This window comes from Pan troglodytes, chromosome X (assembly GCF_028858775.2).
Source record: "Pan troglodytes isolate AG18354 chromosome X, NHGRI_mPanTro3-v2.0_pri, whole genome shotgun sequence".
Lineage (NCBI taxonomy): Eukaryota > Metazoa > Chordata > Mammalia > Primates > Hominidae > Pan > Pan troglodytes.
Window position 1 is genome coordinate 10,054,278 of NC_072421.2, and position 59,850 is coordinate 10,114,127.

General features: G+C 45.7%; 1 protein-coding gene across 1 annotated transcript; it reads left to right on the forward strand.

Moving 5' to 3' along the window:
- The first annotated feature begins 691 nt into the window (after nt 1–691).
- On the forward strand, nt 692–44,509 carry LOC134809366 (uncharacterized). The gene is made up of 4 exons (XM_063804892.1): nt 692–770; nt 2,731–3,347; nt 39,725–39,794; nt 40,735–44,509. Exons 1-4 carry the CDS (start codon nt 692–694, stop codon nt 40,935–40,937), a joined length of 969 nt encoding a protein of 322 aa, XP_063660962.1. The 3' UTR covers nt 40,938–44,509.
- Nucleotides 44,510–59,850: the final 15,341 nt, after the last annotated feature.

Sequence of the window (59,850 nt, forward strand, 5' to 3'; positions counted from 1 at the left end):
TTCTATTTTAAGTTAATTTTTGTGAAAGATAAAAAGCCTAGTTTTTTTTTTTTTTTTTTTTTGGCATATGGGTGTCCAGTTGTTCCAGCACCACTTGTTAAAAAGGATGAATTGCCTTTGCTCCTTTGTGAAAGATTAGTTAAGTATATTTGTGTGAATTCCTACTGCCTTTTAATTAAAATTTTGGGTACTGTTTATGGGGAATGCTGGTAGTATTTGTTGCAAGCAGATTCTTGTTTTCCCCTCCCTCCAGTCAATAACTGAAAATAAGTGTTTGCAACACACACACGCACACACACGCGCACACACGCGCACACACGCACATGGCTAGTGCAGTGGGTTTCTGTGTAAATCACTGTGGACCCCTCGCCCTGTTATCCTTTAGCTTTCTCAGAATACACTAGCTCCTTCCCGCTCTACTTTATCTCCTTGTTTTCTCCCACCTTATAGGACTGCACATTTGAAAAATCGTTGAAACAGATTAAATAACACAGTCTAATTATCACCCACCTACAGTCCATCTAGTATTTCAAAAAGAGGAATTTTGGTGATTTCACGATAAATGTAGGCGGTCTCTCTTCCTGTCTTAGGTCTTACAGTGTCCTTTGGGGTCCTGTGAGTCTATGATAAAAGATACTCTTTACGGGTAATAAGGCTGGTGGGATTATGGGGATATTGTCAAACAGTCAAGATGAATTCTCAGCTCTTTTGCATTGTCAATTACAGGAGCTCAGCTGTAAATCCTGGCCACACTGGGCTCCAGTTTGAGAGTGAGGATTTCCACCACTTTCCCATACTTTAAAAGACTGGCATCTGCCAAGTAATCAAAACACACAAAGAGGCCTTTTAACCAAGTTTAGCTTGGAATTTCCAACTGCTAACCACAAGCAGGTCTGGCAAGCTAGGAGGCCGGTTGGCTGCGCAGCTACTCCAGAGTGTGCGGTAGCCGAGGGCTGCGTCCGCGTAAAGCCCAGAGCTGTAATGATGTCAACTTGTTATTTACTTTCCAAATCTGAATGACTGAGCAAGGCGAAAGGAGAATCAATCAACCACAATGTGACCCTACAGGCGGAAAAAACGCAGCGCTCCCACCAGCAGGCGGTGGGGGAAGGGAAGCACGTGTAGCCAGGGCAGGGTTGCATCATGAGCTCGCTCGGGTTTTCTATTGCACCCTTCGTTTTTCTATTGCATGTAATACCTCAGCATCAGTCTGCACAAGCCCAGGGAGCCCAGGAGCAACGAAGGGCAGGCTCAAGGGAAGGCCCCACCATGTCCTTCTGGGGGGCCTTGAATGGCAACTGATACATAATAAGACACAATCTATTCTGCTGATTCACAATTATGGAGACTGTGTAAGTGTGTATTTTTTTATTGATGTCCTCTAATGATGGTGTAGCAACAGTCGTTTTGCATCATTGACGTTTTACAGCAATATTTTGCAGGGTAATTTTGAGGTCCGCCGTTTTGGTGGAGGACCGGCCTCTTAAAAACTCACCTCCGGCCGGGCACGGTGGCTCACGCCTGTAATCCCAGCACTTTGGGAGGCCGAGGCCGGCGGATTGCCTGAGGTCAGGAGTTCAGACCAGTCTGGCCAATATGGTGAAACCCCGTCTCTACTAAAAATACAAAAAAATTTAGCTGGGCGTGGTGGCATGCACCTGTAATCCCAGCTACTCGGGAGGCTGAGGCAGGGGAATTGCTTGAACCAGGGTGGTGGAGGTTGCAATGAGCCGACAGCGCGCCACTGCACTCCAGCTTGGGCGACAGAGCGAGACTCCTTCTCAGAAAAACAAAAACAAAAACAAAAAAACAAAAACCTCACCTTGGGTCCCCCTCCCCCTACAACCAGAACAACAAATGGTCTAGAGTTCGAGGAAGAGCAAGTGAGGTTATAGTTTAGATTGCTGAGTGCACCGGGCTCTTAGCACGAAGCTCATTATATAGTAAAGGAAGGGGCAAGAATATTTGAAAAATATTCAACAAGGCTGACCCCAGAGGTGCTGGGGAGGGGGAGTGGAGATCTGTTTAACTGAATTAAGGCTGCGAGTGGTGGGGAGTAGCCTACGTGGAGGGGAGGAAGGAGCGCTGGGGACTTAGGTACACCGGGGCCAGGCCCATTGCAACATAAAGCACTTTGCAAGGGCCAGAGGGCTGAAGCCTGGGGGGTTGGGGTGGGAGTGATGAGGCCCGAGTGCCCAGGTCCCCCCAACCTCCTCAGCCCCCACACCCGAGTACCTGGCGCCTATGCCTGTGTGTCTGAGTTTGTCCCTAAGCATTTCTGGCTCTTCTTGGGAGGTGTTTTGCAAAGGTCGAGGCTCCGCCGGAACCCCCACTTTTTGAGCTGGGGTAAAGACTACTGGGGTGTCTTCTAAGACGCCGATTTTGAGGGAGATTCACCATCGGGCAGGTGGCAGGGGGTTCTGTTGGGGCAGCCGGGTGGCTTCCTTTTTGGGGTGGGGGAGGGTAACACTTTAGCAGTGACCGAGGTTACCCTGCCCCCTAGAAACTGAGGGGGTGGCCGAGGTTCCCGTCCCCTCGAGGCAGTCGTGGAAAGGCTGGGTTTGGGATGTGATGGGGGTAGCCCTGGGGTCCTCTCAGTCCCACGGAGGCCACGGGGAAGGGACCGGGACCGGAGCAACTAGGGAGAGGCCCGGGTTCCCCTCACCCACCCTAGGCGTGGGGGAGCGGGGCGGGCTTGATAGGGACGCTGGTCCCCCGACCGTGGGGCAGGGGCTGGGTTGGGACGCGGGTCCCCACTAGGAGCCGCGGGGGAGGGGCAGGGCCGGAGTCCCTACCCTCGTGGGGGAGGGGCTGGTTCGGGACGCGGCTCCCCCGGGGCGCAGGGGCGGGGCCGGGTGGTACGCCGGGTCCCCTCCCACGGCCGTGAGGGAGGGGCCGGCGGCGGGGGCGGACCCCTGGCGGTCCTCCTGGCTGGGGTCCGCGCGCTCGCGGCAGCTCCCCGTGGAGGTCACTGCCTGTGCCAGTCCCTCCCGCTGTCCCGCCCTCTCCCGCTGCCGCCGCCGCCGCCGCCGCCGCCGCCGCCGCGCCCGCCTCAGCGCCCCCACTCCGCGCTTGGGAGCGAGGAGCCGCCAGCGCCCCCGCCCCGCCGCCGCCGCCGCAGCGCCCTCAGGCCGCCATTCGCCACCGAAACTTTCCAGCGCCCGCGCTCTCTCCGGGACTCGGCGGCGGCGGGGCGGGGGCGGCCCGGGGGCGGCGCGCGGCTGCTCTGGGGCGCCGGGCCCTCTTCGGCCGCCGCACGGCCGGGGCTCGGAGGCTGCCGGCCGGAGGGAGGTTCGGAGCGCGGCCGGGCGCGCGGCGCCGCCACAAGTTGCGCTGCTCGCGACGAGGTGAGTGCGCAGGGCTCGGCGGGCCGGGCGCGGGGTCCGCAAACTTCTGCGGGGAGGCGGGTCCCGCGCTGACCCTCCAGGGTCCGGCCGGCGGCTCGGGGCGCCCGAACGCTCCACCCGCCCCTGGAACTCCTGTAGGTGCACGTCGCCAACTGTCCCCGCGGCGCTCGGACTGGGGTGCGGCGCGCTCCCAGGAGCCTGAACAATACCCCGAGGTGGCCGCTCCCCGAAGTGCCGGCGCGCCTTGCGGGGAGAGACGGAGGTCGGCGGGGGGCTCCTTTGTTTTGGGGAGGGGGAAGTGGCCGGTAAGTTTAGGGAAGCGCTCGGCTTTTCCTCCGGTGCCCCTTTGTCTGCCGATCCTGGGGCTTGCTGGGCAAACCTGCGCCACCGCGGGCTCGTGGGACCGGGGTGGAGGGCGGTGGCGGGATTTCCCCGCTGTTGGGGAGAAGAGCCCCATTCATACCCGGGACGCGGGCCGGCCCTCCCGGACCCGGGTGGAAGCGCAGCCTCGCGGAGTGGGGCAAGCGGCGGGCGAGGTGGCGCGGGCCCCGTGTCTGCTCAGTTTCTGACGCGCAGAAACTGTCAAGGAAGTCGGGAGCCCCAGTCCTCCGCCCATCTCCCCGGCCTGAGCGCACGGCTGGGCTGGGGGCACCCCTGGCCCGTCGAGGGTCTGCAGAGCGCCGCCCGGGGAGAGCGCAGACCTGTTGCTGCTCCTGGGCTCTGACGGGGCGGGTGGGGTGGGTCTCGCAGATCCTGGGCCCCGGCCTTGCTATCCAGGGGGACCTTCCCTAACGATGGGACCGGTGCTCGGAGTGGAGTATGGGGAGTGCGCCTTCGGGAGTCGGCGCTGGCCGGATATGTGACAACTGTGGGTCGCTGGAGGCCCGCCTGCGCTGGGATAGGGCCTGGACTTCACGTGCGTCGCCTGTGTTCCGTCAGACCGGGGCCGGGGCTCGCTCCCTGCAAGGCCTCGTGTTCCCCCAGCCAGCTGCGTTGGACGTTCCACAAAGGTAGGGACTGACGTTTATTCTCGAGTCAGTGATGTTCTGGAGCAAAACCTAAAAAGAAACAAAAACCTACCCTCTATTGTATTTGCATCTGTTTCTGCTTTGCATTGTCATGTGTGGTTTGACCTGCCTTTTGGATGTTTTCCTCTCCTGAAACATCGCCCAGTCCCTGGTTTAACCTGGAAGGCGAGGGGGAAGGAAGGCAACCTCCCTGCTAAGGTTCCAGGCAGTGGCTTTGGTGTTGGAAGTGGCACTTGACGATTTTATGAAAAGTTTACAAGTCCTTCCTAGAAAAGATGTAATTAGGAAAAATAAAATACAGAAGAACGTTGAGTATGACGCGTTTATTTTAAAGGGTAGTCCTGTCTCAAATGTGCTGCAGATTTTTGTGGAAAGCCACCAAGCTGGGTAACTAATGCAAACAACAAAAGTTGTTCATCACTGGATCACCGGCCCTTAAGGCGATTCCAGCCCTTAGTAGAACACACACCTGTAGGGCAAATATGGAGATTTGTGGTGTAGTGCTGCCACCCTCGCTCCCCCACTCTCAGGCGTTTTGCCCCTTTACTGGGCTCAGAGAACTTCTCTCTGTCAGTGGTTTTAAAGAGGAAACAGTTTGCAAAAATAACTTTATTGTAGACATACTTAGAAGTGAATGTTTCAATTTCTGGAGTTTTCCCATCAATTATATCAGTACCACTGGTTCTGTACAACATCATCTTAGTTAGAAGATTTTTTTTCACCTTTTAAGGTGACGAACAGAGGCGGGAAAACGGTCCCTGCAGAGGGAGGCCATCTCCAGCAGGTCCCGAGGGTCAGGAATTCAGATTATCCGATCTACTCCTGCTGGATAGGAGCACACCTCCGCTAGAACCTGGGTCCGGCCCCCTCCCAGTTTTCTGCAGGGCGTCCAGATTCCGGTGCTCTGCCCCGCAGCAGTGCCCTGTGGGCCTCCTGGCTTAGCTGATCAGCACAGCTTCTCTGCCCAGCGAGGCAGGACCATCCTCCCACTACTTTCCTGATGCCTTGGATTTGCTTTTTTTCCTCCCTTAGGAAAAGCAAAAAAACCTAATATGCTACATCCGAGAAGTTGTTAATCTTTCACTACCACATGCATTGAAAAATCAGTTCCACCCAGGAAGCAACACTAAAGGCATATTGTAAACACTTTTTTTTTTGTAGTTGGAAAGATAAACTTTTTTCCCCCATAACTATTTTTAGTTAGCCGGAGACTGGACTCGAGTTTTTACCTCCGGTCTTGCCCCCTCCACTCCCGCCCTCACTTTCTGTGGGGCTCGACCACATGGACCATGCTGGCCAGACTGGCAAACATGAAACCCACCAGAACCAAAAGAAAAGCTGGATATGGGAAGGGGCCGAGGAAGTCCACATGTTTCTAAAGGGCAAAGAGCCTAGGCTGAGGAGAGGCGTTTCAGATCTCCAGGGGAGAAAGACAGCCGTTAAGGAGTCCGCCGGGCTGCTGCCTGCCTGGCCAGCGGGAGCCTGACTTCAGATGCCTGCGCCTCCCAAGCTGGCCCCCTCCCACACAGCCATCGCCATCCAGTATTTAGGGAGAATCCACCGCATGCCTGAAGGTTGCAGAAGTGAATTGGAAACCGTTACAAATGGAACTGGAACAAATTTAAAGTTAAGATGGAAGAGAGAATATGTTGAGTTTTCAGAGGAAGTCGGGTACTGCTTCCTTTTCTTGTCTAGGTTTGTTCTTGTCCGATGGGATCAGAGAGATTTGAGATGGGGCATGATAGGCGGCGGGTTCAGGAGAAAGGGAAGCTTTAGAAATGAAGGTAGAAAAGATGCTTGCTTATTGGAACAGTATTTTCAACGTTGAGCTCTGGAATGTTGCAGCCAACTAATGGTTCTCATTTGGGACAGTTTTGTCCCCCACTTTTGAAGGGGGCATTTGCCAATGTCTGGAGACATTTCCCTTCCTGCAACTGTTAAATTAGCAAACAGGTTGAGCCAGCTGGGTGTGGACCTGCATTTTCCTCGTGGAGACCCTCTTCCAAGTGTCAGTAGGAAAAGGGCTCCCAGAGTGTGGTCCTGCTGCGGGACCTTGGCCCCCACGTCCAAGTGAGCCCCAGAGGTGCCCCAAGCCCTGCCTGGTCATGGGGAATCTGGGCTCCCGCTGAACTTGGGCACTGGGGACAGCTATGAGGGAAACCTGGTTTGCAGCTAGCTTGCCGTGCACTGACTGGAGCTTTGAGCAAATCAGTGAACTTCTCTAACATTAATTTTCTCATTGAGAGAGGAGGTGGGTAGGGGTGTGTGTGTATATATATATATATATATATATATATATATATGTAATTATATATATAGGGGTCGGGGAGAGGGAGAGAGAGATTTCCCAGGCTTCTTGTATTAAAGGAGATAGAGTTATTATATTTCTCATTTAGTTTTTATTTGTTTGTTTATTTTGAGACAGTGCAATTATTATAGCTAGCTGCAGCCTCAACCTTCTGGGCTTAAGCAATTCTCCTGCCTCAGCCTCCTAAGTAGCTGGGAGTACCAAATGCGCACTACCATACCTGGCAATTTTTTTATTTTTATTTTTAGTAGACACAGGCTCTCACTGTGTTGCCCAGGCTGCTCTCAAACTCCTGGGCTCCAGTGATCCTTCCTCCTTGACCTCCCCAAGTGTTGAGATTACAGGTGTGAGCCACTTTACTCAGTCGACCGAGATAGAATTATTATAATGCTTGGAGCCTAACATGCCTTTTTTGTTTGTTTGTTTGTTTGTTTTTTCTGAGACGAAGTCTCTCTCACAGCCCAGGCTGGAGTGCAGTGGTGCGATCTCGGCTCACTCTGCCTCCCGGGTTCAAGCGATTCTCCTGCCTCGGCCTCCTGAGTAGCTGGGATTACAGGCATGCTCCACCACACCCGGCTGATTTTTGTATTTTTAGTAGAGGTGGGGTTTCACCATGTTGGCCAGGCTGGGCTCGAACTTCTGACCTCAGGCGATCCTCCCGCCTCGGCCTCCCAAAGTGCTGGGCTTATGGGCATGAGCCATCGCGCCCGGCTAGCCTAACATGCTTATAGTTTCCTGTTTTCTGAAGTTGGGAATTGGGTCTGGAAAGGTATCACCATCAGTCACGATGGTGTCTAGTAGTTTGCTTTGTTTTTTTCCTTATCTTTTCCCTCTTACATTTTAGGGCTGTATCTATATAATTTTATTATTTAAATTACCATATGGTAAGTTTGTCTCTTTGGGTGCATTATGAGTCTTGACACATGCATAGATTGGTGTGACCACCACCATCATCATCAGGAGAGAGAACAATCTCCTCAGCCCAGAGATGTTCATGGCTCTGTCTCCCACAGTTCCTCCACAGTCACCCCCCCAGCCCCGAATCTGGGGCACCCACCCATCTGCTCTGCTCTGGAGGTCTTGGGGATCCCATCTGAATGTAACACATGGTGGAATGCCTTAGGTGAATCCATCCGCTCTTCCAGTACCACCTTTGCCTCCTCTCTCTGATGACACATGAACTTCATGCCTTTGTGTGCTTTGGCTAACCGCTTTTCTTAGAACAGCACATTTTGCACTGTAGATGTTATCACAAGCAAGGGAAAAACAGCTTTGCTCCTTAATGTAAGAAACCACAGTGGAAAAAAATCAGGTGTGTTGTTGAGGCTGCTAAAGCTTTGCTCCTTTTTAAAATTTTTAAAAAATTTTTCTGGATACGTAGGTGTATATATTTATGGGGTGCATTAGATATTTTGATATAGTCGTGCAGTGTATAATCACATCATGGAGAATGGGGGTATCCATTCCCTCAAGCACTTATTCTTTGTGTTACAAACAATCCAATTATACTCTTTTAGTTATTTGCTCTTTTTTCTTTTATTTTGAGACAGAGTCTCACTATGTCGCCCAGGGTAGAGTGCGGTGGCGCGATCTCCGCCCGCAAGTTCAAGCGATTCTCCTCCTCAGCCTCCGGAGAAGCTGGGACTAGAGGCATGTGCCACCACGCCTGGCTAATTTTTTTGTATTTTTAGTAGAGATGGGTTTCACCATGTTGGTCAAGCTGGTCTCGAACTCCTGACCTCAGGTGATCCACCTGCTTAGCCTCCCAAAGTGCTGGGATTACAGGCGTAAGCCAGCACGCTCGGCCTATTTATTTCCTCTTTGTTCTATGCCAGTTAGTTCTTGATGCCTCATTGTTTCAGATGGGACATTTTTTAATGTCGTGTTTTTGTTTTTGTTTTTTTGAGACAGAGTTTCATTCGTGTTTCCCAGGTTGGAGTGCAGTGGCATGATCTCTCCTCACTGCAACCTCCGCTTCCCGGGATCAAGCAATTCTCCTGCTTCAGCCTCCCGAGTAGCTGGGATTACAGGCATGCACCACCATGCCCGGCTAATTTTGTATTTTTAGTAGAGATGGCATTTCACCATGTTGGTCAGGCTGGTCTCGAACTCCTGACTTCAGATGATCCACTCGCCTCGGCCTCCCAAACTACTGGAATTACAGGTGTGAGCAACCACGCCCGACCTCTGATGTCCTTTTAGAGGATGTTACCCTCACCTTTATTGCACAGTCCTACCAAAAGGTACTTCATATGTGAAATGTATCAGAAGGTTATAGTCATGGCTTTAGTTTAAAAACAGGATACATGTTCATTAAGGACCTTTGCCGTTTTCCCAATGGGTTAATCACGTAAATATAAAATAGGCTAAAAATATCAAGTTGTTGTTGCCTTTGTTGTAGAAATAAAAAAATGAATTCCTACATCTGTGCTTCTATGGAGCTGCTAACCTGTGTTTTACTCTGGGCCATATGTCGCTTTCTGTGATCTCATGACGTGGCATGTTTTCTAATATAATCCTTGTCCTGGCATTTTGGTGACTTTTGTCCTGCCTGAGGTGGTCTACCTGGTTGTGTGAAGTCACAGAACCTGTGCATGTCCTACCGTGTAGAGTTAAAGGGCTGGATGAGTGGCCTCAAGCCTTTTCCTCCCTCCCAGGTGTGAAGATTTGGTTTGGAAGATGGACCCTGCTTCAAGGTCTGGGAGGCCATGTTTTTTTCAGACTGGTTAAGGATGACGGTTTTATGTTAACTAAACATTGGGATAAAGTGACAGTTGTTTATGTCCGGTGCCTAGAGTATCAGTTTTCCCATGATTAAAATAAGCAATATTTTGGTAAACATTGATAAGTTAGTTGCGCATTTTAGTTCAGAAACCCACAGCGAGTCAGAAGGCGCTTTGTGCTGCTGGGCGCCTCTGAGTGATTCCGGGGAGTGCGGCAGTTCTCCAGCCCCAGGAGACCCTGTGAAAGAAGCACAAACAATGCTCACGGCAAAACTCACAGTGTTTATTCTTGACCTGGGTGTCTGCCTTGAATTCTTGTCATTTTTCCTATCGTGGTGGATGTAGCCGGAATGCTTTAAAGAAAACATGAGAGTTTTCTCTGCTTGTTTCCCTTGAGCCTGGAACCGATTATGACCCCAGATAGCCTGCACAGGGCTCTTTCCTTTCTGGAACACCTGCCCAGGCTAGAATATGGGAGTAGGGAGGAGGTGAGGCTCTCTCCTGCCCGGTAACCTTCCCGGCCAGCTCTCTAAGACGCTGAAACCTTCCTTCGGGTCTGTTGAAACTGCATCCCCAGCACCATCATGTCGGAGCAAGAAGAGAAGGGCATGTGTCCCCTTTAGGCTTGACTCTTTCCAATTAGGGACCTGCCTGTTGTTAGGATTTAGAGTCCATGTGAATGTGCAGTATTGTTCAGTGCTGCGAGCATTTTTGCTTGTCTGAATTTCCTGATAGAAGGGAATTTGGACAAAAAGAAGCTTATTGTACATGGTGCCATTTTATTCCTTAAATCAATAATAACAAATACTTTATTTATATATTTTTAGAGATGGGGTCTTGCTCTGTTGCCCTGATCATAGCTCACTGCAGCCTTGGCTTTCTGGGCTCAAGTGATCCTTCTGCCTCAGCCTTCCAAGTAGCTGGGCCGACAGGCACAAGTCAGCATGTCCAGCTTTTTTTTTTTCTTTCTTTTTTTTTTTTTTTAATTTTCAATTTTTTTCTAGAGATTGGGTCTTGCTGTGTTGCCCAGGCTGGTCTTGAGCACCTGGACTCAAGCAATCTTCCTGCATCGGCCTCCCAAAGTGCTGCGATTACAGTTGTGAGCTACTGTTCCTGGCCAACATATACTTTAATACGGCAAGACCATATAAAATAATTTTAAGAGGCCAGGTGTGGTGGCTCATGCCCCCCAGCACTTTGGGAGGCTGAGGGGGGCAGATCACGAGGTCAGGAGATCGAGACCATTCTAGCTAACACGGTGAAACCCCGTCTCTACTAAAAATACAAAAAATTAGCCAGGCATGGTGGTGGGCGCCTATAGTCCCAGCTCCTTGGGAGGCTGAGACAGGAGAATGGCGTGAACCATGGAGGTGGAGCTTGCAGTGAGCCAAGATTGCGCCACTGCACTCCAGCCTGGGTGACAGAGCAAGACTCCGTCTCAAAAAAAAAAAAAAAATCATTTTAAGAACTGGAGGAAAATTCAGCAGGACTGAGTCGTGATTTCAGTTTCTGGTGCACTGTGGGTAATTGGGTAATTCTGTGTCAGCCTGGACGCTTGTGCTCCTTTAGTTGTCACTGTTACCTTGTCATCTATGTGAAGATGAGAAATGAAGTTGAGTGGAGAACTGTCGCCAAAGTCTGCCATGTAAAAATCGGTAGTGCCAATATGCAAAGGTAATTCCCAGGTGCTATAAAAGTCCAGGTGGCTTCACAGTTTCAGATTGTATTTCCCGAAAGCGTAGAGAATTGATATCCCTGAATAGGAAATTGACGTCCCTGCCATTTGGTTCATTTGGGGAACAGAATAAACTTGTGTCCTTGCCTTCAGTTCTTTTTTCAACAGAATCTTATCAAGCATTTGAATCCTACACAACTGTAATGCCAGCTCCATGTTGATAAAAACTCAAGAATTCAAAATTATAAACTTGAAAACAGCAATTGCGAACTTCTGACAGTAGCAGGAGAGTCTGGAGGACCTGTTCAGAGGAAGTCGGGTACTGTTATCTTTTCTTGTCTAGGTTTGTTCTTGTCCGATGGGATCAGAGAGATTGAGATGGGGCATGATAGGCGGCGGGTTCAGGAGAAAGGGAAGCTTTAGAAATGAAGGTAGAAAAGATGCTTGCTTATTGGAACAGTGTTTTCAACGTTGAGCTCTGGAATGTTGCAGCCAACTAATGGTTCTCATTTGGGACAGTTCTGTCCCCCACCTTTGAAGGGGGTTTGGTTTAATTCCCAATTTGATTATGAAGAAAATACCAGATTCAGCTTGCATTTTCAAGACACAGTGGTTCTATGTCAACTTCAGCCATTTCCAGGGATCTGTCTTAGGATACTTCAAAAAGCCTAACCTTTGAGATGCACTCAGCTCATAAGTTCGTGAAAATAAGAATGAATAATCTTCCCTGTCCAGTACATGACAGAAATTATTGTAGACCAGATGAGAGCAAGGAGAGATACTTGTTGATATTACATGTCACGGGATGCTCTGTTAAATTTTATGAGACTCAGTGTAATTCCTTTAAGCCAGTAGTCTCTAAATTTGGGGGAAGGACAGGGGACAGAAATGACTTGTTTCAGATTTTAATTCCCAAAAGGGTCTTAGTGAGTTTCATGCCCTCTGGCAGGTGCACAGCAAGATTTATTGGGATGCAGGAAGAAATTATGAAAATGTCCATTAAGAAAATCTCTAATACTTGTAAAAAATATATTTCTTGTCCATGAAATGCATGTTACTTGAGTATTTTATATATTTAATAAATAAATTACATGAGTTAGGAGCACCTTCTGAAAACTTTTTTGCTGAAAAGGATATATGATGAAAAAAACATTTATGATGTAGGTCCCCAAAGGCTGGAAGAGGGGGTGATACTAACGTCCCTGCCTGCAGGTAGGACACAGTTGTACTCCCCTTTCCTCTGACTTCAGCTACTAAGGTATGTGTGCGTTTGCACGCACATGTGTGTGCGTTAAGTAACTTTGAGATCCACCAGCTTAAGGATTGGACATCGTTCCAGAGGTACAGGTATTAGTGATTTGACTTAGGGAAGAAAGAATATGCAATAACAGGGAACCATGCACATACTGGATCTATTGTATTTTGCGTGTTGTTTTTAAAGCTGAAAAAATGCGCTTGTTTCGAACTAGATGACAGTACCTGTTTGCAGGTCCACAAGGAAACCTTGGAACAATGCTATGCTTTTTAAGCATTTTATGACTGCATTGTTTTCATAATCACTGAATTCTGTTTATAAATCAGCCGATTTCATTGACGGATGCCCTCAGGGCTCTGGAGAATTAGGCGTTTTGCTGCAGAAATGCTTCAGAATTTCAAAGACATCAACGTGAGATTGTACTGGAATTGAGTTGTGATAAAAGTCCTAGGGTGCTTTAAATCTTTAAATCTGGTTATTTGTTTGTTTGTTTTTTGAGGCAGAGTCTCACTCTGTCGCCTAGGCTAGAGTGTAGTGGCGTGATCTCAACTCACTGCAACCTCCGCCTCCTGGGTTCAAGCGGTTCTCCTGCCTCAGCCTCCCAAGTTGCTGGGATTACAGGCGCCTGCCACTGCACCTGGCTAATTTTTGTATTTTTAGTAGAGACGGGGTTTTGCCATGTTGGCCAGGCTGGTCTCAAACTCCTGACCTCAGGTGATCCGCCCACCTTGGTCTCCCAAAGTGGTGGGATTACCGGCGTGAGCCACTGTGACCTGCTGTTTTTGTTTTTGAGACATATTTCATCTATCATGGTTATTAAGTGTTTTGGTTTTTTGCATTTCTCATTGGTGTTTTTTGTTTGTTTGTTTTTTTGAGATGGAGTCTGGCTCTGTCGCCCAGGCTGGAGTGCTCAGCTCACTGCAACGTCTGTCTCCCAAGTTTAAGCAATTCTCCTGCCTCAGCATCCCGAGTAGCTGGGATTACAGGTGCCCACCACCACCACGCCTGGCTAATTGTTTTATTTTTAGTAGAGATGGGGTTTCACCATGTTGGCCAGGCTGATTTCGAACTCCTGACCTCAAGTGATCTGCCTGCCTCGGCCTCCCAAAGTGCTGGAATTACAGGCGTGAGCCACCACGCCTGGCCTCATTAGGTTTTTTTTTTTTTTCTGAGTTGCTGCTACACTACTGGTGTTACAGAGTGAATAAACATAAAAATTATATTCACAACTCAGACCACATTGTGGGCTGTGGAGGTGAGAAATAGGAATCATCTCTAAATTTAAGGTCTTCTGGCTGAGCTCATTTGCTTAGAATGGCTGAAGGTTTGGTTTTCATGAGATGAAATGCCAACCTCAAGTGGTTCTGGGTTTCCAGACCAGTTTTTAGTTTGTTTAACTTGAGAGAATTGATATGTCAGCTTTAGTTTTTGTGTGTAATTTTTGGTGTTTGCATCTGTTTTCTTCTTTGTGAATATTGAATTCGCAACATAACTTTGTTATATGAAATGATGCTCATACACTTGCGCAGTGCATTAGAAAGCCTGCCAGGAGCAGTACTTGTAGATTTCCGTGTATCAGCAGGATGCCTAATGCCGACCATGATTAATGCTCATCAGAATCTATGTAGACCTCCATTTGTCCTTTGATAAGCTGAAATATTTGTGTCTACTTTTTAAAAAACCTGTTGCTTCTCTTTATGGTAATACTCAGAAGGCACTCACTGTGAAGAGAGGAGAAACAGGAAGTAGAATTTTTTACTATCTAGATTGATGCACCTATCTCCCTTCTCCAGAGACCAATGCATTTAGGCCCCAGTAAGAAATTTAGTTGTAATGAACCATAAAGCAGATGCAGAGTATATTTGGGAATATACCTTATCTGACTCCACAGCCCAACCCCTTTAAGAGGAAAGAGATGGCACAATATATTTTGCTTTTAGCCAGACGCTTTAAGCCTTAGACTGGTCTTGACTTCATATTGGAACCACTGAATTGCTTCAGCTGTGAACTGGAATCCTCTCCTGTCTTTGTTGTTGAGTGATGACACTCTTAATTAATCATTTGCTTATTTGCCATCCAAATCACCCTATATAATCTTTCAGAAGTGTATCTCAGAGAATGACCCTAAGTCGGCTGACCTCTGAAGCCTGCACCAGAATTGACTTTATTTCTTAAGCGCACACTTCCTGTGCTTTCAAGGGGCAGCTGTCTAGGTTTAGTTTCTGGGAGTTTGAGGCACAGAGGTATGTAGGGGAATGGGAAGGCCAAATGGTAAAAGCCCCTGGGAAGTGGAATCTGTGAGTACACTAACCTTGAAAGAGATTATGAAAACAAACTTTAGAGCATTGTTGAAGCACCATCTACATAATTTATATCAATGAAGACAGTAACTTCTTATTAGGAAGACAGGATTATTGAAATTAACCATTTTCATCTTTCTACAAAAATAAAAATCAAATCAATTTTAGTTCAGATAATTGTATGTGAAGCTTTATAAGTGAAAATTTGAAGTTAGCAAAATTATATAACCTTAGTTAATTATATTAGTGTACTCAAACTAAATATAGAATAAGATTAGCTCATGGAAACATTTCATTTTTATCTCAGTCAGTACTGCTCATATCCACCCAGTAGTTAGTTTCTAGTTACGTTTTGTAATTTTTTGAATATCCTGGACATGGTTTTAGAAAAGTTAGTTGAAACAAGATATTGTATGCTTTCATTATTTCCCAGTTCATCTTTAAGCATAATAAAAACACAGAGTAAGTTGTCCTTTTTGAATTTTCTTTCCTTTCTAATATGTGTCTGGCACAACAGAGGACCAAGCCCAGGGATCATTAATCCCATTTTTCTGCATGGCGTTTGCTGTGAGAGAAGTTTGGGCTGGATTCGTAGTTTGCTATCTAAGAGTAAATGTTCAACCTTCTCTAATTTCCTGTTTTGTTTGCTTTTCCATTCAGTGTTCTATATTTGGACAACAAATATATTTTTCTGTATGGGTTTCTGGTGGCCCAGATGTTCATTGGAGTGGAAATTCTTTCTGTCCACACCACTGAGTTGGGCAGTTACTGGTGTTTGGCTTTCTCTATCTCTTGGAGTTGACTTAGATACATTGTGTATTCAGGTTGGGCACTCATCCCCTTTGCAAGCTCTATTACTTTGTTCCATTTGGCTTTGCCATAAATGTTTGCCCTTGGCTTGCCAAGACGTCAGCTTTAAGAGATATGTCATTTAACTTAGAACTCTTGAGTCTGACTTAAAATTAAGTCAGTTTTCTTAAACATTGTTATTGAGGTATAAATGACATGCCACAAAAGTCACCTCTTTGAGGTGTACCATTCAGTGATTTTTGGTAAATTTACTGGGTTGTGTAGACATCACCATGATGCAGTTTTAGAACATTTTCAATTCCCAATAAGATCGCTCCTACTCGGTTCTCACCCATTTCTGCTCCCACCTCCAGCCACGGGCCACCACGAATATCCTTCGTGTCTCTATAGATTCCCCTTTTGTGGATATTTTAGAGTTGTGCTTCCAAGAATGAGTATCTCTGTGCTTGGTCGAACTTCCCGGATGGTGAGACCTGATTTAGTGACTTTGCCTTCCGCCCCTTCATCCCCAGGAGAGGAAGGTGGGGAAAGGGGAAAGACGGCAAGTATAGTAGTATAACAGGCATCGTGCCTCAGTTTCCTCATCTGTAAAATCAGGATAACCATGGACTAGTTGCAGGCTCTAAATGTGAAACTCTGTAGGAAGTAATTAGCTGGGAATCTGGCATAGAGGAGGAGCTCATTGTTTGCGTGTTAACAGTGGGAAATAGTTAAGGAGGTGGGAAAAGAGCTACCTGTAGAAAGGTGGCCTAAGTCCCTGGAGAGCTGAGCACAGGACCCCAGGGCACACACCCCCTTATGCTTCCCCTGTCTTTCATCTTGAAAGCACCTGCCTGTGAACCTCAGGCTTGGAGGGAAGCTGGATGTTTTCCCAGGATCTACCTCTGCTCTACGGTCCTCAATCCAAGGTAGTTTTGAAACCGCCTTTGCAAAAATTTTATCAATGAGAAAATTATAACAGTATGTTAAGCTAACCCATCCCCCGTCTTGCCTTTCCTTTAATATTCTTGGGCTATTGGGCCAGGTGAACTTTGGAGGACTTTTAGGCTATGGTTTAAATGATAATAGGCCTTGTCCCAAACTCAAAACTTGCCCCAAACTGTAACACTAATGGGAGGCCATCAGGATGGGGGAGGAGAGGAGCCTGATTGCTGCTAAGGCAAAGACATGAACCATTGCCAGATTGTCAAATACGCAGATTCCCAGTTACTCCCGCAGATAACATCACTGTTGTAGAACCTAAGATTGGCCTTTTGAGACATCTTTTCAGGTTTTTAAAATTTTCTTTTCTCTGAACTACCTTTGGGGAGATTCTAGATCTTTTAAAAATTCCTTACCAACTCTTTGGAGATACCTCCTGCGTTCATGGTTAATCCATCCCCTTAGTTAAGGCTTATTGATTGCACATAGGAAGTTCCCTTTAGTAAAAGGTTCAAAAGCTAGAAATGTCCTGGCTGAAATCCGGTAAAAAGAGATTTTAAAATGATTTTTCTTTTGAGAGCTCTGTAGTTAGAAATCGACTTAATTAAAGCTGATATGTGTACAGATACTGTTTTAAAGCCCCTGTTCTCCCTCTGAAAGCTTCTGTCAATGGACTTCTGTCTTGATTCTTCATTCCTGTATTTCTGTGTATTCTTCTCTGTTATGTAGTGTTTATATAAAACAGCTCTAAATAATTGGCGTGGGCCAGGCGCAGTGGCTCATGCCTATATCCCAGCGCTTTGGGAGGCCAGGGCGAGGTCAGGAGTTCGAGACCAGCCTGACCAACATGGTGAAACCCCATCTCTACTAAAAATAAAATAGCCGGGTGTGGTAGCACACGCCTGTAATCCCAGCTACTCAGGAGGCTGAGGCAAGAGAATCGCTTGAACCTGGGAGGCGGAGGTTGCAGTGAGCTGAGATCACGCCACTGCACTCCAGTCTGGGCAACTGAGTGAGATTCTGTCTCAAAAATAAAATAAAATAAAATTGGCTTAAAGAAAAATAAGCACTTAAACATTGTCAGAAAAATGGAAACTTTAATGGCTTTTACATCACATGACTCTGATCTTTCAAAAATAAAGACAGTTTAAAGATTATTTGTAAAGTAAAATAAAAATGTCTTCAAAGTTCACACACTTTGTCTAAATTAGGCAGGTCAGATACTCTTTGCTGGATGTTTTAAGGTCATAAACTGCTTCTGTGACTTTTAATAATTGTTTGACTTGTCTGTCTTACAGCCATTAGATTCTAGGTAAGGTCTGGGGACACATGGAGTTAGCCGGGTCCCCTGGCTAGGCTGGGAAGAATCATGGGTTCTGTAGTTTTATACATGGTTAAAATTGCTTATTTACCAGGTTTTTCACCAAAAATAAAAGTTGCTGAAAGTTAAGATTGTAACACGTATAATTGAGACTACTGGAGAAACAGTTTTACATGCAAGGCGTAGAAGGAAAGTAGAATGTGTGTGTGTGTGTGTGTGTGTGTGTGTGTGTTTGAGATGGAGTTTTGCTCTTGTTGCCCAGGCTGGAGTGCAATGGCATGATCTCGGCTCACCGCAACCTCCGCCTCCCGGGTTCAAGCGATTCTTCTGCTTCAGCCTCCCCCCGGCGTAGCTGAGATTAAGGGCATGCGCCACCACCTCCGGCTAATTTTGTATTTTTAGTAGAGACAGGGTTTCTCCATGTTGGTCAAGCTGGTCTCGAACTCCTGACCTCAGGTGATCCACCCGCCTCGGCCTCCCAAAGTGCTGGGATTATAGGCGTGAGCCACTGCACCTGGCGGGAAAGTAGAATGTGTTTTGTGGGAGGCTATAAGAAGGCATGGGAATATGGTTTTTGTAAAAGGGAATATAATTTTGTCTGGTTCGGAGGATTTTAAGGATCATCTTAAAAGAGTAATGGGACAAAACTGAAAGTTTAAGCAAGTTGAAAAAGGTTTCTAAAGGGTTAATCTTGTAAAGGAAGTTCTGTGGGTATGAGCAAGTTGGCTAAGACTTGAAGGGGATTATTTAGTTTTTCTGTAGGTTGAATATTTTTTGTTTGACTTTTGAATGAATGACAGAAAAACGAGGAGAGAGGAGCCTCATACTGTCTTTATTTTGTCCTGTTTGGAAAGTTGAGTTTCCCCTCTATCAGTGAGTGAAGATTTTTGCCTTTTAAAAATTCTTGAGTTATTATGGCTAAATAAATGACTTCTAGTGACTTGGGATTTTATTTTGTAATATCAAGGGTTTAAACATTTGATATTTGACAAAACTTTCCAAAGTCAAAATCTAAATTAAGCCACTCCCCCGCCCTTATTTTAATCTGGTTAACCTTCCAGATATTAAATACTATAAAGTCCAAAAGAGACATATTTGGCTTATTTGATATATTAAAACTATAACAGTAAGCATTGTCAGGTATGCAATAGTGTTTGGCTTTCTTTGGACTGTATTTGTATGAATGTGTTGTTAGTATGTGTTTCAGAATTGTATAAGATTTCCTGTAATTCTGATATGTTTTAGTATATGTTATCAGTAATAATTATGATTGTTATGTTAAGTTATTGTATGCCACAGAGATGATCAGACCTTAACTGTGGCTGTTCTGAAACTTTGTCATCCACAATTGTTTTACTTTGGTTATTTTCAAGGTGGTTTTATAATCAGCTATAGGACTGTGACAGTTTTCTGATAACTTTGGAGATTGTGACATTAAAATAGAGGAAAAAGCTTCCAAGGCTCCCATTAAGAGCTAATGTATTCATGGATATCGAGCAGAACAGGAGTTAATTACATGGACCGAAGTAATGGAAGACCGAAATAATCTTTTTCTGGCTTTTCGTTTGAAACATTGCTAATTCTTTTGTTTTTCAGAGTCCAGAAAACCTTTTTTTTCTTTTGAGCTATTTATAGCTTTTAACAATTGGATAAAGTATGCTCTTGTGAACAAAATCTGAAGCACATTTCTCTCTCTACCTGATTTCTCTAGAATTTGAAAACTGTTTGCAAGTATACTTAATTTATGATGTTATAGTTGTTTGTTAAATACAAATCTGTTTTCTTTTGTAGCAGGACACAATTGGAGACACTGGTTATTTTACCAAAGCTTTGATTGGAATGGCATACTTTCAGATTGCTTTAAGCAATCAAAGTTGACTTACAGAGCCAATAAAAGCCCCTTGGGTAAGCTGGCCTCATACCTTGTCTACACAGTCCCTGGACAGGTTCCTAAGTAAAGAATGTCACTTTCTGACAGGTCCAGGAGCTCCAAGTTATCTTGAGCCCTTGAGGTGAGGAATTCACCCAATTAATACAAGTATTTGCAGGCACAGATAAATCCGTGGCTGGGCTAAATGCTTTGAAGTCTAATGTGAGATTTCTTAGGGAATAAAGTTGCAGCAAAGCCAATTTTAAAAAGGAGCATATATGGCCAATAATTGTTCTAGCTGACCTTATGCAAACACTCGGGCCAGGTATAGTAAGAATAAAACTTATTTTGCACATAAATTAGTCCTAATGTGATTTGTCTTTAGTAAAAATAGGGACTGGAGAGAGAAATTATGTTTCAGAAAAAAACTATAGAACACCTGTTGTTAGAATCTAGTCTTGTTCACTATTTTTGAATTTTTATTATTTTCTGTCATTTGGACTGAATCGTGAATTCTTTCTGGACTACAAGTCCCCAAACTAATGCTTTCAAATTTTTCTTTCATTTCTAACTTGGCCTCAATAAAATTGCTACTACGTCTTTCCTGAGGTCCTATAAGCTGAAGCTTATTATGAGAGAAAAACATGTCAGATTGCCACCACCTTCCTCGTCTATAACTAAAGATGTTTTGAGTCTAATGTCTGGATAAATTGTGCCCAGTGTTAATCTTTGTTTTTTTTCCGTGTCTATGGAAATGCCTCTTACAGAAGCTTAGCCCATCTGCAGTGCCACCTCCTGATATGGGAAACAGCTGTTTAACTGATCTAGTCTTAGGACTTGGACACTGACTAAAAAGATATGGGACAGTATATTTAAATTCACTCTTTCCTGTTTATCCCAGTCTCTCTTTCTAACAACATATAGTCTACTGTTGACTTAAGTGTTGTACTAGAACTGTGAGTAAGAACATTAACATCTTTGTCATACACCCGTGAGTACATGCAGGTAGCTGCACGGTGGTGAGTTCACTCCTATTCCCCTGGGACCAACCCCTGCAACTATGCCCCCTGTCAGCATGAAGAAGCCATAGTGATGGTCACCCTTTTTCTATCTCTATAGCCAGCACCTTAAGAATAAGGTGTATGAAAGCCAAAGGGGGTATTGAAACCACCTTTGCAAAAGTTATATCAGTGAGAGAATGATGACAGTGAAAGAGATCTGAGCTAATCCACCCCCCATCTTGCCTTTCTCTTAATTATTCATTTCCCTTAATTATTGCATTTCCCTTAGTTATTCCATCTCTCATGTGGTGTGGCTGGCCTTGTGTCTGTTAAACTCTTTGTCTACTAAAATGCCCATGGTCTTTATGCAGCCAGCAGGAAGAACCCCTCAGGCGGTTACAGTTTTGCTCCCAGGGGACAGTTTTGGTTGTTATAAATGAGGAAGGTGTGCTCTTGGCATCTAGCGGGTAGAGGCCAGGGCTGGCCTCCTGAAGTGCAGAGGAAGGTCCCCTCCTCTTTCAAGAGAGTTATCCAGCCCCAAAAGGTCAGCATTGCAGAAATTAAGAAACCCTGACTTAGAAGCTTTGCACCTCGTGGTAGCTGTAAATGAGGTATTTACATCCTCCATGAAGACATAAGGAAGTTGAAGGAATAAAAATCTCATGGGGCTTTGAAAGCAATGCAAGCATCTTTTAGTTTTCATACATTCCATGAAGTAGGGATTTTTTTCTAAAGCAAAAAGACCAACAAGACTTTGGAGCTCAGTTTAGAAGAAAAAAGTGACTTTCAAACCCTTTAGAAGTATTCATTTACAAATGAACAATGAAATGACTGTGTAGATGGAGAAACCCTGAGCGCCCCTTGGCTTTGATCTGGTGGTCACGTTCATCCGTGTCTGTTCCCTGAAGAACCAGTGCCCACATTTGCCTGCCTTCTTTACCTAACTCCCCCCAGCAAGAGCTGACCCTCCTCCCATCTTCTCGCCTGGTTGGTCTTTTTCCTCCCTCCCCCTGAAGCCTGCCTGCCTCTGCTTTCCACCCTCTGACAAGCCCTGACCTGTGCTCTGAACAAACTCCTATGCGGGTCTCTTTGAAGTCTTTTTGCCCGCCCCTAAGTGCATCCCTCCCACCCCCACCCAGGTGATACTGAATCTATGTGAATTTGTGGAGTTCTCCCTTCCTTCCCCTCTGGCAGAATCACCAGGATTCAGTCTAGAGTACAACATTATAGATGTTTTCTAGCACTTTTCAGCTGTCCATATGCTAATATGTAGTCTTGGGTCTTTATCCTAATGGAGTCCTATTATATTTGTTTCACACCATCTGCTTTCCTTATTTTTGTATCTTTACTGAGGTATATTGAAGTACAGTAAGCTAGACTTGTATGAAGTGTGCAGTTTTAATCTGTTTTTTCTTTTTTATTTCTTTGTTTGTTTACATACATTTTTTAGAGACAAGGTCTCACTATGTTGCCCAGGCTGGTCTCAATCTCCTGGGCTCAAGCAATCCTCCTGCCTCAGCCTCCTGAGTAGTTGGGACTATAGGCACATGCCACCACACCCGGTTAATTTTTTATTTTTTGTAGAGATGAGGGCTCCCTATGTTGCCCAGGCTGGTCTCAAACTCCTGGGCTCAAGTGATCCTCCTGCCTTGGCCTTCCAAAGTGCTAGGATTACTACGGGTGTGACCCACCGTGCCTGGCTCGTTTTTTCATACACACACACACACACACACACACCCATATTTGTGAAACCAGCACCACAGTCAAAGAATATTTCCATCACTCTCCAAAGTTTACTTGTGCTTTTTTGTAATGTCTCTCCCCCTCCCTCTACCCCTTTCCCAGGCAGCCATTGGTGGGCAGTCTGTGACTATTGCATTTTCTAGCAATTTATATTACTGAAATCATATGGTATGTACTCATTATTTTGCCTGGCGTCTCTCCCTCAGCATCATGATTTTGGGGCTTCATGTTGTTGCACATGTCACTAACTCATTCCTCTATTGCTGCATAGGATTCCTTCCTGTATGGATGCACTATGGTTTGTGTATCCATTCACCAGTTGTTGAATGTTTGGGTTGTTTGTTTTTTATTGTGACAATTATGAATAATGCTGCTGTAAATGTTTACATGGCTGTACAGTGGTTCTCAAACTTCATCATGCATCGGAACCACCTGCAGAGCTTGTTAAAACACAGAGCATCCAGGCACGGTGGCTCAGCACTTTGGAAGGCTGAGGCAGGAGGATAGCTTGAACCGAGAAGTTCGAGACCAGCCTGGGCAATGTAGAGAGACCCTGGCACTAAAAAAAAAAAAAAAAAAAAAAAAAAAAAAGCCAGGTATTGTGTGCACTTGTAGTCCCAGCTTCTCGAGAGGCTGCAGTGGGACAATCACTTGAGTCCAGGAGTTTGAGGCTGCAGTGAGCTGTGATTGTGCCACTGCACTCCAGCCTGGGTGATAGAGCACAAGACCCTGTTGCATAAATACTCCCCCCAAAACCCCAGAAAAACCAACACACAGAGTGGCAGGCCCCATCCCCAGAGTTTGTGATTCATTGAATTAGGGGCTGGGTTAAGACTCTGCCTTTCTAATGGGCTCTCAGCTGATGCTGGTGCCAATGGTTCAAGGACCACATAGACTTCAAGGGCTGCTGCCTTAAAGGAAGTCTTTGTAAATTATGATAGTTAATCGTTTGTTAGTTGTTCCAGGTATTTCTCTTCTAGACCATTCCTTGCCATGTAATGTTGCTTATGGTTTGAAGCATCAAGCTCCCATTTTTGTGTAGTCGAACATGTCAGTCTTTTCTTTGGGCTTCTGGGCATGGCTTCCTTCCAGCAAGGGGCAGATACCAAGAATAACTTGGAGTAGGTGAGGCAGGTTTTGATGTTAGCAAAACTCAAACCATGACACTCCCCCAAATGGGAGTCTGCCCTCATTGGGCCTAATTGTGCCCTCTGCTGCAGATGCTGGGATGGCCTTCTGATGGGATGGCCGGGCTGTGTGTTGTCAGCACCCGCCCACATGAGACGAGTTTGTAGCTGTGCCTGGTGCCAAGAGCTCTGAGGTGCTACTATGCCCCCTGGAACCTTTGGGCAAAGCATAGCTAGTCATCAAGCTTGCCTTTCACAGGCAAACAAAATCCATCCTTTCTTCATCCCCCTGCCCTGCCAAAATCAACCAGTCTCAAATCAATTCACGAAAGGGGGCCAATTTGCCTTTCGGGTGTCTGATCTAACAAGCCTTGGAGCAGCTAGGAAGCTACCAGAAGATGTGTATGATCAATGTATTTGTTATTTATTTTATTTTATTTGTTTAAGTTTGGGGAAAGGTAATACTTTTGGTCAACCATCTGAAGGGACTCCCTCCTCTAGGCCAGGGCACTCCATAGTTAACCTGAAAAACTGGTTCAGGCCATGACAGGAAGGGGGTTTGAACATGCTTCATTATGCCCTCCTCCCTTTTGGAATTCATGAACAGCCGACAGCATTTAACACAGACCTTAAGTCTGATAAGAAACAGTTACAGTCTCTTTTCTCTGAAGCCTGCTACCTGGAGGCATCATCTGCGTGATAAAACCTAGGTCTCTACAACCCCTTATGGTACCTGGACATTTTTTTCTATTGATAATAGCTTTTTTTTTTTTTTATTATTGAGACAAGTGCTGTTGCCCAGGTTGGAGTGTGATGGCATGATCACAGCTCACTGTAGCCTTGACCTCCTGGGCTCAAGCGATCCTCCCACCTCCGCCTCTCTAGCAGCTAGGACTACAGGTGTGTGCCAGCACACCTGGTTAATTTTTGTATTTTTTGTAAAGACAGTGTTTTGCCATGTTGCCTAGGCTGGTCTCGAGCTCCTGGACTCAAGCAATCTGCCTGCCTTGGCCTCTCAGAGTACAGTGATTATAGGCATGAGCTACCAGGCCTTGCCGATAATAACTCTTTCAACCAGTTGCCAATCAGAAGAATTTTATCCCAGAACACACCCCGCCACGCCCCCGCCGCCTCAAGTCTTCCCACCTTTCTGGACCAAACCAATCTATATCTTAAATGTATTTTGATATCTCATGTCTCCCTAAAATGTATAAAACCAAGCTATGCCCCAACCGCCTTGGGTACATGTTCTCAGGATCTCCTGAGGGCCATGTCACGGGCCATGGTCACTCGTATTCAGCTCAGAATAAATCTCTTCAAATGTTTTGCAGTTTGACTTTTTTCATTGACAGAGAGCAGCTTTAAATTACTGTGGACTCTTTGTTGCAAAAGCATCTTCTTGAATTTGATAATAAAGCCCTACTCTTCCAGTTTGTCCCTGAGTGCATTCTGCAGGTACCTCCGGTCACCGCTTCTTATCTTTGCTGTTGACCTCAGTTCATTCCTTTCAGATTCTTCACTCAGGAGAAGTCGTGGAACAGATTCCTGGAGGATTCCAGGCTCTGTAAGGAGGCTTATCTCCTTAGGATGGTTAAATTTTGGATTTGCAGTGACTTGTAATCATTGGCTAATATCCTAGTTTCTTCTTCTCTTTTTTAATGACAACTTTACTGAGCATACACACAACTCATTCCTCTAAAGTGTGTAATTCAGGAATTTCCTAGTATTTTTACAAAGTTGCACAACCATCACCACTGTCTAATTTTTGAACATTTTCATCACTCCCAAAGGAGACCCTGTACCTGTTAAGACATCACTGCCCCTTCCCCTTCTCCCCAGCCCCCCTGGCAACCCTGAATCTGGTTTCTGCCTCTATGGATTTATCTATTCTGGACATTTCATAGATACAGAATCATGTGATGTGTGACCTTTTGCGCCTGGATTCTTACTTCATATTTCTGAGTTTCATCCATGTTGTAGTATGTGTTGTTCTAGTTTCTTGTAAATGTTCTGTCAAAACCCCAGGTGATTAAGGAAGGTGGAACAATGTTCTGAGATAAGTCAGCCAGAGACACAGGCTGCTCCTCCCTTCAATTACATTTAAAATGGAAAATCGTTCACAAATGGAACATTGTTCATAAAATTGTTTATAGTTCAGCTTCTATTCTAGCATGAACTGTAATTTTCTCCGTTCGCATTTGCTGTAGTTCCTCCAAATTTCTCCCACTTTCCTGTACCTAAAGGTCAACGTAGAAAACAATTTTCGTCAGCTACAGCTGGGCCTGCAGGTCTCTCTTGTGTTGCATCTTTTGGGTGGAGTCAGAAGGTCCTTTGTTGGTATAAGAGTTAGGAAGCTTGCATTTCCCAAAGGGGTTGTGTGATGTTCCTTCCAGAGCTGAGGTTGTGGGATTCCAAGCAGCAAGACTTAGGCTGTTTTCTACGGCGTCCCCAAAGTCACAACCCTGACTGATGCAGGAACAGAATCATAAGGTTGTTTACTTTTCTGAATTTATCAAACCTTTTGTCTGTGTTTGACCAAAATTACTTTTCCCGGGTTGGGTTGGAGAATATGGAGGGTGATTTTCTGAAACCATTCATGGGACATGATTTTCTGGGGCATCTGTACCTGCAATGAAGGGCTTACTGATAAGACTGAAGGCCATTGTACTTTACTGGTTGGTGTTATAATTGATCATATTCATTTCTTGTCCTGCTGTGACAAGTGACTGCACATTTACTGGCTTAAACAAAAACTATTATCTTACGGTTCTGAAGGCCAGAAGTCTGAAATGGGTCTCACTGTGCTAAAATCAAGGTTTAGCAGAGCCACAACTTTCCTGGAAGCTCTAGGGGAGAATTGGCTTCCTTGCCTTTTCCAGCTCCTGGAGACTGGCCGCATTCCTGAGCTTGTGGCCCCTTCCTCCATCTGCAGAGGAGCAGCGTAGCACCTCTCTGACTGTCCTTCCATAGGCATATCTCTCTGAGACCATAGCTGGGAAAGGCTGTCCACTTTTCCGGGCTCCTGTGATTACATTGGGCCCATCCGGAAGATCCAGAATAATCCCCACATCTCAAGAGACTTAATTTAATCACATTTGTAAAGTCCCTTTTACCATATAAGGAAACATATTCTCAGGTCCCAGGGATTCAGGCATGAGCATCTTTGGGGGCCATTATTCTGCCTACTACATTGTCAGTCTTCAAGGACAGGCTTACTTCCTTTGTTTCTGTCTCTTAATTTGCTCCTCTGAAGCCTGCAAGATTCATAGGCTTATGTAACATTTGTGTTTTGTCTCTCGAATAATTGAGAAATCTGGTACTGTTGAGCCATTTGGTTTGTATTGCTCACTCACTGAGTCTTGATTGATTGGTTGGTTGATTGAGTGATTAATAGAGACAGTCTCATTTTGTTGCCCAGGCTGGTCTCAAACTCCTGGTCTCAAGCGATCCTCCCTCCTTGGCCTCCCAAAGTGCTGGGATTGCAGGTTTGAGCCACCGTGCTTGCCCTCAGTATTGATTCCCTCTGAATGAGCCAGGATTTGCTTTCCATTTTGGAGAGCCCCTAGATTGCTGAACAGCTCAGAGACACACTTGTGTGTTGAGGTCCTCTTTCCTGCCACTCTCGGTTTTGGACTTTATCAGGGACTCTGCCAGAGCTACTTTTCTGGACTTGGAGTCTCAGAGTCTGTGTCAGCTGTGGGTAAGGAATGAGACCACCATGAAGCAAGCAGGGGTAGCGGGTGGGGCCTGGCTTCCAGGACTTTGCAGATGCTGTGTGTGGATTTCTGGGGCCTGAATCAAGAGCCCCTGGGTTTGTGGCTTCACAAAATGGTGGAGGAAGACTGGTGGAGTTAGGGACAGAAGACTCAACAATAATTAGCTTGTTAATCAGCATTTTGGCTCAAAAATAGTTTGGGAGTATACTGGTCAGCTTTCTGCCATGCTAATGTTGCATAACAAACAGCCCCCAAATTCAGAGGCTTAAATCATTTCTTTCTTGCTCACTAGTCATGGTTAGCTGTGTCTCTCCTGGGCTTATATGGGAATAGGAAGGCCTGGTCAGGTTCTGGGCTAGGCTTAGGGTTGAAATGATGTGTCTCCTCATCAGGGGACCCTGGGGCATGTTGTTTGTGCCTCTCCCATCAGGTATAGGAAGCCAAGATAAATCATGCAGGCACATTTAAAGTCTCTGTTTGTCACTACCCCTAACATCCCATTGACCAAAACAAGTCCCATGGTGAGGTCCAGCCTCCACGGGTTGGGGAGGGCTATTCTAGTCTGAAAGCCCTGAAAAGTCACATGGCAAAGGGAGCAGCCATAGACTTCCATTATGGGAGGATGGAAGAGTTAGCATTGCAGTGCCTCTGCCATGTTTGTGGGTGGAAGGGAAGGTGATCCCTGTGGAAGAGACTGTGGATACATCCAGTCATACCCTAGAAAATCAGCTCTATAGGTGGATTTTTGAAGCACTGTGTGCTTGTTATCTTTTTATTATTACTTTATTTTTGAGACAGGATCTCACTGTCACCCAAACTCGAGTGCAATGGTGAGATCATGGCTCACTGGTGCTTCTTTCTTCTGGGCTCAAGTCTCCTCCCGCCTCAGCCTCCCAAGTAGCTGGGAATACAGGTACACACCAGCCTCCCAAGTAGCTGGGAATACAGGTGCACACTCACCACATTCAGCTACTTTTTAAACATTTTTTTTGTAGAGACAGAGTCTCATCATGTTGTCCAGACTAGTCTTGAACTCCTGGGCTCAAGCAGTCCTCCCACCTCGGCCTCCCAAAGTGCAGGGATTACAGGTGTGAGCCACTGCACCTAGCCAGGGTGCTTGTTAAACCTGCAGCTTCCTTGATTCCATCTTAGAGCCCTGTTCTCACATGAGGAGAGGGGATTGTGCCCCTTGGGGAACATTTGACAATGTCTGGAAACACTTTTGCCTTTCACAGCTGGGTGGGGGTTGCTCCTGGCATCTTGTGGGCAGACGCCAGGGGTTCCACTAAGCACTGTAATGTGCACAGGACAGCCCCCCTCAAAGAATTATCTGGCCCAACAAATGTCAGTTGTGCTGAGGCCAAGAAACCCTGCACAAACAGGCAATTTTAGGTGATTTTCATGCACTTTGTAGTTTGAGAACCATGTCTTGCAAGACTGTTCCAACTGGGAAGGGGAATTGGTGATTCTTTCCATATAAGTAGACACGGACACATCTAGGAAGGAAGGTTTAATATCTCGCAGATAGTTGTGTGGAGAGGCGAATTCAAACCCAAGGGTCTTAGTTAGATCTATTACTTCTGTAATTAAAAAATATGTTCTGCTCATATTGTATTAATTCTTTGTTGTATTAAGTATTTACTCTTGCTGTTTATTAGTAGCTTAATAAATGGACCGTTTATTTGGTGTGGGAAAAAATCTATGTTTTATTAGATTTCTATTATGAGCTTATTTTTTTTTCTAAGTGGCCTTTTGCCAGCTGTTTCTTCTGTCCTGTTATTCCTGCTCACCAGCAAGATTATAAATTCTTAAAAAATTTGTTTTTAATTTTTTTTTTGAGAGGGGATCTCACTCTGTCACCCAGGCTGGAGTGCAGTGGCTCAATCATAGCTCATTGCAGCCTTGAACTTCTGGGCTAAAGCAATCCTCCTGCCTCAGCCTCTTGAGTAGCTTGGGACTATAGGTGCATGCCACCATGCTCTGCTAGTTTTTAAATTGTTTTTGTAGAGATGGGGTCTCACTGTTGTTGCGCAGGCTGATCTTGAACTCTAGGGCTCAAGCAATCCTCCTGCCTAGGCCTTCCAAAGTACTGGGATTACAGGTGTGTGCCACTGCACCACCGCATCACCGCACTTGGCCAGTATATATATATATATATATTTTTTTTTTTTTCTTTGAGACAGAGTCTCACTGTGTCATGCAGGCTGGAGTGTAGTGGCATGATCTCGGCTCACTGCAGCCTCGACCTCCCAGGCTCCAGTGATTTTCCTGCCTCAGCCACCCGAGTAGCTGAGACTACAGGTGCATACCACCACACCCAGCTAGTGGCCAGTAAGTTCTTAATAGCAGTGATCACCCTTTATATTTTGTTTCTACTCTGCACAGTACTCAGCATACGATAATGATCAGTCAGTTGCTAATGGTATCAATTGCAATGTGAGTTGCGCTCTGTGGTTAAAGACTCATTTATCAAGTATCCGTGGACCAGCCTTTTATACCTTGCTATAAATCCTGTTTCTAGGCTTTTGGTGCTGAATGGTTGGCATATTGATGCTCGGTTTCTGTGTGGCAATTAGGAGAAAAGGTCCTTGTCACTGGCAAGCTGACAGCCTCCTTTCTTCTCCTACCCTCAAGTTGTTTTGGTGATTGAAATGTTTCAGATATTAAAAAAAAAATCAAGAATTGCTTGCTGATAGGACAACAGAAGTACAGTTCAGGGAGTTAAAGCTTCTCCATTCCCCACCTCAATTGTACACAGCAAGCACGGACAGATTTCCTTTTAGAAAGCATGCGAGCAGCATTTCTATGGAGGATGCTGTGTCACCTGAAATTTGCTATGCTCAGATCAGCCAAGTATTGTCTCTGGGGGCTACCAGCAAGTTATAGAAATAACTTTGTTATGAAATACTTCTTTAAGGGGGTGTTAGTATTGATTCACCGAAGTGGTTCTCCTTGTGTACATGGAGTAGTTGTGAGACGAAGGCTTCTTTTCTTCCTGGCTCCCCATGTGGGAAGGACGCTTAGTGGTTTGTGGGATGCAGGGAGAGGAACAGAGTCCATCCTTCAGTTGCTCTTTTTACTAATTTATTAACTTGCCTCTCATCCCCTTGGCTGTTAAGACACTAAGCTGGTGTGTCTGACAAGCAGATGACCTAAAAATTCACGCGTAGTAAAAGGGAAGATGAAAATAGAAGTATATGAACTAAATTAGGAGGAGGACTTGGCTTCATTAAAAAAATGAGAAAGCCATGTTGTGCTTTTTTTAACTGCCACTTTTCCAAGTGCAGGACTAACAGTTTCAGATGTCATTATGCTACCAGTCTTGGTAATTTCTAATCATGTTTTGTCTAAAGAATATTTACATTAAAATGAGCCAGCCTCTTTAAAGTCACATTTTAGTAGTGAGAAAACCAATGTCCGTTTTTGGAAAGGGAGCCCTTACCTCAGCTGGTGTGAGCGTTTTGTGGAGGTCTGCGGTGTTTGTGACTTGTGCCAGAGGCCTTGAGCTAGAGGCAACATAAGAAGGAATCAAACTTCCCTTTCTGTTCGGTATGCCTCTCTACCAAGACGTTTTGTTGATTGATTCATGGCACGGTGATACAGGGTGCATGGTATCAGATGCAGGGAGTGGAATATTGTTGAGATTGGGGCTAGAGGGTGTGTGTGTGTGTGTGTGTGTGTGTGTGTGTGTGTGTGTAGGGGAGGAAGGAATGGAAGGATGAAACCATTTGGGAATGTGCTAGAAGACATGCTTTTGAGGACAAGCAATGCGATTTTGGCATTGGCTGGGTTTCTGAGCCAGTGATGAATGTAGTGCATTGCTATGTGACTGGGAGTGTGATAGAGAGATATTCCGCTGGTTATTTCCCTCCACCTGCTTCTTATCAGTGCCATAGGGCAGAGTCTCAATTCCACTTGCCAGAATGCTTTCTAGGAACTCTTTATGCTCAATGGAGGTGATGTTTTCCCACTTGCTATGCTGTGCCTTAGGGAACAGGAACTGGTATTATCACATAAGCAATCTCTAAGTCCCTTGGAAGATTGTCTCATTCATCAAGAGGGAGAGGATTCTGATTTTCCTGCCTGGCTCCTCCAGGAAGTCTAACTTCTTGCAGGGGACCTGTTCTCTCGGCCCACTTGTACAGCATGTATAAAAGGAAATGAAGACTTTTGGGGATTTGTTGATTCACTTGTTTGGAAATTGGGGTTATGTAAGCCCAATTTGAGTTCCAGGACTCATCTATGATTGCCTGGATTAAATCAAAGGACACCCATATAGGCTGGGCGTGATGGCTCATGCCTATAACCCAAGCACTTTAGGAAGCTGAGGCAGGCGGATTGCTTGGACCCATGAGTTGGAGACCAGCCTGGGCAAGATGGTGACATTCCGTCTCTACTAAAAATACAGAAAATTAGCCAGGCATGGTGGTATGTGCCTGGTCCCAGCTACTTGGGAGGCTGGGGTGGGAGGATCACCTGAACCTGGGAAGTCGAGGCTGCAGTGAGCTGATATCCTGAGATCATGCCACTGCACTTCAGCCTGGGCAACTGGAGTGAGACCTTGTCTCAAAAACAAAACAAAACAAAAAAACCCAAAAAACAACCTGCGTAATTGTAGATTTTTGTTGTTGTTTGATATACTGTCTCTTTTCCTGGAAAGAACCCTCTCGTGGGAACAGAAATGTTGAATTTAGTCCTGATGCTGTCCCTAACCACCCCGTGACACTGGTCCCAGGAAAATATAGGAATTGTCTCTTTTTTTCTGTCATCTCAGAGCTTGAGACAAACGTTCTCTGAGGTTGTTTTAGCACCATACTGTGATTCATCTTTGAGACTGTTCACAGCCCTTGATCTGAATTGATGGAGCTGTGGGGGATCATACCGCCACTGCCAGTGCTGAGAGCTGCATGTGGTGCGGTCCAGTGGCTACAGCGTTGTCTTTGGGATCTTCACTTGGCACCACAGCGGATTTGTATAATTATTATGTTGACTGGAACTTAGAGTGACTCAACTGCCTTGAACAGGAACCAAGAAAGAGAGGAACCAAATTCCAGAAGAGAATTTGCCAGAACATTCCAGCATATTCCATACTCTAGGGTTGTCTTATAGGGTCTGAGGGTACTTCTTGGTTATCTACTCATGTGCGTCTGACATAATTAAAGGCCGACTTAGACCCTATCAGAGAAAATCAAGTTCAGACACTTAGTCTAAATGGAAGTAAGGAATACGATTACCTTTATCTCATTATCTTAGTTCTCTTTGGAAGATATATAAGCTTGAACCATGGTGACAGGTGTTGCCTTTAAACATGGTGACAGGTGTTTTCCTTTAAAGTCCTTGGCAAATCAACTCATAGACTTCTTCAACTTCAAAAAAAAGTTTTTTTAAAAAATATTTTAAAAATATTTAACTTGAGGATCTTCATTGAAAATTGGTCATCTTTCGTGAATTTGCTTAAGTAGGCTTTGATCTCTTTTTGAAGGATTCCTTCCTGCCTGATACATTTGGTCCTTTTAGAATTCGGGCTAGAACAATTCTCCATGAAGGTGGACGTGTTAAAATCTATTTGGTTCATTGTTAGGATCACTCACATTACAAGAGAAATTTCGGTCTTGAGTTTCTGTTTTTGCTTATTTGCTTTCTTGGAAATGTTTCCACATCAGGTCTTAGAGGAGTTGTAAAACAGGAAGGAGGAGTTGACATGCTGTTTCATAACCAACGCTTGCTTCTCGCCCTGGGTACTAACATTTTTTCCATCCATTTCCCACATAAAACATGGAGACAAACACCAGAGCTGCTCCTGAGAGGTGCTGAGTCATAGGAGTTGAAGGGGGCTGTTGGGCCCTCGTGTGTGGGATGGGCTCAAGAGCTATCAGTCTACAGAGGGAAAGGTTCATCTCTGTCCCTCATTGCCTGCAGTTTCTCTTTGGCCCTGGCTTTTTCCGTTCACAGCTGCCCTCGACGTTCATTTTAATCAAATTTCACCTGCATAAAAGGGCTATGGGCAGAGAGGCTTCTCTGTGATGGAGCGCAGCTATCCTACAAGTATGTAGCCCTGATTTAGTAGAGAAGAGGCAGGAACTGTCGAGGGCGGAGGAGCAGGAGAAATGGTGCACAAGGGAGAGGGGATAATGACAGGTCATTCAGGGATGTCTACGGAATGTGAAAATGCGGCAAGATGGGTTTCGGTTTCTTTTTTTTTAGGTCCGACAGAGATTACTGGGATAGCTGCATCTTCATGTTGTACACGCATACACTTGATTCCCATTATTCACTGGAGCTATGTTCTGTAAAGTCGCTGAGACTTTATAGAAAGCATCACCCCAGGGAAAATACACAGTGAGGCTTCTGCGAACCTCTGGTCACAATGTTGTTGTCAAGCAGTCAGTGCATAACTTTGTTGTATGTATTTCTATTGTGTGTTTCTGTTGGTTCCTTTACATTGCACTCACGCCAACAGCACTGTGACTCACGCCTGGCCGAACCTCATCTAACGCACGTATTTTACCCATAAGACGCATCCCAGCCTTGTGCTTCAGGACATGAGACAGCACTGCAGCATCTGGGGGCCATTTTAAGCAGCAAAGTCACCCAGAAACTACAACATTTCAAAAAACTGGCACTGTGAATAGACTGCGAAAAGGACACTTGTTTACGGAGTGAGAGCCTTGTTCACCCTCAGCTGGGAACATGTGCATTTGGTGACACAGCCACACGCTGCATGTTTGAGAATGACCATGAAAGCACTGCAGGTACTGATTTTGGAGCTACAAATAAATGTTAGCCAATAGGCAAATTCACAGACACGGAATCCGTAAATAACAAGGCTTGGCTGTGTGTGTATACATAGTGTAGTGTTGATAGTGTGTATACACAATACACATTGATATTTTGGGAGAGATTTTGAAGAAGTCACCATGAAAGCCAGTGTGTCCATTTAGCCCTCTGGAAAGCGTGCGGTGAGGAGGAGTCGGGGTACAAGTGTTTAAATTGGGGACATGGCCTGAGGAGATGAAAGGAGAGGTGGGGACTGAGTAGGGAAAGCTCCACACCACAATGCATAACTGATAAGGTTTTGGCCAACAAGCCAGAGAACCCTAGAGCAAAGAGTGCCCCTTGCTTACAGCCAGAGGGCCTTGCTCAGTGAATATAGGGGGCTAGGAGTGGGGAGGCATCTCCAAAGGAGCATCATGGATTTGCAACTCTGTCTTTCTGGAAAGGATATGAGAGTCTTGCCCTCTCCCCCAGGGCTGACACAGTTGTAAACCAAACTTTTGACTTCAGTTGTACATATCAATTATTTTGCACCCACATTAGATTGAACCAAATGACACTGGCTCTTTTAAATTAAAAGTGGTCAAATGCTGGCAGCCTCTTAGGGTTCAATTCAATGGAATCTTTTAAAGGTGCAATAATGCTGTTTGAAATGAGGAGAACGCCTGTGTTTTGCTTGCTGAGAGAAATCCACTATCTCTCATCCAGAAGATGATTAGACCCATAATGGAAGCCAGTCAGTGGCATGAGGAATCATGGAGATGATTCTCACCTGGTTGATTGGATCAGACGTTCCTACCCCGAATGAGGGTGGAAAGGGAACCAAGAGATGAAGTGGATTGTTGGGTTTATGAGAGGACGGTGGTTATCTGTCTATAGTTAAGGTTGTTTAAACTCATGACCATGAGAATGAGCTTTTTCTGGATAACTCTTTCCTTTTCCTTCTGATTTTTGAGAGTGCTGAAAACTCAAGTCCTGTATTTAAAAATTCCATCGTTGAAAACATGTTTCAAGGACAGATGACACACTTACGATTATAGCATCTGAAGTGATGGGAATATTAAATAACCTTTGGTTGGACATGTAACCATCAGGGCTCCACTTGGTCTTAAAACCAAACACACACAGTTCTTGTCGTTAAAGATATCCATGGCCTGGCACAGTGGCTCACGCCTGTAATCCTAACACTTTGGAATGCCGAGGCGAGGGGTTAACTTGAGCCCAGGGGTTTGAGACCAGCCTGGGCAACATGGTGAAACCTTGTCTCTACAAAAAATACAAAAATTAGCTGGGTGTGGTGTTGTGTGCCTGTAGTCCCAGCTACTAGGGAGGCTGAGGCAGGAAAATCACCTGAACCCAGGAGGTGGAGGTTGCAGTCAGGCAACATCCTGCGATTGCACTCCAGCCTGGGAGACACAGCCAGACTCCATCTCAAAAAAAAAAAAAAAAAAAGACTTACACAGAGAAAGCCTGAAGCCCACAAGAGCAATTAGCAAAAGGAACCCTGACATAACAAATACGGTGATGTCATTAGCAACCAGGTAGTTAAGCTCAGGGGTTGCTATGTGTCATAAACTTGAAAGCTACATTGGCCACGAGTAACACAAATGTAGGTGCTAATCACAGATAGTTGGTGGGCATTTCAAACTTTCTCTTCATATCTATGGATACCCAAAACAGCGTGCTTCCATTTAGAAGGCTTCCATTGGGAGGCTGAGACAGGAGGATTGCTTGAGTCCAGGAGATCGAGATTAGCGTGTTCCTCCCTCCCTCCCTCCCTCTCTCCCTCTCTTCCTCCCTTCCTCCCTTCCTCCCTTCCTCCCTCCCTCCCTCCCTCTCTCCCTCTCTCTCCTTTCTTTCTTTTTTTCTTTCTCTCTCTCTCTGTCTCCCTCTCTCTCCCTCTCCCTCCCTCCCTCCCCTCCTTCCTCCTCCTCTCTTTCTTTTGAGGTGGGGTCTCGCTAAGTTTCCCAGGCTGGTCTGGAACTCCTGGGCTCAAGTGATCCTCCTGCCCCAGCCTCCCAAAGTGCTGGGATTACAAGCATGCATGAGCCACTGTGCCAGGCCTATTTTCCCTTTCCTGCTATTTCCTCCCAGCTAACGCGCTTTTAAAATTTGATACAAATTAATTTTTCTTTTTTTGTCTTTTGTTCAAATAATGATTTGATTTCTGTTCTCTGTCTGGGTCACTTCAATAACATGGATACCTACACATAGTTTTATCAGTAAAGGTCATTGACATAATCAGTGTGTTGTGAGAACAAAGATAGGCCCTCATTTAAGCTGCTCCATTACTCATTTTATAAGTCAAAGAAGGAAGGGGACAGCGTCCTCTGTTTTCAGATGGCTATTGAAGTGAGTCAGAGTGACGGTGAGCAGCATGCATTGAATTCTAGCTGGAAAGAGGGTTTTTAGGCCTGCGTTTGAGCTTGCCCTGAATGAATAAGGCTGGAAACCTATAGGCCCTGGAGAACATTAATGAGGAATCTGCTTTCCCTGACAGCTCCTTGATAAACGAAATGATGGATGTGCAGCATGCAGCCCTGAGCAAAGGCCTGGCAGCTCTGTGGCTGAGCCCTAGAGGGCTGAGCTGGGACAGGGCTCCCAGTAGTTTGTTCAGGAGCACTGAGAGCCACAGCAGGTGCTGATCCAGCTCTTGCCTTCTTCGCGAGTATCTGACAAGTCTGCAGAGACCACAGGAGCCTGGCTACTCCTTGAGTTCACTGTCTTGGAGCAAGCCTGTGGGGGAATCACATGCCCCCCCACTCTAGTGCCCATTGGGGACATGGAGGAGGGAGTTTCCCTATTTGCAGTTAGGGTTTGCGTGCTGTCCGCGAGCTTGGTTTCCCCTTTGGGTTGCACAGTGCTGAGATCTGAGCCCAAGGCAGTTGGCACATTAATGATGAGACAGAGGAGGCTTTGCTGTGTTCCACATCTATCAGGCTGCTTTGCCCAGGGAGACGCCCCCCTTGCTTGGGGTCTTGGGCTTGGGTAGGGGTTCTGGAATGACTCCCCTCCAGCAGGCTCTGCCTCCTTGGCTCCCTTGATTCAGAGAGCAGTGCAGTGGCTTTGTTGAGGAGCAGCCCCTGTGGAGGCGCTCATGGGTGACAGGCTGTGGCTGAATAGTGGACAGCCCTGGTCACTGACATTAACATGGTGCAATAGAGCCTTCTTATGTGTTCCTTGGTTCCCACTGCCCTTTCATGGTCGGGTGTCCTGATTGTCTGTGGCTAGACTATGCCAACGTGATCAGTGTCCTTCCCAGAACCCCTGAAAGAGGATCATAGATTGAGATGTCTGTCACCACCCCTGTCCATTGCAGAGTCACATACATGCTAGAGACCAGCTCGCCCTTGATGCGACCTGAGGACCTCGCCCGCTAGTCATTACAGGGAGGGGAAAGACAATAAAAAGATGAAAGAGAGTGCTGTCCCTGGTAATGGAAGTTACTCATCATTGTACCAATGGGCAGCCACATAGGGATCGGTCGGAAGAGAAAGGGGAAAGAGTGAATAAAAAACGCTGATGTTTGTGAGGCCGAGAGAGGAACAGAACTATTACTGCTGGTCAAGGGGGCCATCCACTTAAAATGTTCACATCCTGTTTCAGCCACAAGCTGGCCAAGATCATCACATAAAGGGACAAACGTTGGCCCCAGAAAGAACGCATGGTCATCTTGAGTCAAGGCTGTCTCATTTGATGTCAGAATTCTTAAGAGCTGCTCTGGCTAGGTGCAGTGGCTCATGCCTGTAATCCCAGCACTTTGGGAGGCTGAGGCGGGTGGATCACCTGAGGTCAGGAGTTCGAGACCAGCTTGGCCAACATGGTGAAACCCTGTCTCTACTAAAAATACAAAAATTAGCCGGACGTGGTGGCAGGCACCTGTAACCCCAGCTACTTGGGAAGCTGAGGCAGGAGACTCTCATTTGAACCTGGGAGGTGGAGGTTGCAGTGAGCTGAGATCAGGCCATTGCACTCCAGCCTGGGCAACAAGAGCAAAATCCTGTCTCCAAAAAAAAAAAAAAAAAAAAGAACTGCTCTTGGCTGGGTGCGGTGGCTCACACCTGTGATCCCAGTGCTTTGGGAGGCTGAGACGGGAGGATTGCTTGAGCCCAGGAGTTCAAGATTAGCATGGGCAACATAACAAGACCCCATCTCTTTAAAAAATTAGCCAGGCATGGTGGTGTATGCCTGTGGTCCCAGCAACATGGGAGGCTGAAGCAGGAGGATCGCTTGAGCTCAGGAGTTGGAGGCTGCAGCGAGCCATGATGGCACCACTGCACTACAGCCTGGACAGCAAAGGAAGACCCTGTCTCAAAAAAAAAAAAAGAAAAAAAAAGCATCCAGGTGTGGTGGCTCACACCTGTAATTCCAGCACTTTGGGAGGCCGAGGCAGGCAGATCACCTGAGGTCAGGAGTTCGAGCCCAGCCTGGCCAACATGGTGAAACCCCGTCTCTACTAAAAATACAAAATATTAGCTGGGCGTGGTGGCGGGTGCCTGTAATCCCAGCTACTCGGGAGGCTGAGGCAGGAGCATCGCTCAAACCCAGAAAGTGGAGGTTGCAATGAGCTGAGACTGCGCCATTGCACTCTAGCCTGAGCAACAAGAGCAAGACTCCGTCTCAAACAAACAAAAAAAACTACTCTCCAAACAGAACCTGCACCTACCCAATTGTGGTGGGTGCCCCTCCTGGGGCTCCTGCAGTAGTGGTGGTGTGGGAATTGAGAATCTTGCAAGTGCTATGAGGGAGCTGAGACACTGAGTGTGGCAGGGCCATGTGCCCAGAGCATGCACAACCCATCCTAACGTCTGCCGGGGAAGGTGGGGGATTTCTGTGCATTGCTTTTCAACCAGAAAGGTAATTTTTGTTCCCCAGGGGACACTCAGCAATGTCTGGAGACAGTTTTGGTTGTCACACTGGGTTAAGGAGTGCTACTGTCATCTAATGGATGGAGAGCAGGGATACTGCTGAACATCCCACAGTGCACAGGGCGGCCTCACAACAACCAAGACCACCTGGCCTCAAATGTCAGTAGGGCTAACATCCAGAAGCTCTGCGAGTCTGTGGGAAGCCCTGGATGCCCCAATCCTCTTTCATTTTCTTCTCACCACGTAGGACAGTTTAGCTGGACAGTACACAGGACTCATTCAAGGGGTCATGAGAGGAGACCTCATAGCATAAGGGTCAAGTACAAGGACTTTGCAGTCAGACTGACGTGGGTTTCAGTCCCCACCCATCCTAGTGGTGTGACCGAGAGCAAGTTGGGCATAGTGACATCTGTCTTGATTGACTTTGGAGTTTGACAGGCAATACATGCAAAGTTCTCTATTCCCATGTCACTCAGAGTGAGTGTGCAAAACATACTATTGTTGGCATCCATCGTCATAAGAGTCACTGTGAACATGGGTGAGCTTAGCACCTTGTGGCACGGGGCTGTGGTGAGGGACTCAGACAGCTTTATGATTGAGTTTGGGCCTCAGCGAGATGGCAAAGCTATGCTTCTCTTGCTCCTTGGACCATGGTGACCTGTGAGGACCCCTGGGGGCTGCCTTCTCCACTGTTGCAGTTCAGGGAGCTAAGGCCAAAGGCTACTGCAATGGTGGACTCTGGGGTCCCCCTGGTGACAAGGAAGGGACTTTGAGCTTTGGAATGCCCTGGGCTGAGTCTTGCCACCTGCAGGTTTGTGAACCTCATCATGCCTTGTTTTTAGCACAACAAAATGGGATAATACTGACTTTATTATTGACATACTATTATGCTGTTTTCAGGTATGTGACACTGCTGCTATTTTACTGTTTCTTCCAGATTTCCGTGAGGGTGGAAGAAAATCATACCATATCAGATGCCTCGCAGAGCACCAGGCCCACCGTGAAAGGTACAGCAAATTTTACTTCCCTCTTCTTGCCTCGTTGGAAATTCTTTCCTGTGAGATTTCCTCCCCTCCGCCCTCTGCGCCTTCTGCCATAGCCTATAGCCTCCTCTGGGAGTTCTTGGATAATTTTGTTGCCTTATACCTTTGCAATTTCCAGTATGGTAGCCATGGGCCACATGTGGCTGTGGAGTGCTTGAAATGTGGCCAGTCTAGATTGAGATGCCTTGTAGAAGTATAAAATACACACTGGATTTCAAAGACTTAGTTCAAAAAGAAAGAAAGAAAGGTATCTTATTGATAATGTAATACAGTTTACATGTTGAAATGATCACTTGGATACGTGGAGTAAAATAGAATGTATTATTAAATGTAACTTCACCTGTTTTCTTTTGACATTTTTTTGTGGACCCAGAAAATTGATAGACAGGTGGATTTCCTTCACACTTACACACTTGTCTTGCTCAAGACCAGCCCTGCTTCCTCACTGGCTGCTCAGTCAAATGCCTCCTCCAGTTTAAGCTGTCCATCACGGGGCCACCCATTATGTGTCCATCTCATCTTCTCTGCTCAGTGCCTGTGCAGGCAGCTGGTGTTCCTGCTCCTCCTGCCCAGCTTTGCTTATGATGCTAGTCTTGAGTGCAGGCTGCTGAGCTTCTCACCTTTCTTCCCATACATGTAGAACCTCTCCTCCAGAAACATGGGGTACTTACCAGCTGGCAAGGAGCAGAGCTGGGGTTCACATTCATTTCTGTCTTGCTCCAAATCCATGTCCCTAATAGACTACTCTCTCCAATTGCTTTGTGGATGTAAACACATAGTAAGTTCCTAGAGAGCAGGGACCATTTTTATTTCTTTCATCTCTGCTGTTCAAGACCTTTCTAAAGCTTTTTTGAAAGAATTAAGATTTCTAGTCTCTTGCCCTTCCACTTTCTGCTATGTGAAGACACAGTGTTCCTGCCCTCTGCCCTCTGGATGCTACAGCAACAAGGTGCCATGTTGGAAGGAAGCAGAGAATATCCCTCACCAAATAATCAATCCTGCTGGTGCCTTAATTGTGAACTTCTCAGCCTGCAGAACTCACGAAGGTCATCACCATATAGGCTGATTGATCTTGGACTTCCAAGCCTCCAGAACTCAAATCAGTGAATTTAAAAACATTTTACAGAGGGCGGGGCCAAGATGGCCAACTAGAAGCCACGGTGTTGGGAGGCTGCTATCAGAAAAGACCATAATAAGCATGTGAATCCTTCATCAGCAACCAAGGTATCCGGGTTCTCTCATCAAAATTGACTAGAAGGCTGGCGTGACCCACAGAGAGAAGGAAGAACAGTGTGGTGTGGTGGCCCACCTGAGAGTCACATGGGGAAGGGAACCCCCTCACCCCAGATAAGGCAGGCGGTGAGTGAGCACGCTACCCAGCCGGGGAAACTGCTTTTCCACAGAACTGTGAAACCCACGGATTGGAAGATCTCACTCGTGAACCCACGCCACCGGGGCCTCGCGTCCCAGCCCCGGAACACACAGATTCTTACAGCCTCTCAGCTGGAATCTGCTTAAGCTTACCAAACTCCTCGGGGAGGGGTGACCAGTACCAGCTGCAGCTGCCTGCTGTCTAAGCCCTTTGAACTCCTGCAGGGAGGGGCAGCAGCCAGCACTGGCACTGGCAACTGCCTAACATGCTAAGCTCCCTGGACAGGGGGAAGGGTGGCACCCATTTCTGTAGCTACAGGCTACGCTTTTCCCCTGCTAGAGCCAGGGAGGCTGGACAGCTTGGTCCCAAGACTTGTCGCCACAGCCCAACACACTGGCTGTGGCAGTCTGCGGCTAGAGTGCCTCTTCAGGCCCAATCCCAACCCATCCTTTCTTAGTTGGGGTGTGTGTGTGGGGGGGCGCTTCCCTGCTGGATCTCCAATAACTCCAGCCAGAGGCTAAGGGACAGAATTCGGATCTCCTGGGCCTCAGCCCATAGGGGAGGGGTGGCCGCAGTCTCTGCTGACCAGCAGATTTAGCTTTTCCTCCTGGTAGTTCCAAGTAATCTGGACAGCCCAGACGAGTGGGTTTCCCCCAAGCAAAACACACCCTCTCCACCAAGGGACAGAGTGCTCCATTAAACGGGTCCTGCTCCCTGTGCCACCCAACTGGGTGAGACCCTTCAACAGGGCTTGTCAGATACCCTCTGCAGGAGCGATCCTACTGGCATCAGGTTGGTGCCCCTTGAGGTCAGAGGTCCCAGAAGAAGGAGTAGGCACCCATCTTTGCTGCTCTCCAGCATCCTTAATGACATCTCCAGGCATGGGAGTGAATCAGATGAATAAGGCCTGAAGGTGAACCACCAGCAAACTGCAGCAGCCCTACAGAAGAGGGACTGGACTACTGAAAGAAAAACAAGCAGAAAGTGACAACAACAGCATCAACAACAACAATCAAATAAAAGGTCCCCACAAAAATCTCATCCAAGGGTAGCAGCCTCAAAGACTGAAACTAGACAAACTCAAGAAGATGAGAAAGAATCAATGAAAAAATGCTGAAAACCCAAAAGGCCAGAGTACCTCTTCTCCTCCAAATGATTACAACGTCTCTCCATCAAGGGCACAGAACTGGACGGAGGATCAGATGGATGAATTGACAGAAGTAGGCTTCAGAAGATGGGTTATAAAAAACTACAATGAGCTAAAGGAGCATGTTCTAACCTAATTCAAAGATGCTAAGAACCTTGATAAAAGGTTAGAGGAATTGCTAACTAGAATAACCAGTTTAGAGAGGAACATAAGCAACCTGATGGAGCTGAAAAACACAGCACGAGAACTTTGTGAAGCACACACAAGTATCGTGAAGCATAAACAAGTATCAACAGCTGAATCGACCAAGTGGGAGAAAGGATATCAGAGTTTGAAGACCACCTTACTGAAATAAGACATGCAGACAAGAATAGAGAAAAAAGAATGAACAAAGCCTACCAGAAATATGGGACCTCATAAAAAGACTGAACCTACGATTGAGTGGAGTACCAGAAGGAGGTGGGGAGAATGGAAACAAGCTGGAAAACACACTTCAGGATATTATCCAGGAGAACTTCCCCAAACTACCAAGACAGGCCAACCTGCAAATTCAGGAAATACTGGGAACACCATTAAGATACTCTATGAGACGATCAACCCCAAGACACATAATCATCAGATTTTCCAAGGTCGAAATGAAGGATAAAACTAAGGGCAGCCAGAGAGAAAGGCTAGGTCACCTACAAAGGGAAGCCCATCAGACTGACAATGGACTTCTCAGCAGAAACTCTACAAGCCAGAAGAGATTGGGGGCCAATATTCAACATTCTTAAAGAAAAGAATTTTCAACCCAGAATTTTATATCTAGCCAAACTAAGCTTTCTATAAAATCCTTTCCAGACAAGCAAATGCTGAGGGATTTTGTTACCACTAGGCCTGCCCTGCAATGTCTCCTGAAAGAAGCACTAAATATGGTAAGGAAAAACTGGTACTAGCCACTGCAAAAACACATGAAAATATAAAGACCAATGACACTACAAAGAAACTGCATCAACTAATGTACAAAATAACCAAATAGCATCATGATGACAGGATCAAATTCACACATAACAATATTAACCTTAAATGTAAATGGGCTAAATGCCCCAATTAAAAGACACAGACTAGCAAATTGGATAAGGAGTCAAGACTCATTGGTGTGCTGTATTCAGGAGACCCATCTTACATGCAAAGACACACACAGGCTCAAAATAAAGGGATGGAGGAAAATTTACCAAGCAAATGGAAAGCAAAGAAAAAAAGCAGGAGTTGCAATCCTGGTCTCTGACAAAACAGACTTTAAACCAACAAAAATAAAAACAGACAAAGAAGGGCATTACATAATGGTAAAGGGAACAATTCAACAAGAAGAACTAACTATTCTAAATGTATATATATGCACCCAATACAGGAGCACCCAGATTCATAAAATAAGTTCTTAGAGACCTGCAAAGAGACTTAGACTCCCACACAATAATAGGGGGAGACTTTAACACCCCACTGTCAGTATTAGGTCAGTGAGACAGAAAATTAACAAGGATATTCAGGACTCGAACTCAGATCTGGATCAAGTGGACTTAGTAGAAGTCTACAGAACTCTTTACCCCAAATCAACAGAATATACATTCTTCTCAGTGCCACATGGCACTTATTCTAAAATCAACCACACAATTGGAAGTAAAACACTCCTCAGCAAATGCGAAAGAACTGAAATCATGACAGACAGTCTCTCAGACCACAGTGCAATCACATTAGAACTCAGGATTAAGAAACTCATTCAAAACCACATAATTTCGTGGAAATTGAACAACTTGCTCCTGGATGACTCCTGGGTAAATAATGACATTAAGGCAGAAATCTAGTATTTCTTTGAAACCAATGAGAATAAAGAGATAATGTACCAGAATTTCTGGGACACAGCTAAAGCAGTGTTAATAGGGAAATTTTGCACTAAATGCCCACATCAGAAAGCTAAAAAGATCTCAAATCAGCACCCTAACATCACAATTAAAAGAGCTAGAGAGGCAAGAGCAAACTAATCCAAAAGCTGGCGGAAGGTAAGAAATAACTAAGATCAGAGAAGAATCGAAGGTGATAGAGACGCAAAAAAGCCCTCCAAAAAATCATTGAATCCAGGAGCTGGTTTTTTGAAAAAATTAACAAAATAGATAGACTGCTAGGTAGACTAATAGAGAAGAATCAAATAGACAATAAAAAATGATAAAGGGGATATTACCACTGACCCTACAGAAATACAAACTACTATCAGAGAATACTATAAACACCTCTATGCAAATAAACTAGAAAATCTAGAAGAAATGAATAAATTCCTGCATGCATACACCCTACCAAGACTAAACCAGGAAGAAGTTGAATCTCTGAATAGACCAATAAGCTCTGAAATTGAGGCAGTAATTAATAGCCTAGCAACCAAAAAAAGCCCAGGACCAAATGGATTCACAGCTGAATTCTACCAGAAATACAGAGGAGCTGGTACCACTCCTTCAGAAATTATTCCAAACATTTGAAAAGGAAGGACTCCTCCCTAACTCATTTTATGAAGCCAGCATCATCCCAATACCAAAACCTGGAAGAGACACAGCCAATATCATACTAAATGGGCAAAAGCTGGAAGCATTCCCTTTGAAAACTGGTACAAAACAAGGATGCCCTCTCTCACCACTCCTATTCAACATAGTATTGGAAGTTCTGGCCAGGGCAGTCAGGCAAGAGAAAGAAAGAAAGGGTATTCAAATAGGAAGAGAGGAAGTCAAGTTGTCTCTGTTTGCAGATGACGTGATTTTGTATTTAGAAAACCCTATCATCTCAGCCCAAAAACTTCTTGAACTGACAAGCAGCTTCAGTGAAGTCTCAGGATACAAAATCAATGTGCAAAAATCACAAGCATTCCTTTACACCAACAGTAGGCAGGCAGAGAGACAAATCATGAGTGAACTCCCATAGACAATTGCCACAAAGAGAATAAAATACCTAGGAATACAAGTAACAAGGGATGTGAAGGACCTCTTCAAGGATAACTACAAATCACTGCGCAAGGAAATAAGAGAGGACACAAACAAATGGAAAAACATTCCATGCTCATGGATAGGAAGAATCAGTATCATGAAAAGGGCCATATTGCCCAAAGTAATTTATAGATTCAATGTTGTTCCCGTCAAACTACCATTGACATTCTTCACAGAATTAGGAAAACCTATTTTAAATTTCATATGGAATCAAAGAAGATCCCACGTAGCCAAGACAATCCTAAGCAAAAAGAACAAAGCTGGAGGCATCATGCTACCTGACTTCAAACTATACTACAAGGTTACAGTAACAAAAACAGCATGGTATGGGTACCAAAACAGACATATAGACCAGTGGACCAGAACAGAGACCTCAGAAATAACACCATACATCTGTAACCATCTGATCTTCGACAAATCTGCCGAAAACAAGCAATGGGGAAAGGATCTCCTTATTCAGTAAATGGTGCTGGGAAAACTGGCTAGCCATATGCTGAAAACTGAAACTGGACCCCTTCCTTACACCTTATACAAAAATTAACTCAAGATAGATTAAAGACTTAAATGTAAAACCCAAAACCATAAAAACCCTAGAAGATAACCTAAGCAATACCATTCATGACATAGGCATGGGCTAAGAGTTCATGACTAAAACACCAAAAGCAATTGCAACAAAAGCCAAAATTGACAAATGGGATCTAATTCAACTAAAGAGCTTCTGCTCAGTAAAAGAAACTATGATCAGAGTGAACAGGCAACCTACAGAGTGGGAGAAAACTTCTGCAATCTACCCATCTGACAAAGGTCTAATATCCAGAATTTGCAAGGAACTTAAACATATTTACAAGAAAAAAACAACCCCATCAAAAAGTGGGCAAAGGATATGAACAGACACTTCTCAAAAGAAGACATTTACACAGCCAACAAGCATGGTAAAAAGCTCAACATCACTGATCATCAGAGAAATGCAAATCAAAACCTCAATGAGATACCATCTCATGCCAGTCAGATGGCGATTATTGAAAGGTCAGGAAACAATAGATGCTGGCAAGGCTGTGGGGAAATAGGAACGCTTTTACACTGTTGGTGGGAATGTAAATTAGTTCAACCATTGTGGAAGACAGTATGGAGATTCCTCAAGGATCTAGAACCAGAAATACCATTTGATCCAGTAATCCCATTTCTGGATATATACCCAAAGGAATGTAAATCATTCTGCTATAAAGATGCATGCACGTGTATGTTTCTTATAGCACTATTTACAATAGCAAAGACATGGAACCAACCCAAATGGCCATCAGTGATAGACTGGATAAAGAAAATGTGGCACATATACATCGTGGAATACTATGCAGCCATAAAAAGGAATGAGATCATGTCCTTTGCAGGGACATGGATGAAGCTGGAAGCCATCATCCTCAGCAAACTAGCACAGAAACAAAACCAAACACCGCATATTCTCACTCATAAGGGGGAGTTGAACATTGAGAACACATAGACACAGAGAGGGGAACAACACACACCAGGGCCTGTTGGGGAGTGGGGATGAGGGGAGGGAACTATGAGGGTCAGTAGGGATGGTGCTACTAATTAGGTAGTAGGGTGCTGCAGCAAACCACCATGACACACATACACCTGTATAACTAACCTGCACGTTCTGCACATGTATCCTGTTTTTTTTGTTTTTGTTTTTTTTTTTTTTAGAAAAAGCCGGGTGCGGTGGCTCACACCTGTAATCCCAGCACTTTAGGAGGCCAAGGCGGACGGATCACAAGGTCAGGAGATCGAAATCATCCTGGCTAACATGGTGAAACCCCGTCTCTACTAAAAAAAAATACAAAAAATTAGCCGGGCGTGGTGGCAGGCACCTGTAGTCCCAGCTACTCGGGAGGCTGAGGCAGGAGAATGGTATGAACTCGGGAGGCGGAGGTTGCAGTGAGCTGAGGCGACAAAGCGAGACTCTGTCTCAAAAAAAAAAAAAAAAAAAAAAAAAAAAAGATTTCTAGTACATTGCCTGAAAGAACCCTTGGATGAAGTCAGACACATGGGTAGTATGAGACCCCAGATAGCATCATTTTGTATGTATAGAATCGCTTTTTTTTTTTTTTTTTGAGTCAGGGTCTCACTCTGTCACCCAGGCTGGAGTGTAGTTATGTGGTCATGGCTCACTGGAGCCTTGATCTCCTGGGTTCAAGTGATCCTCTTGCCTCAACCTCCCAAGTAGCTGGGATTACAGGCACACGCCACCATGCCTGGCTAATTTTTGTATTTTTTGTAGAGATGGGGTTTTACCATGTTGCCCAGGCTGGTCTCGAACTCCTGGGCTCACGCGATCGGCCCACCTCGGCCTTTCAAAATGCTAGGTTTACAGGTATGAGCCACTGTGCCTGGTCTAGAATTGCTTTTAGTGGATGATTTTTTGCTGTCACTGTTAATGGCGTGCATTTTCTGAGTTATCAGAGATGGCCCTGCATGCTGCGAGTCTGTGTTGACTGTACTGTGGGCTGTGTGTGTGGAGGGCAGGAAAGTGCCGTCCTTGCTGTAACTTGTGTTATTAATGATATGGACACTGTGAGTTGCTTCTAGAGAGCTACACCTCACTTCCGTGTCAGCAAATGAAGGCCCAGGAACTGACAGCGTTCCCTCTAGCTTTAATTGCGGTATAATCACCACACCCTAACATTCTCCTGTTTTACCTTTGGCAACATCTAGAGTTTGGTTTTCACAGCTGATGGGGTGGGGGTGCTACTGGCATTGGGTGGGTAGAGGCCAAAGATGCTGCTGGGCATCCTACACTGCCCAGGACAGCCCCCCACAAATTATCCAGCCCTAAATGTCTACAGTGCCACAGGTAAGAAATCCTGGACCATAGGGTAGACAGATTTGACTGGAGTGGAGAAATTGTATCCTGGAGTAAGTGGGATTTGGATTGCAGTTAGTGCAGAGCTTGTGTGTGTGGAACGCCTTGGACACTGGACTAATCCAAGAAGTTGGGTGGGGAGGAGGGGGGCTTTTTCTTTAGGTCCTGAAAACCATTAAAAACCTTTGAACAGGTGCTTTAGAAAGACAAAACTGGCATCTGTCTGAAGGATGGATTACAACAGGCACCAGCAGACTGTGGCCCACGGGGCCGTGTCCAGACTTGGCACACAACCACGCCCATTCATTCATGGGTTGTCTCTGGCTGCTGTGATGGTTAACTTTATGTGTCATCTTGGCTAGGCCATAGTATTCAGATATTTGGTCAGGTACTTAGGAATGTTGTTGTGAAGGTATTTTTTAGATGAAATAAACACATCAGGAGACTTTCAGTAAGGCAGATGACTTCCATAATGTGGGTGGACCTCATCCAATCAGTTGAAGGCCTTAAGGAAAAGACTGAGGTCCGCCAAAGAGGAGGGAATTCTACCAGTATCCTGCCTTTGGATTTGAGACTGTGACATCTGCGCTTTCCTGGGTCTCTGGCCTGCTCTGGAAAGTTTGGGCTTGCCGGCCTCCACAATTGTGTGAACCAGTTCCTTAGAATCTGTCCATCTGTCCGTCCATGCATCCATCCATCCATCCACGCACGCACACATAAACAAACCCTATTGGCACTGTTTCTCTGGACAGCCCTGACTAACATCACTGCTTTCTTGCCACAGCAGCCAAGTTGAATACGTGCTTGTAAGTACAGGGATTGTGTGGCCCACAAAGTAGAAAATATTTACTCTCTGGCCCTTTACAGAAAAAAGGCCAAGCATTGGATTTGGTAAGTGAAGTCCTTCCATGAAGTCCTTCCATGGAACTGAGAAGTACTGAGTCAGTACTCATGGGAGTTAAAACAGAGAAACTGTAAAAGCCAAGAGGGCTCAGGATGGTGATAATCACGGTCTTTCATTCTTTTCTCCTGTGCACATTTGACCCGCTGGCATGCAGGAGATTTAATCTCTCTAATCCAGAATGTGTTTTAGGGAATGGCTTGCCTGGCTTGTGGGTTGAAATGTTCTCTCCTCAGATGTGGCTCCTGCAATATCAGCTCACCTGATGACAAGAAGTGGAAGCCATGTAACCACCTGAGACGCCAGTTAATTAGGGTTTATCAGAAAGACAACCTGAACCCCTGTGGGATGTGCTGTGGGTGAAGAAAAGATACCAGTATTCTATGATTCCAAATAGGAGATTTTAAAAATTCTACCCCTGGAGGATGGGTTGGCATTTGTCTTCCAAACATAGGTTAAATACGTTTTATTTCTGTCTGTTTTGTACACATTTTAATCATTTTCCAGCTCACAATCACAGTTGGTACTTCTCAATTCTCAGTGAATTGTGTAGTGAAATTGTTTGCAACATCATACTTTGGAAATGACGTTGGCAATTAAAGTTTTGGTCCAAGTTTAATAATGAAGACTATTTGAAAGGCCAAAACCGATGGATGCTTTTGAGATGAAATAGACATTTGGGAAGAAAATGAGGGCAGGTTGTCTACTTCTTCACATTTATCTGTTTTTTTTTCTTTTTTGAGAGGGTCTTGCTCTGTTGCCTGGGTTGGCGTGCGGTGGCACGATCTCAGGTCACTGCAGCCTCAACCTCTGGGGCTCAAGTGATTCTCCCACCTCAGCCTCCCAAGTAGTTGGGATTACAGACACATGCCACCACTCCCAGCTAGTTTTATTTTTTTGTAGAGATGGGGTCTCCTTATGTTGCCCAGGCTTGTCTTTAACTCCTGGTCTCAAGTGATCCTCCTGCCTCAGCCTCCCAAAGTGTTGGGATTACAGACATGAGCCACCTTGGATTACAGGCATGAGTCACCACGCCTGGCCTTAACATTTCTCTTGATGACACTGAAATCGTTGATGTGTGCCAAGGGGGTTCCTTTTTCTAAATGGAAGCTCACTGTTTTGGGTATCCATGAATTCATCATAGATATGAAGAGAAAGTTTGAAATGCCCACCAGCTGTCTGTGGTAGCACCTACATTTGTGTTACTCATGACCAATGTTGCTTTCAAGTTTATGACACGTGGCACCCCCTGAGCTTAACTACCTGGTTGCTAATGTCTTTGGACATCACTGTATTTGTTATGTCAGGGTTCCTTTTGCTAATTGCTCTTGTGGGCTTTCAGACTTTCTCTATGTACGTTTTTTTGTTTTTTGGGTTTTTTTTTTTTTTTTTTTGGTTTTTTTTTGGGAGATGGAGTCTCTGTTGCCCAGGCTGGAGTGCAGTGGCGTGATCCACTGCAACCTCTGCCTCCCGGGTTCAAGTGTTTCTCCTGCCTCAGCATCCCTAGTAGCTGGGACTACAGGCATGCGCCACCACGCCTGGCTAATTTTTTGTAGTTTTGGTAGAGATGGGGTTTCACCACGTTGGCCAGGCTGGTCTTGAACTCCTGACCTCAGGTGATCCTCCCGCCTCAGCCTCCCAAAGTGCTGGGATTACAGGCATGAGCCACCGCACCCGGCCAGTGTAAGTCTTTTGAAACACAGACACCTAGTGCCTTTCCCGTGAGTCTTTCAGGGAAAGATTGAGTTCCGTGTCAGGTTGGAGTTGCTGATCAAGCGACTGACTATACGGCTTCCTAGCCCCCTTTATTTGAAAAACCAGCGTGGTCTTCACTTTTCCCTTGAGCCTACAACCACAGGGTGCCTGTTCATGTATTTCCAGGACCTTATGCGGCTCCTTTGCTCTGCTTATTCCGAGAACCAAGCCTTGGGACTGTGCATTTTGAATACAAATGAAGGCACCTGGAGGAAGCCCCCAGAGTCTCGGCACAGTTGAGGAAACAAACAAAGCATGCTACACGTGCAGGAAGATCCCTTTTTAATTCCTATGATGACCTCTCTGCTTTTTTATTTTTTAAGTTAAAAGGAGTCAATGCTTTGGGTTTTGTTAGACTGGACAAGGTAGCAAGTCATATTAAACTAACCCAGGTTGTTGCTTGAGTTTTCATTGAACTTAGACTCTACTGACGAGTATAGTCAAGCAGAAATTCCCCTCACGAGGTGGCCTGATGGTGTACTCCAGTGGGGGGTGCAGAAGATTTGGAGGGATCTGCTTCCCGACTGGGGCAGGTTAACCTCTTTCTACCTTAGTTACCTCTTTGCACGTCCTAAGAGCACCTGATTATCAGATCCTTAGGAGGATTCACTGAATTCGTCCACTTGGAATCCACATGGAAGGCTGCCTGGCATGTAGGAGGTACCCAGTAAATTTTAGACTCCTGTTATTTTTGCCAGTTGGATTCAACAGATGTTTGTTCCCTGGACTAGTGTTTCTCACCTGGGGGTGATCTGCACCTAGGGGACATTTGACAAAGTCTGGAGACATTTTGGGTTGTCACAACTTGGGGAGGGAGTGTTACTGGCATCCAGTGAATAGTAACCAGGTGTATTAGTTTTCTGTCGCTGTAAAGGAATACCTGAGACTGGGTAATTTAGAGGTTTATTTGGCACATAGTTCTACAGGCTATACAGGCATGGTGCCAGCATCTGCTTGGTTTCTTGGGAGGCCTCAGAGCTTTTGCTCATAGCAGAAGGCAAAGGGAGAGCAGGTGTCTCACATGGCAAGAGAGGGAGCAAGAGACAGAGGGAAGGCTAGGCTCTTTTAAACAACCAGCTCTTGCATGAACTGAGGGAACTCACTCAGTACCAGGCGGAGGGCACCAAGCCATGGTTCCTCCATGAACCAAACACCTCCCACCAGGCCCCACCTCCAGCAGTGAGGATTACCCCACTACATTTCACTGTGAGATTTGGAAAGGGAAGACATCCAAACTATGTCACCAAAGATGCTGCTAAGCATCCTACCGTGCACAGAGCAGCCCCCATAACAGGGTTACCTGGCACCAGAGTGTCAGTAGTGTTGAAGTTAGGCTACACTGTAGTTCACTTGCTTATTGTGTGTAGGAAGACTGGAGGCCAGTTACCTGGCAATAACAACAACAACAACAACAAAACCCCCTCAAACCCAAAACAAAAAAACCCCACATGACACTGTGAGTTTTTTTTTTTTTAATTTGCAGGAGATTGAGTCTTAATCCAGTTGAAGACCTTTATTTCCTTGCTAGTTACAGAGAGGTTTTTCCTGGTTCGTTGCCTGTGTTTGTTGCAGTTAGTTTTTATTGACCTTTCTAGGGTTCATGTGTGTCCCTTGGGTTTGCCATGTTTTGTTCTCCAAAGCCCCAGGAGGGTTCCCCAGTAACAGAGACTGTGTTAGATTTTTAACATTTTCTTTTACTTTTTGTTTTAAATGATTTCTTTTGATTAATTACACACTCACACTGCGTTGCAAACATAGTGCTGTCAGATCCCAGTACTGTGTCCTTTACCGGCTTTCCCCAAGGGGAGTGGCTTCTCACAGGATCATAGAGCAGGAAAACCCAGGAAATCCACGTTGGTGCAACACAGTTACCTAGCCTTGGAGCCCTTACTTGGATTTCACCCTTTTTGCGTGTACTCATTTGTGAGTTGCATGTTAAAGATGAGAGTCAGTAATATATTTCCAAATGTCAACAGAACATAAATTGAGCAGAAGAGTTTATAATGAGATGGAGGATTGAGCAGAAGAGCTCATAGCGAGCCAGGGCGAACAACCTGGCGAGGAGCTCCTTGACTTTCTTGGAGGCCGAGGTGGGAGCGTTGGTGACAACCCGCGGGAAGGCAGATGTTATCAGGAGTTAAAATGGGATGTGTGTACCGCTCATGTGTGTATGGGGTGTGCTCCTTTTGTTTTTGATGCTGAAATGAGACAAATCATTTCCCTTTTAAGCTCCAGGCAGACTGATGGAGGGGGGAAAAATAACACCCAACTTACTGCAACCTGAAATCCTTTGCCTTGGATCCACTTCCTAAGTTCCTATAGTCCTTATTTTATAAACTGATAAAACAACTTTTCTCTCTCAAGTGATGATCATCTTGTGTTTTACACTAATTAAGCCCATATACACCTCCCTTTGGAATTCCTTCTTCTGATCTGCTTGGCCTGTTTGCCAGTTGTCGCCTTACTAGGAGAATCAAAATGTAAACTCATAATAGACAGGAACCCAACATCATCAGCACAGGATGTGGCAGAATGATTTTTCTTTCCCACCTCTTGCTGAGAAGGCAATGAGATTGGAAATGGCAAACACCCCAGAGTTCTGTAACTCTGAGTGTGGAGGAGGAGGTGGCAGCCCTTGACCTCAGTAGCGGAGCCAGATCATCGAACATCCCCGTCCAGGAATCTGGACATGCACTGGTCTAGAATTCAGCACAGTTTCCTTTGGTCTGGGGATTGGGAAGCTCTTTTTGTGAGTGAGGCATGGAGTGAAATTGCAGAAGCCTGCGTGACTTGTAGAAACCGAAGCCAGGCTCGTTTACTGCCTTGCACAAGGGAGATATGATAAGACAGAATTTATTTGTGAGTGTCGTCGATGCCAAGGAGCCTGTCCAACATTTATAGAGGCTTTTGGGCTAAACGAAAAAGGGTTTGATCTGTCTGTGGAGACAGAAAGTAGATGAGTGGTTGCCTAGGACTGGGGCTTTAGGCGGGTAAGAGGTTGTCACTGCTAAAGGGTACAGGGCTAATGGAAATTCTTGAAATTGTGTTGATGGTGGCTGCACAACTCTGCAGGTACTAAAAGTTGTTGAGTTGTACTTGAAATGGGTCCATTGTATGGCATGTGTTTTATATCTCAATAAACCTGTCAAAAAAGGGTGCAGGACCACTGTTTTTGTACATGTCCTCAAAATACTTCCTGTAATCTAGTGTGGTCACAGCTGCTTCATGTGCACGGACATAGTGTCAGTGTCATTGTGGAGATAGCAGTTTCAGATTCGCTGGTTCCAGAAAATGTGTCCCTGCCTGTTATCTCCGTGTTGCCACAATTAAGAACCAAGGGTCCATAACAAGCAGTGAAACCATGGTTCATATCAGAGGAAGTGGGGTGGTGTCATCTCTTTTGTATTTTTCTCTTTTCTCTCCCCCACTGCCTTTGCCCACTTCCTTCTCCACAATAAAACAAAAGAGAGAAAGCAAGAGATAAGTGGCTGAGCTGAATGTGGTCCAGCCCTTTAGAAGAGGGGAGTACACATACCGGAGGGAAGATAAGCGATAAAGAGCCTTTCTCTAGGGCCAGCACAGATAGAGATAAAGAGAGAGCCACAGGCACACTGGCCAAGCATCAGCTCCTCAAGCATCCATCTCACTATTCAGGGTGGGGAAATACTTGATACCTCAAGTCCTCTTCATCATCGCTGATGAAAACTGACATAGGTGATTTCCTTTCGGAGCATTTAGGGAGAATGCAAGGGAAATTGACAACACACTTGGTGCAATTGGGTAACCAGTCTTTGTGTTGCCCTCCAATGACTCTTGCTTGGAAATGATTGGAAGCCCATCGTTTTAAGTCATTGGAACGACTGTCCCCTTCATAAAGCATGATGTAGCAAAATGAAAAGCATACTTCTGGTTAAAAGTGTTTTTCAAAAAAAGCTTACCACATTGAGGAGGTCATTTCATATTTCCTGATATTCAGCAATTTTGCTGTGAGCTTTGTAGAGTTGTTCTGGTGCTTAGTTCAAATAAGAAAGGAATTACTGAAATTGCACATTAAGTTAAAAAAAAAAATCAGGGTTTTGGGTCCTGAGACTTGTTATCTAAACATCTGTCTTGCTATTTTGTTACAGCACAAAGTAGGTATTGTAATACATCTTCGTTATAAACTGAGTACTATACAGTCTCTGGGAGAGCAGAAGAAACGTGGTAGGAAGGAACCACCCAGGGTGGGTAATGACAGAGTAGAGATAGTCAGATAGGGCCGGAGACAAGGCCAGGAAAGGCGAGAGGAAGAGCCTGCAGGAATGAGTTTCTTGCACGTTTGAGAGCTGGACCTGCCAAGAGGGTAAGGCCAACATCTGTGTGTGTTCTTTGAGGAAATCCGAGTAGCCTGCCCTGCCTTTGACCCTCTGCTCTTTGAACTGTGGATTCCTTCCCATACACCTGTGCGTTCTCAGTGCCGTGGTCAGATCCCCAAACAGACACCAAACCCCGACCTCCGAGGCCCAGGCAGGAGCGTAACCCAGCCCCAAGGGGAGATAAAGACAGAAAGAATCAGTATTATAGCAGGGACCTTTTTCAGGAATCTGCCTTCTGCAGGGTAGTGCCCTAGGTGCATTCAAGCCAGCATAGCAAATCCACATCACTAGAAAGACTCTTTCCGTTTTATAACTTGGGAAACTAAGGCCAAGGCAGTGACAATTGCCAGGTCCCCAAACTCTGAACTGCAGATCTGCAAGCTGAATGGCGGCAGGTGGGCCAGTGGGATTTTAAAGCCGTGTGCTTTTCAGGGCACCCTGGTGCTTCTCCAAATGCCGGAAGGGTTTCCTTGAAAATTCATAGCACTACTCAGTCAGGATTCTGTAGGACAGTGCCCTGGGGAGTGCATGAGTGGATGGTTCTGTGGGTAGAAGCCACGAGCTGAAGATAGTTTTACATGTTTAAAGAGTAAAGAGACTGGGAGCGGCGGCTCATGCCTGTAATCCCAACACTTTGGGAGGCTGAAGTGGGAGGATTACTTGAGCCCAAGGAGTTCAAGACCAGCCTAGGCAACATAGCAAGACCTCGTCTCTAAAAATAAATAAAATAAAATAAAAGCCAGGCATGGTGGCAGTGCTCCTGTAGCCCCAGCTATGCGGGAGGATTGTTTGAGCCCAGGAGTTCGAGGCTGCAGTGAGCCATGTTCATGCCACTGCACTCCAGCCTGGGCAACAGAGCCAGATCCTCTCTCAAAAAAAAAAAAAAAGAAAAGAAAAAAACAGTACCTTGTTGATACATGGAAATGATGTGACATTCAGATAAAGTTTTACTGGAGCTCCGCCATGCCCATTCATGGACATATTTTCTATGGTTGCTTTTTCACTACAAGGGGTGTTGCAACCATGGCAACAGACACTGTCTGTCTTGCGAAGCCTAAGATATTTGCTCTCTGGTCCTCTGCAGAACTAGCGTGTAGTTCTGAGTGCTTGAAGGCACGTACCATCTTGGTGGTGTGACTTGGACTTTCACCTCTCCTGATCCCTTCTTCATTTCCACCCTATTCTCATCTTGCCTTGCTTGCAGAAGCCTGGTATTTCACAATTCGGGAGTCACTTACTTCATGTGAAGTCTTGTCCCAGTTAAAGTGCCAATAGTCCTGGGAGAGGTAATACATTAAACCTTATCAGTTATTTATACCTCAGGATTGGAAGGGATTGTTGCTGGCTTTGTCCTATAACGGCTGTTGCATGAAATGAGGGAGGTGTGGGTCACCTCTGTGCAGGGCATGAGAAGAGAGGAGGCTGGGTCATCTGAAAGATGACAGAAATTGGGATTGTTGGTGACAATCTTTTGGGAATTGGTGTTAGCTTCGGAGAGCCACTTAGCCTGAAGACCCTCCTTACCCCGTTATCATAGAACCAGAGTGGTGGCCACACACGCAGACTGTCCATGCTGACGTGTAAGGCAGGGCCCATGGGTAGGAGGTGGTGGAGCTGGGATTTTACATGGACAGCCTTCTGCTCCCCTGGTGCTTAGCTACATTCTAGTGCCTTCTGTGCAATGCCGGCTTAACATACATATGAAGTGTGCTGACCCATCTCCTGCCTTTGCGTTCACTATTTTAGATGGTTGTGTCACCTTGAGCCTGGACTAGGGAGCTAACACGTGAAGGAGATGCCGCGTGGTTTCTGTCTTGTCCATGGTACGTGGAACACATTCCCCTCAGTAACATTATGGTTGAGACATGGAATGCCACAATGTACAGTTGCCACCATATGGTATACTTCATATATATACACATATATATTTATTTAGTTTATTTTAATTTTTTTAGAGACAGAGTCTTGCTCTGGTGCCTAGGCTGGAGTACAGTGGTGCAGTCGTAGCTCACTGCAGCCTGGAACTCCTGGGCTCAGTGATCCTCCCACTGCATTGTCCCAAAGCACTTGGATTATAGGTGTAAGCCACTGGGCCCGGCCTACTTGTATATTTTTCATTGCAAATGTACATTTCAGTTACGTTGTGGGCTTTAAAAAGCCTTTCTAGGCTAGTTGGGAATTTGACCCTATTTTTTACAGCATAGTTTCTAGGAGAAAAACATTTCTGAGGAAGTAACAAAAGAAGACTTGGGCTGTATCCCATTTTTAATTTAGAGAGCACTGTCATTTGAAAATTTCTTCTCTCAACATGTTTTCTTTTTGAGACATGAAGTAGGCAGGCAGGATCTTTTTTACAGTGGCGCTGGTGTCTTTGGGAAGCGGCTTCCTTGGTTTGCCTTTGCGCATTTTCTTTCTTGACTTCTCCAGGCATTCAGCTGCAGGCATGTACCTCTGCTGCTGGGAGAGTGGCAAGGAGAGGGGGTTGGAGGAACGGGGATAAAAATTAGCTGGAATTCAAAAACGGCAGTGACAGCCCAGATGATTTTTCATGCTAACCTACTTTAAAAGCTGCCAGAATAATTGTGGAGTGGGAAATCTCTCATTTCTCCTGTCCTACTCTGACAAGATCTAAAAATAACTTTGAGGAGATGGGCATGTGGCCCTTTGATCTCCTTGGCCTGGAGTATTTCTTGGTAGGAGCAGAGCTTACAAGAAGGTGTTCTTCAATGAGTGTTCTGGCAGTCGGGAGTTGTGGGTGGGGCTGATTACTGTAATCTTCCTTCGTCATTGAACGATTTCATCTGCCCCTGGTTTCCATTACTTGCTGCTCTAAATATTCCTCTCCCCGCACCTTCCTTTTATGTAGCCACAAACTGGAATATGTGCATGGAAAACCCAAAGGAGGCAAATCCCACTTACACTGCAGAACTTTGGTGCTGGATTTAGCGGCTATTTACCAAGCACCTCCTCTTCCAGAATAAGTAGCACAGATCTTTGACCGCCCCCCGCCCCCCACCGAGGGACCGTGGTCTAGTTGGAAGACACAAGGCAGAGGTGTAAAAAGGGAACTCTGGAGATAGGAATTTGAAATGGGGCTGAGAGCGGAAGAGATGGCCTGGGGCTAGAGACCAGGGAGATGGGAGGAGGGGCTGTTCCTTGGAAGGGTGTGCCCCTAAGAGATCCTGAAGAGTGAGCAGAGATTGATGAGAGGCGAGAGGAGACCTAGAGTTATCAGGGCTGCAGAGGTGTCCTTGGCACATAGAGGCCATAGTATCCACGTTGGCTTCCAGGGTAGGGGCAGTGCATCTGCGGCTGGCTGAAGATGGAATAAATGGGATAGTGGCTAAAAAGATGGGGGTATTGGGGGAACACCTCTCCTTGGAGTGGTCCTCCTTGCAGATAAGGGGAGACGTAGAACAGCACTTGACAGGGAAGCTGGTGTGGGGGAAGGATTTTTTTACACTAGGGGAGACTTGTGGTTGAGTTAAACAGGTTCTAGAGGCCAGGCATGGTGGCTCATGTCTGTAATCCCAGCACTTTGGGAGGCCAAGTTAGGAGGATTGCTCGAGCCCAGGAGTTGGAGACCAGCCTGGGTAGCAGCAGCATAGAGAGACCCTGTTTTTACAAAAAATACAAAAATTAGCTGGACATAGTAGCATGCACCTGTAATCCCAGCTACTCGGGAGACTGAGGTGGGAGGATAACTTGACCCCAGGAGTTGGAGGATGCAGTGAGCTGCAGTTGTGCCACTGCGCACCAGCCTGGGTAACAGAGGGAGACCCTGTTTCTAAGGGGAACAAAAAAAGAAGTTAAAGAGATAAGATAAAGAATGGGGGGAGGGGACGTATTTTTTGCAGGAGGGAAATTTTGAGGGTTTTTAGCCTTGGAAAAGGAGCAGAACAGATGGGAAGGTCGTAAACGTGGAACCTTTGGAAGCAGAAAGGAAGATGATTTCTCTTAAAAAGTTTTGCCTAGAGATGACTAATGTGAAGGTCTTGGTGTTTTAAGGGAGCAGGGAAAGCCAGAGGTGGTGGGACCGGTGGATGCAGGAACTGACCCAGGCTTTCAGATTGTACACTGGGGAGCAGAGAGTGCGTGCTTGGGGGTGGGGAGGCTGCTGGCCAGGGCTGACCTCCTTCCTCCCATGACCCCTGCGTAGAATCAGAGTAGCCTCATTTAGTGTACTTGAGTCAAGGCCTTCTGTTTAAGAGCTTATTTGAACTCATTACAGTCATCGCATGGTATCCTTGGGGGATTGGTTCCAGGACCTCCTGCGGATACCCAAATGAATGCACACTCAAATCCTGTAGTCCTCTCAGCAAAACCTGCTGATAGGAAAAGTCAGCCCTCTGTGTCCATGGGTTTTGCATCCCCAGATACTGTATTTTCCATCTGAATTTGGTTGTGAATGCAGAACCTGCCCATAAGGAGGGCCAATTGTATTTATTGAAAAAAATCCGTGTTGTTCAAGGGTCAGTTATAGTTTGAACTACAAAAAGCAAGCAACCAAACAAAACCCCCAAAAACCAAAGCTTTAATTGGTTAAGTCAGAGCAGACTAAAAAGGACTACATGCCCAGTGGAACTTTCTGTATAGTCTAGTAGCCATGTCTGGCTATGAAGCAC

What these genes read in the sequence shown, in the direction of transcription:
- LOC134809366 (XM_063804892.1), top strand. Translation starts at nt 692, where the DNA reads ATGAATTCTCAGCTCTTTTGCATTGTCAATTACAGGAGCTCAGCTGTA. An exon ending in GTTGCGCTGCTCGCGACGAG is followed by an intron (nt 3,348 to 39,724) that starts GTGAGTGCGCAG and finishes TGTTTCTTCCAG; the next exon opens with ATTTCCGTGAGGGTGGAAGA. An exon ending in CACCAGGCCCACCGTGAAAG is followed by an intron (nt 39,795 to 40,734) that starts GTACAGCAAATT and finishes TGCTATGTGAAG; the next exon opens with ACACAGTGTTCCTGCCCTCT.